At 33.8% G+C, this 72,089-nt stretch overlaps 1 protein-coding gene across 1 annotated transcript; it reads right to left on the reverse strand.

Annotated features, from left to right (window-relative positions):
* Positions 1-9,168: 9,168 nt before the first annotated feature.
* Positions 9,169-47,636, reverse strand: LOC139868641 (uncharacterized). The gene is made up of 3 exons (XM_071856973.1): positions 47,574-47,636; positions 43,735-43,928; positions 9,169-11,620 (listed from the first exon to the last, which is right to left on the reverse strand). Exons 1-3 carry the CDS (start codon positions 47,634-47,636, stop codon positions 9,169-9,171), a joined length of 2,709 nt encoding a protein of 902 aa, XP_071713074.1.
* Between the last annotated feature and the right edge of the window lie 24,453 nt (positions 47,637-72,089).

Below are 72,089 nucleotides of genomic sequence, written 5' to 3' on the forward strand. Positions count from 1 at the left end.
TGTTAGGTGACTCACATGGGCTGCTAAGAGCTGATCATTGGAGTGTATATACCAATAGTACATACATCTAAAAGTTGTGTATTGTATGAGTACGAATACGGGTGCATACGAGTAGAATTGTTGATGAAACTGAACGAGGATGTAATTGTAAGCATTTTTGTTAAGTAGAAGTATTTTGATAAGTGTATTGAAGTCTTTCAAAAGTGTATGAATACATATTAAAACACTACATGTATATACATTTTAACTGAGTCGTTAAGTCATCGTTAGTCGTTACATGTAAATGTTGTTTTGAAACCTTTAGGTTAACGATCTTGTTGAATGTTGTTAAACCATTGTTTATTATAACAAATGAGATGTTAAATTGTTATATTATCCTGATATTATGATATATAATATATCTTAGTATGATATATATACAGTTAAATGTCGTTACAACGATAATCGTTACATATATGTCTCGTTTCGAAATCATTAAGTTAGTAGTCTTATTTTTACATATGTATTTCATTGTTAATACACTTAATAATATATTTACTTATCATTTAACATAATTAACCAAGTGTATCAATATCTTAATATGATTCATATGTACCTAGTAAGACGTTGTTATAACGATAATCGTTATATATATCGTTTTCGAGTTTCTTAAATTAATAGTCTCATTTTTATGTATATAACTCATTGTTAAAATACCTAATGAGATACATACTTATAATAAAATCATGTTAACTATATATATAACCATATATATGTCATCGTATAGTTTTTACAAGTTTTAACGTTCGTGAATCACCGGTCAACTTGGGTGGTCAATTGTCTATATGAAACCTATTTCAATTAATCAAGTCTTAACAAGTTTGATTGCTTAACATGTTGGAAACACTTAATCATGTAAATAACAATTTCATTTAATATATATATAAACATAGAAAAGTTCGGGTCACTACAATATGAGGTTTGGAATGTAATGGTTTATCTCTTTATGATTAATGCAACTAGTCAAAGCATCCCCAACTAGATTCAAACAAATCCAATTAACTTGTAACAAGCACTAATGAAGCAATATACTTTCATTAAAGATGAAGACAAGGGTTTAAAGATTTGGGTAATGAAGTTTGCATGCTAGTGGTTTGTCAAGGGACAAAAATCTGCATTTTTCTTTATGGAAAATCAATGACACAAGACAAGGACATGTGACTTTCCTCTTTTACAAGCTCATGTCCACTTCAATGAATGCATTCAAAGTATAAGAAGAAGGTCAAGGAATTCCAGGTGTATTAAGCATCTTTTGAAGGCTTCATATTGGGTAAAGAAGCCAAAAATTCAAAGAAAAATGAGCTTCAACGGATATATTGAAAAGCTGTCCAGCAGGAGCGCGGATGAACCACGGTCGACCGTGGAGTAAGCCGCACAGGTTCTGAAAAGTTTTTCTCTTGCCTATATAAACCAAGCCTTGGAGCAATTGAAGTATACCTCTTTCCAACATTCTTTCAAAGTCATATCAACTGATCTCCCAAGCCTCAAGCACATATCAATGGAGAGATTATAAGAGAGAAATAGACTTACACTAACTAGAATTACATTGTAAACTTCATGCTTATCATTTGTATCTTTAAGATTAATTTGTAAGATACTTCCTTAGGGATTCAAGGAAGTTAAATAGTTCTTGTAATAGGAAGCACTAGGGATGAGCAAAACTCCCGAAATACCGAAACCGAACCGGTACCGTACCGGTACCGAAAATCGGTACCGATAGGGATTCGGTTTCGGTTTCGGTTTCGGTTCTTGATTTTGGATAAATTCGATTTCGGTACAATCGGTATCGGTTCGGTACGGGGAAACCCAAAAAGGAACCGATAGTTGATATATGTAAAGTTTTATAAAAGTTTCATACTGAAACATCTATCCATTATTCCCTATTTCTATCTATTGGTTTTCAAGCCTATAAAAGTTTTATACGGAGTAACATACAAATTGATCAGTGAACGATGCAACTGGAGGAATCGTTAATTCAATAGACAATATGAAAATTTGTGAATGGTCGGCATTACTATTATCGTAATTGTGGTACCGCTTCACATTTTTCAGTAAAGGAACAAGTGTATGTTTATTAAAATATACGTATTAGTACATAGTTACATAATAGTTGGTTAGTTGCTACTTTGTTTCCATCTGAGATACATAAGCTACTGATATTCATTGAAATTTTACTTGGAGCACATACTTGTGTTTCACCACCATTGTTCAATCTTGATTATTGTAACATGTACTGCTAATTAATAGAACTTAGTATTCGTACACGATTGTATAATTTTATGATGTCCCTATGTGAAATTTATAACCTTATTCATATTAATGAAATCTATATAACTTCAAGAATTCGGTACCATTCGGTATTATACCGAAAATACCGGTACCGGTACCGGTACTGAACTGATACCGTATTATTAATTCGGTACGGTATTCGATTCTTGATTTTCGGTACTTTCGGTTTCGGTACGGTACCTGTACCGATCTCATCCCTAGGAAGCACCATCTTACTTAGTAATTCAACTTCCTTAAAGGGATCTAGGAAGTTGATTAATTCCATTGAGAATTAATACTTGTCCAAGGTGAAGACAAGTTTGATCTAAGTAAGGTTGATGTGACCTATTGAAGAACTATGAGATCATTGTGTAAACTTAATTGTAAGTTTACTTGGGTTCTATCTTCTTAAAGGGATCTAGAAAGTAGTTGTTGATCTTGTGGTAAGAACATATGGTGATTGTGAATTCTTCAAAGGGATGTAAGAATTCATAAGTAGCGGCTTGTTGAAGATCAATTGATGTAAATGGATCTCTACCGAGTTTGGAGAAACTTAGTGAAGAAAGCTCTCGATAAGTTGTATCGAGGAGTGGATTAAAGAGGATTAGTTAACATCCTCCCGAACCTCTATATATCTTTGTGTTTGTGCACTCACATACTTGCATTAACAAACACAAATGCTTCCACACAAAAACTTACATTTTGATTGTTAAAGATTTCGAAAAAGTTTTAAGAAAACACTAAGTAACTATTCACCCCTCTCTAGTTACTTACACATATAATACATTTACACTCACCTTAGCGCCTTGATGAATGCAATACCAAATCCGCAATCCTTCAATGGAATGTACCTATTTCATTTATCACATAAACAAACAACACAATTAGGGTGGATTACCACCAACCCGAGTTGACACTTAGTGCAATTATGACCCAATTGCACTTTCAAGTACAAGCTATGACCAAACTAACCAATAATCACTAACATTAGTGAAAATTGTTCTAAAACACCCTTTAGGTCCATTCCAAGTGTCACGTACTTGTCTTCCCCAAATCAAGTCATAAACCCTAATTTCACCCATTTCAAAATTAGGCTTCCAAACGCCCACACATGAGTTTCAACATCAACATAATCACTAATCCTAGGGTCAACAACAAGAGTCAAAACATTTAAACCAAAGCCCACCAACAAGGGTCAAGAACACCAACAATTAGCTTGAATCACCCATTTGTGAGCTAGATGGGTTTTCTCAAGAACATGCAAGCTCAAACCCTAACATCAAATTAAATGAAATTCGAAGTTGGGACTTACCACCACTATTAAAGTGTAGCTAGAAACGAGATGAACAATTTTAATACTTGGACTTTGTTGAGAATCAATCTCCTTCTCCATGATTTCAAGCTCTCTCTCAAGAACCCTCTCCTCTCTCTCTCAAGAACCCTCTCCTCTCTCTCTCTCTAAGTGCAAATGTGTGAAGATGGTGAAAATGAAGATAGGGATAAGGGCTGACCAGTTTTGAGGATTAAAACCTGGCACCAAAGTAAAAAGACCACTTTGCCCTTATTAAGTAAAAAGAAGTACAAAATAGTCCTTCCAGCTACATGTCGCGTCGCGACATCTCCTGGTCGCAGCGCGACCCTACTGTGATTCAGAATTCGGGGTGTTACATTTAGATTTTATTCACGTTTATGGTGATCGGTTCTTCATAAAAATAGGCTTATTTCATATTTTTATATACGTTATCCGGATGGCGTATCATTTACCTCACATGGACGTTTTGGCATTTTACTAGGCTAAAAACGTCTCATATTACTTTTGATTACCTTAATTGTAACAACCCTACCTTTTCCGTTAATTTTTCCGCTAATTCTTTAATGACCGTTAGATGACTTTTATGTTCTACCTTGATGAGATGACGTTGATATATTATTATTTATTAATAAATATTATGTGTAATATTTATTTGATGATTATTATGAAGTTAATAATTCCTATTCTTAAATTTGATAATTATGCTTGACGACCGTTAGTTGATTGTTTGTGTTATACGTTTTGAACAACAAAAGTACCTTCAGCCGTAACCATAGGTAGCGGTAAACAGGATGAATAAATCGCAGACGATACAATATGCATACACATAAGGTACACAAGCACGGTCATAAAGAATAAAAAAAAAAGACAATACGGTACCACGAAAAAAATATGAAATAAGAACAAAAACATACCCACGGCCCACAATATTAGAACGTAATATTTAGTATGCACAACAGTTGAAGCCATTTGTTGTTATGTAAATGTAAAACTTTTGCCTTCAAGAAATTGGTGATGGATGATGAGATCAGTAGTTTGTACGATGAAGGAAGATGATTGGTGTTAATGTAAGGTAAAATGGGTAGCCTACCTCTTTGATTTTACAATGCTCTTCCAAAAACGCACACGAAACCACGACGACATCACTTTGGGAAACCTCTCCTTTTTTATGTTATTAGTAAAAGATATGCTAAGAAGTCCACTTAAAACTAACATGTGCATCAACAAATTATACAACACAATACAATCACTAAATAATAGAGAAAGAAAACACATATATGTTTTCAATACAAAATGCACATATGTTTCCAAGTGGTTAAGGTGTGTGGTGGTGAAGTAAAAGGTCTAGTGTTCAAATGCAGGTCAAGGAAGTCTATTTTGTCCCTTCTCAAGCACTATAGCGGCCTATCTGTCTAAATTTTAAGCCCAATTTGATTAAGCCCATTAATTGTTAAATCCAATAACCCAGACGTTGACCCATTTAAGCTTGACTTGACCCATCTTAATATCCAGACCCAGTACTTGACCCATCTCTTAATTCATCGGACTTGGACAAATCTGAGTTATGTGTACCCAACTTCAATTTTGTATATGTAACTGTTAGGAAACCCGATTAGGTGAGCCCAAACAAGACAAGATAACCCAAGTTATCTAACCCACTTCCAACAAACGAAAAATATAGTGATAATCGTAACACAAGCAAGAATGATAAAAAACACGGGAATTTAACGTGGTTATATGCAATCGTTTGTGATTGCTTTAGTCCACGGTCAACCAAAGAGTGTTCTTATTGATTAAATTTCGCGGTGGTGAGTTTACAATGAGTTATAATCAGAAACATTTATAGGAGAACAAGAATACATAAGCATGCTTCAAGTAATCATCAACTAGCCATCTTGATCCTCTTTACACCCTTGTATTAGCATGATCACAGCTCTAAAACAAGGTGTAAAGTAGCCCACATGCACCTAAAGTGACAACTTGGACAACCAAATACGGATCCCATGTGCAAAAGTTGATCAACATGCTGACAGCTCACTGCCAGACAACGTGCGCGCCGTGCACACTTAAACGTGCGCGCCGTGCACTCTTGATTCTTCGAGCAAACCTTCTGATCAAGTTTCACCTAGTGCGCGCAGGGTGCGCGCCGCGCACCATCACCGCGCACCATCATTTTTCTCTGTTTTTGCACTGTTTTGCTCTGTTTCACTGTTTTTCTCTGTTTTTGCACTGTTTTTCTCTGTGTTTAAACAGTTTTTAGTGACACTTTTTTTCCAGCTTTTGTTTAAATGTCTCCACACCTCAACAAATCTCCCACTTGGAGACTTTTAACAAACTCAATCTTCGTAAACTCGCCTAATCTAACCAAGAACATTAAATACCATTTACACACCGCCAAACGCCATTTAGGTCCTCCAATTACCGTTTAGAACACGCACCTCAACTCACGGATGAGTAGACTTTCGATATAAGGTCTTCAATGCTACTTGTTAGACTTCAAACATTATTATCCCACAATAACAACTTTGACCTACTAATTACACCTCCTTCCGTTGAGCTATACTTTGATCACCATATTACTTGCTTGGGAAAATAAAACACAAACAACAACAACTCTTTGGATTTGACACATATCTCCTTACACTAGGAGATAACGGGTCGTTTGAGTCCGACCCGACTCAATTAACCCCATCGCCCAAGCGATCCATCCGTACACAATAACATCCACCCGATTTATCTTTCCAACATAGAATAAACCACCCGGTAGATCAAACATGTGGACAATGCCATCAAGGCAACCGTGTGAGAATGCATTCACACCCTTGATCTTCCACATAACCGCCTTTGCTTTCACCATTGGAACACCGACTACATACGCGCACACGTCTTTTGATAAACCCGATTTTCCACCACGAGCCAACTCCCACTGTACAGATGTTTCTTTAACAGTGACTCTCATGAAAATCTCTTGTTCATCTTCTTCGGCCGATTGCAACAAAGTTGCCATTGAAGAAGATCTACCTGAAGTAACGAAAGCTCTAGTATAACCAATTCGTCCTGAATCTTCACTAGCTTCGACTTCCCTTGAGCTCCCACTCAAACAAGATCCCTCAACAAACCCGGAAAGCATTAGCATACTAGGAATTTTAACACCATCAAAATCACCTAGCCCTTCTTCAACCATATACTTGGCTCCCCTCTTATACCCGCGAGCAACCACATGACCTCCATTAAACACCTTCCACCTTTGATCTCCAAATAGGACATGACACTTATCATTATCCAACTGCCCAACCGAGATTAACCTACTCTTGAGCTTTGGAATGAACCTCACGTTCTTCAAGATCCAAGTATGTTTAACCATTAGATCACCAATACCCGCAACATCAAGTATACTCCCGTTCGCGACTCGAACCTTACCGGAATACGACTTGAAATTTACCATCTCGTTTATGTATGGGGTAGCATGAAACGAGGCACCCGAATCTAAAACCCAAGATTCGTCAAGAACTTCTTCTTGGCACAACAACGCATCTTCGATCACCGCATTCGTTGAACTCCCACCCGACACTAAACTCGGGCACTTCGACCTATAGTGACCTACTTGTTGACAATTCCAACACACCACACTCTTGCTCCTTGACATACTTCGCGACTTAGCTTTTCCCCGACTAACACTTAGAACCGAACCCGAACTCCTATTCGAATCTTTCCTACGAATACCTTCGCTAAGAATCAAATCACGGATTCCTTCAAAAGTGAGTTTAGTAGTTCCGGATGAACCACTAACCGCCGTCACTAAACTTGACCAACTATCGGGCAATGAAGATAGTAAAAATAGCGCTTGTAGCTCATCATCAAATTTAATATCAACCGATTTTAACCGGGTTAAAATCAAATTAAATTCGTTCACATGATCCGCCACCGAGGATCCCTCCATCATTCTAGTGTTCACCAATTGCCTAACTAGGAAAACCCTGTTCAAAGCGGATGGCTTTTCATACATGTTAGATAAAGCCGTAATCAATCCCTCCGTTGTGGTTTCACCCACAATGTTGTAAGCGACGTTCTTGGCCAGAGAAAGCCGAACAACTCCTAGGGCTCGCCTATCCAACAATTCCCACTCGCCTTGATCCATTCCCTCCGGCTTAACACCCTTCAAGGGTTGGTAAAGCTTCTTTTGATAGAGCATATCTTCCATTTGCATCTTCCAAAAACTAAAGTCGGTTCCATCAAACCGATCGATCTTCACATCAATCTTTTCCGCCATTGTTCCCGAATACTCGTAAACCCGAGAGCTCTGATACCACTTGTTAGGAAACCCGATTAGGTGAGCCCAAACAAGACAAGATAACCCAAGTTATCTAACCCACTTCCAACAAACGAAAAATATAGTGATAATCGTAACACAAGCAAGAATGATAAAAAACACGGGAATTTAACGTGGTTATATGCAATCGTTTGTGATTGCTTTAGTCCACGGTCAACCAAAGAGTGTTCTTATTGATTAAATTTCGTGGTGGTGAGTTTACAATGAGTTATAATCAGGAACATTTATAGGAGAACAAGAATACATAAGCATGCTTCAAGTAATCATCAACTAGCCATCTTGATCCTCTTTACACCCTTGTATTAGCATGATCACAGCTCTAAAACAAGGTGTAAAGTAGCCCACATGCACCTAAAGTGACAACTTGGACAACCAAATACGGATCCCATGTGCAAAAGTTGATCAACATGCTGACAGCTCACTGCCAGACAACGTGCGCGCCGTGCACACTTAAACGTGCGCGCCGTGCACTCTTGATTCCTCGAGCAAACCTTCTGATCAAGTTTCACCTAGTGCGCGCAGGGTGCGCGCCGCGCACCATCACCGCGCACCATCATTTTTCTCTGTTTTTGCACTGTTTTGCTCTGTTTCACGCTTACCGAAATCTGCAAAATCCGTGCAAGTGTTTAAACAGTTTTTAGTGACACTTTTTTTTTTCCAGCTTTTGTTTAAATGTCTCCACACCTCAACAGTAACTTTCAGTTTTAGTCTATTGTGTATATTCAATGACTTGGTAAATCGAAAACTGGTATTTTTAATGATGTGTCTATTGTCTAAAACGCCATATATATCATTCAACACATTATCAAATTTGCGTATACACAACTCATATTGTATTCAAATTAGTTACTTTTCTTGATACTAATATCTTGATACTAATCAGTATATTATGCAGTATAGCTTGGTCTTCATTTCATGACATATAACATCTCTATGTTTTAACCCTCGTCTACCAATTGCAATTCACAATGGAACTCATAACACGTCAAAAATAGGTGTCGAATATCAGAAAAAAGCAAACTACCTGACTATGATTTGAAACTGAAAATCCGACTTTATTAACGAACAACCATGATTTTGAATTGTAGCAAGATTAACATAAGAATTACATTATTTACAAACATGCCATTATTTATTTATGTTTGTAATGACAGTAGAGACTAATATTAGATGAAAAACTGTAACAAAGTGTAGAACATATTGAGTAATAAATTACTAACTAATTGCTTTCTACTGATACCATTTCAGACTCAACAGTTTGATGGAATCTCTTTGACAACATAAATCGACCGCCAAAACGTTGCTGCAAGAAAATAATGACTGCAAAAACGACGCCTGCACATACTATGGCGATATCCCAAGAAGGCGTGTATAAATCTGCTCTAGGATTTGCGTAAATGTATAATCTATCAAACTGATGGCCGATGCTCTTTGGACCCCTAGAAAGATCATACACATGAGGCAGTAACCGAACGAAAGTGGTCCCAATGTAAAACGTATAAGATAAAGCATTTGATTTTGAAATCTGAAATATGTTGAGTACTATTTGTGGGAGTAGAAAACCGTCAAGGATTAATCCAGCAAAAATCCCTAGATGAATGCTGTAGGTACTTTTCTTCCAGTTTACTAGAAATACAATCGATCCAATACTTATATACGTATAAATGATCAGACTCCATATCTCATGAACCCAATGATTATTCTTTTTACTAGTCCATGTCAACTTTAAGACACGCAATTGCAAAACGAAAGCTGCCATTGATATTATTATCCTCACTTGTAGCCATCCTTGATCGTTACAAAACGGCGTGTTTTTGTGATCACGAGTGTTTGAGAACATCATGGCCTCAAAGTTTAGCAATAGAGGAACCAAGTGGCCGAGGGTAAGAATCAACATCATTAAAAATGAAACGAAACTAATGATTTCAGGTGTTTTCTTCTTCAAATGATACAATTGTTGCGCTATGAATATACAAGAAAGTGTATCCGAAACCAACACCAAGATCATCTCTAAATCCATTCTCCATATTGTTTTTCTTGCTTCAGTTTCAGTATAAGTGACGGAAATAGTATCTAGCTTATCGAAGAACAAAACGTCTTGTTTTTCACGTAAGGTCTCAATACTTCCCTTTATAAAACTTTCATTACCTTGAGGTAATTGAAACTTCACCAAAATCTCACAATCAAAAGACGCGTTGTTTTTCGAGTACAATTTTACATTTCTACACCCAACCATACAGATTTGTCCTGTTTCATCATCATAAACTCCTTCTGCAGATATGTCTACCTTACCATCGTTAATAGAAGACGATATCCCACTTATCAAACTTGTATTCAATCTGAAGCTAACTTCGTAGCTTATGTTCACTCGACCTTTGTAGTGTCTGGTTGTATAGTTGTTGTACACATGATCTCCCACAAATATAGGAACTGCATAACCACTTGAAAACATGTTATTGTATTTGACAGACATGTCAAATTTATAATCTCCAGATTGGTACTTGCCATGAACACGAACATGCCTCTTTTTCGGGCAAATTTGTCTTACTTTCTCCATTTGTGTATATTCATACTTTCTACCATAATTTGCCAGGCTATGATCAAAGCTTTGAAACCCGACTGTTACGTTTGTATTCCAAAAAATGTGACCCTCTGTGGTATGAGTTCTGTTAATTGACCGAGTTGCAGGGAACCACAACGTTAACCTGATCGAGCAATCGCCAACACGAGCACTGCCCAAGGGATCGCTCTGATTCAAGATACGACAAGCTGTTATGCACATCTCGTCTTTTGTTCCACTCCAGGTTCCTTCACCGATTAACGATACGTTGGGATCAAAAGACTGGTCATATGGAGTAAACCTTCTGTCATTAAATTCAACTAAAAAACGAGCTTTTTTGCCCTCTCTGGAACACTGAATCGCGTATAATGACATGTAAATAGGCATGTAACCACTAAATAAAGAACAGTTATTGCAATTACTTGGATACTTCAAAATATATGTGGTGAATCTACGTGTGAAAAGTGTGCATATATCTAAAGACTGTATACTAGTCACTGAATCTTGTCGATTTTCAATTTTATTACACGCTAATTCGTTAGAAGTTGTTACCGTATAGTTGTATTTAAAAGGAGCAACACGCGGGAAACCTAACATTGAAATCGGTTGAAAGTAATTTGGATCATCAGGAGAAACTAAACTCTCCAAGATTCCGCTTACTAAACTTGTATTCAAACTTATAAACCGAGCGAATTTAAGCTTCAAAACAGCGTCTAGTCTAATAGACTCGCCTTGTTTCGAAAACCAATTAGCCGATCCAACCATACAAAGCTTGTTTGAAGACACTGACCAGAACCCATCCAAGTCAAACTCCAAATTATGATTGAATCTTCTGCCATTTGTGACGTTGGATATATCGGATAAATAGAATATCAATCGAGCCTGGATTTTGTATGTGTCGTTGATGTTTGTTTCAAATAAGTTTGGTGTGGCTACGAAGTAAATGGACCTTTGTAACGGGGGGTGTTGGTCAAGAATGTTTTGACCACCCGTGTAATGGCTCGTGACTGGCTCGAGAAACGGGTACCTGGTGAAGACTTTATCAGTAGGAATGGCTTCATGAGCAAAATCGTTACAGTGTTGAGAGTAGTATGAGGTGATTATTGTATCACTAGTGAAGGAAGAGATCTTTGTAGTGAAGAGAATGAAAAAAATGAGCAAGAGTGATTGATTCATAACTGAAATGAGATGTAATTTGATAATTGACTTGTTATTGTATCAAATTGTGATGTTATATACGTTATTATTATTATTATATTCGGTGATTACTTGGTCAATATATTGCTAATAATATATAAATGTAGCTTAGCTTGCAAACTTCCAAGAAACTATCAGCTTTGTGAAGAGGTCAATGAAGTGGAAGTTATAATTAAATTAAATTAATATTTATTAATTAATATTAATATAATATACATATCTTTTTAAAGACAAAACTACAATCTACACATGAAACCACGAATATATATATATATATATATATATATATATATATATATATATATATATATATATATATATATATATATATATACTAGTGAAATAACCCGTAGAACTACGAGTTTGTTTAAACGAAACAGTTTAATGTTATGTTTTAGGTATTAAGTGAACGTAAATGCTAAAGTTATTTAGTTTAATGACCCGTGAAACCACATACTCCGACTAAAAAACTCGTCAGCTGAACATTTTATCAAACACGTAAAATGCATATTAAACAATCCACATCCAATCATAAGAGATAATATTGGTTGTCATTTTATTTTAAAAATATAAATTAAAATATAAATGTAGAATTGATTTTCTTCTGCCTAACTTTTATACCTTCTCGTACTCAATTCAAAATAATTAATTAAATAATTTAAATTTTTTTAATTTTAATAATTAAAATAATTATCAATAAGATTTAATAATAATAATCAATTAATAAGATTTAATTTTAATTCAAAATTATTTAGATTAATGACATTACCCATCATGCTTAAATTTTTTTCTTTTTCTTTTTGATTTTTTCTTAACAAATGAATTAGCCTAATAATGACATCATCATTTTAGCAATATAATAGAAACTATAGATATATAGTGAAAAGATCCACAGAGAACTAGAGTATGTAGAGAACCCATAGAACTCATAGATTGAACATCAATCTATGTGGAGATTGAGCTTAAAAAAAAAAACTGAAAAAACAGTCAATCTGCACACTAAAAAAGTCAATCTACAAAAAAAACTGAAAAAAGTCAATCTGCAAAAAAAAAATGCAAAAAAAAGTCAATCTGCACGCAAATTGACTCAATCTGCACGCAAATTGACTCAATCTGCACAAAAAGTCAATCTGCACAGAAAAAAAGTCAATCTGCAAAAAAAAAAAATTACTGCCAAAAAAAGTCAATCTGCACAGAAAAAAAAAGTCAATCTGCAAAAAAAAAAAAGCAAAAAAAGTCAATCTGCTGCACAAAAAAAAGTCAAATTTGCACAGAAAAAAAAAAGTCAATCTGCAAAAAAAAAAAAATTGTCAATCTGCAGGAGATTGACTCAATCTGCACGATTTTCATGGGTTTTCTACTACCTTTGGTTCTCCATGGATCCTCACCCTATATATATATATATATATATATATATATATATATATATATATATATATATATATATATATATATATATATATAGATAGATAGATAGATAGATAGATAGATAGATAGATAGATATAAATTTGATATTTTATACTACATTTTTTTGTATCATTATGAAAAGAATATCATAAAACTGTGTTAGTTGCTGTTCGGGGTTTTTATATTTATAATTAAGGAGTTTTTAACTTATCAAATTGGATTATTTAAACATTAAACTATTATTTGCGTTAAACATTGTAAGACTGTATGTAGCAGTTTTGACTTTTGAATCTCATTATCAATACACGAATCTTTTTCACTTGTGAGTTGTAATAATAGTTTGTTATTTACAAATGGGGACATGTTGAGTTGCACCAAATCGAAATGTGAGTTGTTTGCTCTTGTTGTTGTGACTATAATTAATTGTACTAACTTGAGTATTTTTCCATCCACTTGTTTAGGATAAAAGTTAAATTCCTGAATATGTACGGAGTAATAAATAAATGAAAAGGTCATATATATATATATATATATATATATATATATATATATATATATATATATATATATATATATATATATATATATATATATATATATATATATATATATATATATATATATATATATATATATAAGTAAAGTGTATATGAGACTGTCATACATGTAGTTGGGTGTAGAATCAAAATATGATTGGTTCATATGATTAAATAATTTTAAAAACTTTGAAAAATGTGCACCAAACTTGTTTATTAACCAATGACATATTAGTTCTACACCCAACTTATAGGTATAACAGCCACATATTCTCCAACCTATACATGTAACTATTATTATGTATATGTATATGTATATTTTCTGAGAACCTATTGGAAAGGCCTGTGACCGCGCAAGTCAGTAGCGTATCCTGGAAATTTTTTCGAACGGTGAAAAATGTTAAAAACTTCTCGTCCTACCACTACTATTGGATAGCAACAAAGTACGGAGTAGTAGATACCCAAATTGTTTTCTTTATTAAAATACAGATATGGCAACATTAATGTTGCAACTGGTTGTTATGGTCAGTTGCTTCTTCTTTCTTTTTTTTTTACTTTTTTTTATGACTAAAAAATAAAAGTATGTCACTTGTTTTTTTTTTCCGAAATAAACGAAAACATATATTAAACGAAAGACTTCAACAAAAATTGAAGCTCCGAAAACGTACAATCAAAAAAAAATCGAGCTTAAAACAAGAACTACAAGAAAACAAAGCTCGCACCAAACCTAAACTCTAAACAACAAAAAGAAATTACACTAGCTACACCTCCCAACAAAGAAGGAAAAAGAGGGCGACCAATCAAACGAAGGACGAGCGATTAGCAACCATCTTTCTCTGGACCTCACTAAGCGTCCTTGATGAATACTCCAAATTTCTCCATCTCGGCTCCTTGAATACAACGTCTTCTTCTCAAGTTCCTCCTTTTATACGTTTTTGAATTAACCACGTTAGTAAAGGAAGGAATGGTCTCGCCATTATCGGACTCGGCCACCATGTCACTTGCTATTCTCCACGCTTTTTAAGTCATTACTTTCCCCCACACGGAAAATATAAGACTTAAAAATCATAAAAATTCCACAAGAAAGTTGCTATCTTCCAATCTTTTTTATGTCATTAACCTTATACAAGTGGGAGGTTATCCGTGCTTCGCAGCGGACATGTTAATTTTCATTAAACATAACTACATGTTTTTAATTTACATAACTTTGATATATTGACGAGGATTAAAGTTGGAGACACGTTTAAAACAAAAGGGTCGGATCGGGGAAAAAAGAGTGGTCTATCGGCTAAAAAGGAAGGGAGAAAAAGGGTTGTCCATGTATGATAAAATCCTGACCAACATGGCATAGAGTACTATCGCTAAAAGTGACTCAGTTCCATATAAAATTACTAAGAATAACACACACGATAAAATAACTCTTACTAATTTTATCCAATAGCAGTGTGGTTCCAAGTGATCCTAGATTCGAAATCCAGCTATTCCAGTCTATCACTAACGTGTATACTACCTGTTTGAATCGAATCAGACTAAGAGGCATATGCAGTGGTTCCAAATACAATAGTCGGGCGATATAGAGAAACATATAACGTTAAAGGTCGATAATAATAAAAAAAAATGCTAGAAACTCATAGTGAGAATGTTGATACATGTAGTCCCTAGTCATCTATACTTGATATGTTATTTAGAAGTGTTCAATGTTATTCAGATACAAACATAAGTAGAAGAAAACAAAACATGAGAGTTGTATGTATGATAAAGTAGAAAACCATTCTCACACAACTACATCTGGATTAAAATTAATTATATTTGTATATCGTATCAACTCCATATCAATGTATTTCCGAACCACAAAACAACAATCCGAGTTGAACATCCGTAACCATTAAACAGTAAACAAAACAATGGCAATTAATTGACATGCTCATTACTTCAATCAATAAAATGTGAAATGTGGAGAAAGAAATAACTAAAATGGCGAACTTACCAACGGTAAAATAAGAGTGAGAATTTACAATCTAGAACTTATTTTAATCATGTGACTGAATATGACCAGTGTCTGAAAGAAACATCAAACGAACGAAGAATGTGACTGCTAAAATAACAGTGCACTTCAATTTACTTGAAATTTTTTTACATTTCTCCCGTTTTACTGTGGATATTTAACTTATATAAAGATGAAAAGTGAAAGGTAAAGCCTTTATCTTAGGTTGGCTGCCTAATGTTACCGTAATAAAATGTTGGTCGAATGTTGAAGCTAAGTGTACCGTAAGAACACTTCATCCACATCTATAACTAACCTGTCTTATAATTTTTTTTTTTTTTTTGGAAAGACATAAAATTTTATTAAACACGTCTAAGTAGCTCCACACATCAAGACTACGGATGATAATAGATCGCATCTGAATTGAGTGATGTCATATACATCCATATTACTTTAATTTTTTCAATCCATATCCATTAATTTCAATTTACCTATCTATATCTATATCCATATCAATGTCGGTGAAAAATAATACTCTATATTTAGTACCAACAATCAAAACATCCCATCCCTAGTGACTAAATAGAAGAAACTAGTGAAATAATTCGTAAAATTACGAGTTTGTTTAAACGAAATAGTTTAATTATATGTTTTAGGTATTAGGTAAATGTAAATACTAAAGTCATTTAATTTAATGACCCGTCGAACCACGGATTCCGACTAATAAATCTATATAGGAAAAACATATAATTAAACTCACAAATTTACAATTAGTCGCGATCTGAGAAGAAAAAACTCACAAAATTCACAAAATTAGTATACAAATTTACGTGTGTTTATTAGAGTTAATGTTTCATGTATATATTTATATTTATATTTAGCTTTTATTTAGGAGATATTGGTATTTTCTTTTATAAAAGATTTCATATTATTTTTTTAATTAAATTATACTATATACTAAATATGGACAACACCCTCCAACCACAACCCGCCACATACCCCAAAAACACTGTAACTACTGTAGCGCACTGTAGCTACAGTAGTTTTTTTTTTTTTCTTTTTTTTTGGAAATAATTTACTTAATCTTCTGATTTTATTCTGAATTCTGATTTTAAGTTTAACTAAATAATTAACATCTACTTTAATCGATTCTAAACAATCTAATAAATAAATAAATTGGAGTAGATCTTAAAACAAAAATCATATACTAAAATTAATACAGTAACTAACAAAGACTAATAAAGAATTTTTTATCACCAAAAACAACTATAAAAACCCTCCATAAAACACCACCGCCACCAACCATTTTTGAAACAAACCACCGTCAACAGCTACTTGCCACTTCCGGCAACAATTTGCCACTAACACAAACTTCTAGCAAAAACGATGTCGGCAACAATCAATACCATTATACATTATACATTATACTAAATATGGACAACGTCAACCAATTAAGAAATCGCTACAGTATTACAGTAACCACCAGGGGTACTTTTGTCTTTTCACACCCAAGGTTGCAAAAAAAAAAAAAAATTTCACAGTTTACAATATTCTTTCACATCTTTAGATCTTCAACACCACCAATTTTTTTTTTTACCTCTTACCCAACCACCACCCCTCCATCAGCACCGCCGCCAAGCAAGATCACAGTTTACAATATTCTTTCACATCTTTAGATCTTCAACACCACCATTTTTTTTTACCTCTTACCCAACCACCACCCCTCCACCAGCACCGCCGCCACCGTCACCATACCGCTGCTACGAGCACATCGCCACTAACACCAGCCAATATGGATCTAGAACTAAACAGATCTGAGGAGAATTTTTTTTTTATTTTTAGTTAAGCAAAGTCTGAAAATATAACAAACACAAAAAATAACTGAAAAATAAAAACATATATCGCTATAATATACGAACTTACAAGATCATGAACTTGAAAATTTTTAATCTTAAACTGAAAAAATAAAAAATTCTAACCCAAAACAACTTTTCTGACCTATGCGGTTTCCGGTCTTGATTTAACATAACTTTCGGTTCTAATTGTTACGATGAGAGATCTACAACTAATATCGACCTCCACCACCACCATCGTGAAATTCCGTTCACCGCCATCATCGCCCTACCACGAACTCCGTCCATCACCACCATCAACCTACTACAAATACCACTTTGAAAAGAAAAATATGAGTTTCTTAATAACGACGTTTATTTTTTCTAGATTTGTTGAACGAGAATGTTAGAGAAAGCATACATATAAAAAATCGTTTATATAAAACTCGATTTGATATTATTTATGCTAAAAATATACTAACAAAACAAGTTAGAAACTATTAAAAAAAATTTGATGAAAACGCGTTGAAGATGAAAATTCAAGAAGATAAACTCAGATACAGTTTAGTAGAGGATAAAGCAAATGGGAAAGTGTGTGGTGTTTGAATAATGATAAAGAAAATTAACTTATACCAAAACCATATCATAAATGAGCAGATTTCAAGCCTTTTCTGGTGGGCTTAAGCCCAAACATTAAACGAGATAAAAAAAAAGCCCACACATTTCTTATTATCTTAATTTTAATTTTTGATTTTAACTTATTTGAAATTAAATTAAAAGTTAAGTTCATTGAAAAAATATGCGTAGTATTTATACTCCTATTTCTTAACAATGACTTTTTTCTTTTTGTCTTTAAAATATTTTTTTGTACAACTTTAATTATTTATTTTTATTTTTGTCGTTGGTAAAAGTTATAAATATGAATTATGAAAGTTTACACTAACATAGTTGTAGTTTTTGTTCTTTTATTATCACCAAATTCAAACATTTATTTGTTCTTTTTATTTCAATAATTTAGAGTGTAAAAATGAACAAAGGATACCTCAAACCATAACAGTTGCTGGGCATTGCGTAAATGGTCTGGAAAGAGTGGACAACATTTTGATGACTTTCAGCCCAAAAACTGTCTAACGATGTAGTAGCGTTAAAATGACATTAATCCGCCGCGAAGCGCGGACCACAAATCTAGTTAATATAAAATAATGACATCATCAAAGATGTTTTAAAATTTTCCCTTTTTATTTTGAATTATTTTTATACTTAGATGTTTATTTATGACATCATCAGGTTTAGAGATTTAATAGAACTTATGGATGGATGTATATATATTTATATAAAATCAGAATTAAGTTGGTAGAAAGATATGTTAAAAAGTATTTATAAATTTACTTATTTAGCCTTATGATCGTATTTATAAATTTTTTTATGCAATTAGGATTAAGTTGGTATAAATTTACATTTGATTTGGTTAGAGATTAGGTGTCAAATTTACTTAGTCATACTTATGCACGTATTTATAAAATTTATTATGAAATTATGAAATTAGGATAATGTCAAATATCATGGCAACAATTTTACTAAACGTGATCTTTTCAAGAGAGATTTGATTTCGAATTTTAATATAATTTAATTTATTAATCAACAATATTCTATTAAGTTTCTTTTTTGTTGTTGTTGTTGTTGTTGTTGTTGTTGTTGATGTTGAAAAGCAACCATTTATTTAAAACTCAAAACATACACATCATTCCATATGAGTTACAGATCGCGCAGTCCAGAATTCATGTACACAACAAAAGGAAAACATAAAAAGTAAAACTGGACACCGAAACTGGATGCTAAGGGAGCAACCAATAAATGCTCAAAATGCAGTGAACAATGAGACTGGACTAAAACTATTGCTCGACGAGTAGACTGTTACACGATGGGATAGTATTATTATATTATTGTACATACCTGTTGCTTGAAGATAAATATTTTCCTGAGATGAAAACATTGGGAACAAATTGTGAAAAAAATGTTGTGATTTTAGAACAATATGTGCCTCCTATTAATTTGAGAAGTTATTTATAATTTAGTTTAATTTTTTATTATTTAATAGTCATATTTACATGTTACCATTGTGCTGCGATTTTTTTTAAAAAATAGTAAATTTGATTACATAAGTTGCAAAAATAGAAAAAGTATTTTTTTTTCCTTACAAAAATGGTAAAACCGAAGTTTGAAACTTCGGTTTTGCCAAATCCGAAGTTTCAAACTTCGAATTTGGTTTTTTTTTTTTTTTTTACCCCTATGCCTATATAATTAATGGGTGATGATATTTCCACTTTTATTTTTCACTACAAACTTATTATTATATTAATGTATTATTATTATTAAAATTTAGATATCTTACATATACATCTTCCATTGTCAAATCTGAACATCAAAACTTAAAATAGAACCTCAAATCTTAAAATATACAGAGTAAATAAAATAAATAAATAAATAGACAACATCTTCACCAATTTCTCATTCTCAAATATGCTATATCCATGAAACTCACCACGAACAACAATTGGCTAAAGATTTACATGGTGGAAGAGAAAGATAGTGGTTCCATAACAACGAAATAAATAATATACTCCATTTATAGTGAATTTATAAAAAATAAAAGTGAAAATATCATCGCCCATTAATTATATAGGCATAGGGTAAAAAAAATAAATTCGTAGTTTGAAACTTCAGATTTGGCAAAACCGAAGTTTCAAACTTCGGTTTTACCATTTTTCTAAAAAAATATTTACTTTTTCTATTTTTGAAATCATCATAACAAAAATTACTATTTAAAAAAAAATCATTTTCCTGCTTTTATTTTAATTAGTTCAAAAATTAATTACATAGAGGAGGACATCATTGACCCTTGATTTAGTGATGCACGTATTATGCTGAAGGCTTAATGATGGGCAAATTAGCCTAATTGCTTACATCATCATTTTAGCAGTATAATAGCGCCAAATGAAGAAATTGAGCGCTAAATGTGATCCGTAACCGAATTCGAGAAACAAAGAATACGATTTTGATTCAAATATTGAGTACTCGTTGGAGTTGAATATAAATTAGTATATTTAATTCTTAAAAGAATCATAATTTATTAGGAGTCCTAGTTATATAAGGATTAAGAATAGGTAGGTTCTTTTGTTTCTATAAATAGGGATGTAACTCAATGAATCAGGGGAGGCCTCTGCTTTTACGTTAAGTGTAATTGTAGAGAGAAAATAAACAAAGTTTTCACATATTAATTGTTCTGTGTATTCCACTTACGCATCCCTTATTTCATCTATTGTTTCATTATTAATGTGATGCCCGGTACAAAACCATCGTGTACGAATCATCAACAACAGGATCATTACAAGGTTAAGTACTATATGCTGTAATAAAAGAAGTTGCATTCACGATAAAAAGATGACGTCATAATCGACGTCAATTGTTTTACACCAACAGCATGCTTCTACGAATAGCAAGCATGAATAAATGTATGTGACCCTTAGGTCGTTACAAAACATAGTTTCAAATGTATTAAAATTTGAATGCAAGATAAACAGTTCATGCGGTGATAACACTAGAGCAGCGGGTGTCTACGGCAAGACTAGCACGACAGCGGAAGCAACTAACCTTAAGCACCTGAGAAAAACATGCTTAAAAATGTCAACACAAAGGTTGGTGAGCTATAGTTTAAGTATAACAGTATGTAAGATAGGCCACGAGATTTCAGTGCTACAAAGAGCGTTTCAAAATAGTATGATAAAGTATATGTTAACCGTGGGTACTTGGTAACTAACTTAACGTTTATACCCCTGAAAGTACACTTGGCAAGTGCGTATGTTTACGAAGTATTAAACACTCGTTAAATGCTAGCGCTACTAGCCCGAGTGGGAATGTCAAACCCTATGGATCCATATCTAAGATTCGCGTTCACCGGTTCAAAAACCAATGACTAAACGTTACCGAGCTAAAGGGAATGTTTCTGCCGTTATATAACCCACACATATATAAGTTTAAGTACTCGTGCCTAGTATGTAAAACGTAAAATGCGCATGTATTCTCAGTTCCCAAATAGTTAAAGTAAAAAGGGAATGCTATAACTCACAATGATAAAGTAGCGGTAAAGTATGACTCGGAAAGTAAGCAAGTAATGAAGGTTGTCCAAACGGGTCCTCAACCTAAGTCAAATAGTACTAAGTCAGTAAATCGTCCGAAAATGTTTAAAAGTATGTAAATAAGGTCTTAAAGGTCATCATCATTCATCATTTAACAAAAGGTGTAAAGTAAGTTTCGTTCGTGAAAAGAGTTTAAAACAAAAGCTGAACTCGATCAGTCACCACGGCCTCTACCCTTACTGACATAAGGTGAGACCAGTGGCCATGGCTCCGTATATGAGTCCTTTAATTGTGGTAAAATTTACAGAAGCAAACTCGTCTTCGTTTGACCGTGGCGACGGTCTAAGTGCGAGTAGGTCAGAAATTTCTGCACAACGTTAAAAGGATATAGTGACGGTCGGAGGGCCATAAATCCTAAACCGTAACTCGGATTAAGATGAGTCCTATATGAAAAATTATCTAATTGAAAATTTCTATCTGAAAATAAAGGTTACAGTAGCCAAGGTGTATTGTACTGTTACAGAACCCAGAAAACAGTAGGCAGAAGACAGAAAAATAGTGGGTTCCGGTGGTCTTGGTGCTCGATGCTTATCACAGTTCTCATCCTTGATGCATATAGCTTCAAGTGAACAACTCTTAATGTGTTTGCATCATCTTAACCAAGGTTTCACCATCATAACACTTGTGCAAGTCCAAGACATGTAGCACAACTCACTTAAGAGTTGTATGAAGTTTGATGAACCAAAGTTACATCAAGGTCTTAGATCTAACACTTACATGAACTTTAAAACTAATAATAAGTTACAAACTTGGAAGTGAACTTATGAAATCAAGATCTTAAGATGTAGAACATAGTTCTTAGTTTGATCTTGAAGATCCAAGACTCAAAAGTCTAGATCTAACATAAGTGTACAAAGTTATAATTAAAGAAAGCTTACTTACATGTTCTTGAACTTTTAAAGTTAATTTTTGTTCAAGAAAGTATGAGATCAAGACTAACTTGTAATACTTGACCATTTAAACTAACAAACATGAAATTAAAGTGCAAGTAAATGAAATAAATAAGCTAAGTAAACAAGTAAATGAGTTCATGGGTTGCATACTTTAAAGATTCAAACCAAAGTTTGATCTTTAAGAAAGTAAACTTTAAAGTTTACTAACATGAATTACAAGTATGATTTATAACACATGAACCTTAAATCTTTTGAAACAATATATGTAGAACATAAACTAGTAAGTTTAGTTCTTGTGTGTTCTTGAAATTATAAGATAAAAGAAGAATGAAACTAGTAAGTTTGATTCTTGAAACTAGTAAGTAAATAATAAATAACAACAACAAGTAAGTAACAATAAACAAGAACAAGTAACTAATCACTACAAGAGCAAGTATCAAACAACAAATGATGATGATCTTGGTAGCTTAGGCTACAGTTTTTAAGACAAAGAAAAGGAAGAAGAGTTGTTCATAATACTTACAAGAAAGAAAGAAAAATGAGAGAAAAGATGAAGCAAGTATGTGTGTGTTTTTGGAAATGAGAGAATATGAGTAAGTAATTAATGAAAAATTGAAACCAAAACCCCATCTAAAGGCCTAAAGGCCGACGGCTTTTGGCTCCAAGGGGGGAGGGATTAGTTCATTGGTTCCTTGTATGTTAAAGCTTAAAAGGTTGGATAATGAGGATGCATGCATGGGGATTATGTGGTAACTAGATTCCAAATGAACAAAACTAGCTAGTTACACTTACAAGTAATACTTACATGTTTAGATGGGCTAATTAAGTCCATATAAGAAGTAGGGTGGGTTAATCAAGTCCATTAAAGTGAGCCCAAGTCCAATTTAGTGATAATTCAAGTAAAAGTCCACTAACACTAGTAAAGGCCCAAGTAATCAACTAATAACCTTAGTTAATTAAAATGATTAATAAAACTTAATCATGAATGCAAATAATATCTAAAAATATTATTCGTGCAAGTTTCGTGTGTCGCAAAGACGTTTCGGGCAATTAAAATCAAGTACGAGCAATCATGGCAACATGTAAATGTAATAACATACATTTGTTTAATCACAAGTATTAATAATAATTATTAATAATTAACGTTGGAAAATCCAGGGTCGTTACATTACCCACCTGTTAAAGAAAATTTCGTCCCGAAATTTTAAGCTGAGGTAGATGGAGGAGTCGGGAAAAGGTGAGGATACTTCCGCATCATTTGATCCTCTTGCTCCCAAGTAAACTCAGGTCCTCGTTTGGCATTCCATCGTACTCGGACGATCGGATCTTGTTGCGTTTCAAAGTTTTGATCTCACGATCCATAATCTCAACAGGCTCTTCCACGAAGTGGAGTTTGTCGTCAATTGTAAGTTCCTCAAGTGGTATGATAAGTTCAGGTGCAGCAAGACACTTCTTCAAGTTTGACACGTGGAAGGTAGGATGAACTGAGCTCAATTGTGCTGGTAGATCCAAACGGTAAGCAACGGGTCCAACACGTTCCAAGAATTCAAAAGGACCAATGTATCGTGGGTTTAACTTTCCACGTTTTCCAAAATAGATCACACCTTTCCAAGGTGCAACCTTCAACATTACACGATCACCAACATTGAATTCAAAGTCTTTACATTTAAGATCAGCATAACTCTTTTGGCGATCACGGGCAGTCTTAAGTCTAGCTTGAATCTGAGCAATCTTCTTCGTCGTTTCGTGGACTACTTCGGGTCCGGTGATTTTCTTTTCGCCTACTTCGGCCCAACAAATAGGAGATCGGAACTTGCGGCCATACAACGCTTCAAAAGGTGCAGCATTAATGCTCTAGTGATAACTTTTGTTGTACGAGAATTCGGCGAGTGGCAAATGCCTTTCCCAGGCCTTTCCAAAATCAATGACACATGCTCGAAACATGTCCTCCAAGGTCTGAATTGTTCGTTCACTTTGCCCGTCAGTCTGAGGGTGATAAGGAGTACTCATGTCAAGACGAGTTCCCATGGCTTCTTGCAAAGAACGCCAGAATCTAAAAGCAAAACGGGGATCGCGATCTGAGATGATCGATAACGGTACACCATGACGAGATACAACCTCTTTGATGTATAATTGAGCAAGTCTCTCCATTGTATCCGTTTCCTTCATCGCTAGAAAGTGTGCAGATTTGGTAAGACGGTCAACAATAACCCAAATAGTATTGTATCCGCCCACCGTCTTCGGCAGCCTAGTAACGAAATCCATTGTGATCCTTTCCCACTTCCATTGTGGGATTTTCGGTTTTTGCAGTAAGCCAGAAGGTCTCTGATGCTCGGCTTTAACCTTCGAGCAAGTCAAACACTTACCAACATAAGTCGCAATGTCCTTCTTAAGATTCGGCCACCAATACTGTTCTTTAAGGTCGTGGTACATTTTGCCCGCACCGGGGTGAATCGAATATCTCGATTTGTGTGCTTCGTCAAGTATAAGGTTCCGTAGATCTCCATAACAAGGTACCCAAATTCTTCCGGCATAACATCGGAGTCCAGACTCCCTAACCTCGAATCGAGAGACAAGTATGTTCAAATGTTCGTGAGATATGTTCTCCTCTTTGAGAGCCTCATCTTGGGCTACTCTGATCTGGCTGTTGAGGTTCGAATGGATGGTGATGTTCAGAGCCCTAACACGAAGAGGTGCCATCCTCTCCTTTCGGCTCAAAGCGTCAGCTACAACATTGGCCTTGCCAGGATGATAACGGAGTTCACAATCGTAGTCATTCAGCGTCTCGATCCATCGACGCTATCTCATATTCAGTTGCTTCTGATCGAAGATGTGCTGGAGACTCTTGTGATCGGTGAAAATAGTGCTCTTAGTTCCATACAAATAATGTCTCCACAATTTGAGTGCAAAGACAACGGCTCCAAGTTCAAAATCATGTGTAGTGTAGTTCCACTCATGAATCTTCAGTTGACGGGAGGCATAGGCAATAACTTTTGATCGTTGCATCAGTACACAACCAAAACCACTTTTTGATGCATCACAATAAACAACAAAGTTGTCACTGCCCTCAGGAAGTGATAGGATAGGTGCGGTGGTTAACTTCTTCTTCAAAGTTTGAAATGCTGATTCGTGTGCGGGTTCCCAAATGAACTTCTTGCCCTTGTGAGTCAGCGCGGTCAAAGGACGCGCAATCAGAGAAAATCCTTCAATGAACCTTCGGTAGTAACCGGCGAGACCTAGGAATTGGCGAATGTGGGTCAGAGTAGTGGGAGTCTCCCACTTGCTGATAGCTTCAATCTTGGTGGGATCAACTTTGATACCCTGGTCACTCACAACATGACCCAGAAACTGGACTTCCTTCAACCAAAATTCATACTTGGAGAATTTGGCGTAAAGTTGCTCTTGCCTCAAGAGTTCAAATACTAGTCGGAGATGTTGCTCATGCTCTTCTTCACTCTTAGAGTAGATGAGGATATCATCTATGAAGACGATAACAAACTTATCTAAGTACGGATTGCAGACACGATTCATGAGATCCATGAACACGGCAGGTGCATTGGTTAATCCGAATGGCATCACGAGAAACTCATAATGACCATAACGAGTTCTAAATGCATTTTTCATCACTTCACTTTCCTTCACCCTCAACTGGTGATAATCGGATCGCAAATCGATCTTTGAGTAGACACTCAATCCTTGTAGTTGATCAAAAAGATCATCAATTCAAGGAAGAGGATACCGATTCTTGATAGTCAATTTGTTGAGTTCACGGTAGTCGATACACATATAGAAGGATGCATCCTTCTTCTTCATAAACAGCACGGGTGCGCCCCAAGGTGAGAAACTTGGTTGGATAAATCCACGGTCAAGTAGTTCTTGTAGTTGGCTTTGTAATTCTTGCATCTCGGAAGGTGCGAGTCTATAAGGTGCGCGAGCTACAGGTGCAGCTCCTGGCACTAAGTCGATCTGAAACTCTACTGCTCTCTGCGGCGAGAATCCAGGTAATTCCTCTGGGAAGACATCGGAAAATTCGTTTACAATTTTAACGTCGTTCACGCTCTTTACCTCAGTTTCTACCGCTTTCACATGTGCTAGAACAGCAAAACGTCCCTTCTTCATAATCTTTTGCGCTTTCACGCAACTAATGAGGTTCAACTTCGAGGTATATCTCTCTCCATAGATAACCAGTGGCTCACCGTCTCCTTGTGGTATACGAAGAGCTTTATCTCCACAGATAATATCGGCCCTTATCTTACTCAACCAATCCATACCGACGATCACGTCAAAACTTCCCAGTTTGATATGTATCAAATCAATTTCGAAATCTGCATCAGCTATGTTGATAATAGCTCCTCGACTGATAGGGTCAACTTTCTCAAGTTTTCCGTTGGCGACCTCGACAAGCATACTTTCTTTTAACGGGACTAATGACCAATTAATCTTATCGCAAAAATGTCTACATACATAACTTCTATCCGCACCAGTATCAAACAAGACAGAAGCTAAAAGATGGTTGATTTTGAATATACCTGTCACCAAGTTGGGGTTTTCGCGTGCGTCCCTTGCATTAACATTGAAAGCTCTAGCGCGCGGTGGTCTGCCGTCTTTTCGCTTATTTGGACACGCATTTCTGAAATGGCCTGTCTGTCCACATTCGTAACACTTCCTTGGCCCTGTGGGGTTCGGCTTCCCATTCAAAGTGGTGACCCTGCAGTCTTTTTCAACATGCCCAGACCGTTGGCACTTCTCGCAGATAACATTGCAATACCCAGTATGGTGTTTGTAACACCTCTTGTATTGAGGTAGGGTTCCCTTGTAGTTCGGGTTGGAGTTGGTGTTGTTGTTGGGTTGGGGTTTCAACCGTTGTTGTTTCCTCTGAAACCCTCATGTCGTTTCGCCGGGTTCTGTTCATAGTTCCTTCCCCTGTTGTTGTTGTTGTTGTTGTGGTTATCCCATTTATGCTTCTCACTAGTACCTACTTCAGACTTAGTTTTCTACGGTTCATCGATGGTTATTTCATTCATTAAAGTATGCACCATGCGCATTGCTTCAGGAACATTTGGTGGTTTGGATGAGGTGACGTTTCCCTTAATGCTCTTAGGGAATCCCCAGAAGTATCTCTCCATTCGCTTGAATTCTGAGGTGACCATTGTCGAACACATCAGGGCTAGTTCCAAAAATCTCCTGTTGTAACCATCAAGGTCGTTCCCAACGGCCTTTAACTGCATGAATTCCATTTCCATATTTTGGATTTCGGTTCTCGGACAATACTCCTCAATCATGGCACATTTAAATTCTTCCCATGGCGTAGAATACGCCTCATCAATGCCTTGTGCCTATGCCATTGTGTTCCACCACGTGAGTTCGCCGTCAGATAGCGTGCAAGAAGCAAAGTTGATTTTGTTGTCCTCCGAATAGTTGCTAACTCGGAATACTGATTCAAGTTTCTCGAACCATCTGGTGAGACCAACCGGTCCCTCGGTTCCACTGAAGTTGTGTGGTTTATAGCTCTGAAATTCCTTGTAAGTACACCCATTTCGAACGGGTTGAATAACCGGTGGTGGTGGCAGTGGCGGTGGAGCTTGGGGTTGCATTTCCGTAATGGCTGCGGCTACACGTTCTTGGATCATCTCTTCAATTTGAGCAGCAGTAGGTGTGGATCGACCGTTAGCCATGGTGTTCTATACAAACATTTTGACTCAAGTCAAAATCCAGCATTCAATATATAATAATATAGTATATAACAACAAACATGTAAACAGCACAACACATGTTAATTAAGTAACGCAAGTTGATACAAGTACCGCAAAACACCATACAGTAACGTAAATAGAACACTTGTGCAAAAAGTAACATCACAAAGTTTCCATTCATTAATAATAAGTTTCATACATCATGATAGATTCGTACAATACATAAGTGAAATATGAAACTACAACTAGATTACATCATGAAATCTAATACAAAAGGTCCTACGGTGAAGGTGGGTGTAGGATGTCTAAAACCTGAGCCAACTGCTCCTCGAGCTCAGTAACCCGAGCTCGGAAGATTCCCACCTCCCTCCTCAGTTCCTCGTTAGAGGGAGATGGTGGGGCAGGTGGTGCGGGTGGTGTCAGTGGTGCGGGTGGTGCAGGCAGCACGAAACGGGGTGCAGACGTTCCGGCTCCAGAAATAGTCAGTACGTAACGGGGTGTCTTACGCACTTGTTGTAGTGACCCGAACTTTTCCATGTTTATATATATTAATTGAGATTGATATTTACATGATTAAATGTTTCCAACATGTTAAGCAATCAAACTTGTTAAGACTTGATTAATTGAAATATGTTTCATATAGACAATTGACCACCCAAGTTGACCGGCGATTCACGAACGTTAAAACTTGTAAAAACGACATGACGATATATATATGGATATACATATGGTTAACATGAGATTATGATAAGTAAGTATCTCCATAAGTATATTAACAATGAGTTATATACATATAAACAAGACTACTAACTTAAGGATTTCGAAACGAGACATATATGTAACGATTATCGTTGTAACTACATTTAAATGTATATATATCATATTAAGATATATTAATATATCATAATATCATGATAATATAATAATTTAACATCTCATTAGATATAATAAACAATGGGTTAACAACATTAATTGAGATCGTTAACTTAAAGGTTTCAAAACAACACTTACATGTAACGACTAACGATGACTTAACGACTCAGTTAAAATGTATATACATGTAGTGTATTTAGATGTATTAAAATACTTTTGGAAGACTTCAAGACATATATCAAAACACTCATACTTAACGAAAATGGTTACAGTTACTTTCCCATTCTTTTCTTTCATCAAGAATTCTAGTCGTATTCTTACCCGTATTATACACAGCTTCAAAATGTACTTACTATGGGTATATACCAATAGGAACTAGCATGGGATTCTACTCTTGATTATGTCATGTATGAATAATCAATTTTAACTTCTACCATGAGCTAGTCAACTAACTAGAACTCCTTTTAACCCCACTCACCACTCACCAATTACCACTCATCATTCACTCCATTTCACTTCCAATTCTCTTTCTAATTCTCTCTCAACACACACACACACACACACACACTATTATGAACGTATTTTTCCAGTAGTTAATCATCATCTTCATCAAAAATCACTTCAAGAATCAAGCTATAATCATCATAGGAAGAACACTTCAAGAACACTTCAAAAATCCCTTCAAGTTTACTAATTTACTTCCAAGCTTTCTAATCCATTCCAAGTAATCATCTAAGATCAAGAAACCTTTGTTATATACAGTAGGTTATCTTTCTTATTCAAGGTAATATTCATATTCAAACTTTGATTCAATTTCTATAACTATAAACTATCTTAATTCGAGTAAAAATCTTACTTGAACTTGTTTTTGTGTCATGATCCTATTTCAAGAACTTTCAAGCCATCCAAGATCCTTTGAAGATAGATCATTTCTTGTCACTTCCAGTAGGTTTACCTACTAAACTTGAGGTAGTAATGATGTTCATAACATAATTCGATTCATATATATAAAACTATCTTATTTGAAGGTTTAAACTCGTAATCACTAGAACATAGTTTAGTTAATTCTAAACTTTTCGCAAATAAAAGTTAATCTTTCTAACTTGACTTTTAAAATTAACTAAACACATGTTCTATATCTATATGATATGCTAACTTAATGATTTAAAACCTGGAAACACGAAAAACACCGTAAAACCGGATTTACGCCGTCGTAGTAACACCGCGGACTGTTTTGGGTTAGTTAATTAAAAACTATGATAAACTTTGATTTAAAAGTTGTTATTCTGAGAAAATGATTTTTATTATGAACATGAAACTATATCAAAAAATTATGGTTAAACTCAAAGTGAAAGTATGTTTTCTAAAATGGTCATCTAGACGTCGTTCCTTCGACTAAAATGACTACCTTTGCAAAAACGACTTGTAACTTATTTTTCCGACTATAAACCTATACTTTTTCTGTTTAGATTCATAAAATAGAGTTCAATATGAAACCATAGCAATTTAATTCACTCAAAACGGATTTAAAATGAAGAAGTTATGGGTAAAACAAGATTGGATAATTTTTCTCATTTTAGCTACGTGAAAATTGGTAACAAATCTATTCCAACCATAACTTAATCAACTTGTATTGTATATTATGTAATCTTGAGATACCATAGACACGTATACAATGTTTCGACCTATCATGTCGACACATCTATATATATTTCGGAACAACCATAGACACTCTATATGTGAATGTTGGAGTTAGCTATACAGGGTTGAGGTTGATTCCAAAATATATATAGTTTGAGTTGTGATCAATACTGAGATACGTATACACTGAGTCGTGGATTGATTCAAGATAATATTTATCGATTTATTTCTGTACATCTAACTGTGGACAACTAGTTGTAGGTTACTAACGAGGACAGCTGACTTAATAAACTTAAAACATCAAAATATATTAAAAGTGTTGTAAATATATTTTGAACATACTTTGATATATATGTATATATAGTTATAGTTTCGTGAATCAACCAGTGGCCAAGTCTTACTTCCCGACGAAGTAAAAATCTGTGAAAGTGAGTTATAGTCCCACTTTTAAAATCTAATATTTTTGGGATGAGAATACATGCAGGTTTTATAAATGATTTACAAAATAGACACAAGTACGTGAAACTACATTCTATGGTTGAATTATCGAAATCGAATATGCCCCTTTTTATTAAGTCTGGTAATCTAAGAATTAGGGAACAGACACCCTAATTGACTCGAATCCTAAAGATAGATCTATTGGGCCTAACAAACCCCATCCAAAGTACCGGATGCTTTAGTACTTCGAAATTTATATCATATCCGAAGGGTGTCCCGGAATGATGGGGATATTCTTATATATGCATCTTGTTAATGTCGGTTACCAGGTGTTCACCATATGAATGATTTTTATCTCTATGTATGGGATGTGTATTGAAATATGAAATCTTGTGGTCTATTGTTACGATTTGATATATATAGGTTAAACCTATAACTCACCAACATTTTTGTTGACGTTTTAAGCATGTTTATTCTCAGGTGATTATTAAGAGCTTCCGCTGTCGCATACTTAAATAAGGACGAGATTTTGAGTCCATGCTTGTATGATATTGTGTAAAAACTGCATTCAAGAAACTTATTTTGTTGTAACATATTTGTATTGTAAACCATTATGTAATGGTCGTGTGTAAACAGGATATTTTAGATTATCATTATTTGATAATCTACGTAAAGCTTTTTAAACCTTTATTGATGAAATAAAGGTTATGGTTTGTTTTAAAATGAATGCAGTCTTTGAAAAACGTCTCATATAGAGGTCAAAACCTCGCAACGAAATCAATTAATATGGAACGTTTTTAATCAATAAGAACGGAACATTTCAGTTGGTATCCGAGCGTTGGTCTTAGAGGACCAGAATTTTGCATTAGTGTGTCTTATCTAGTTTGTTAGGATGCATTAGTGAGTCTGGACTTCGACCGTGTTTACTTGAAAAATGATTGCTTAACAAATTTTGTTGGAAACTATATATTTTTAACATGTGAATATTATGTGATATATTAATCTCTTAATGCGTTTGATATTATGTGATAGATGTCTACCTCTAGAACAAGTCCCATTGACTCACCTAATAATAATGAAGAGTCAAATGTAAATTGGAATGATTCGTGGACTGATTCACAAGTTCCCGAAGAGGAACCGGAAGAAGAGTCGGAACCGGAAGAAGAATCGGAACCGGAAGAAGAATCGGAACCGGATGAAGAAATAGAACCGGTGGGGGAAATAATAAAACGGTTAAGTAAAAGAAAATCCTCAACCAACCGACCAAGGTTAATTATGGTCAATGGTGTTTCCGCCAAGGAAGCAAAATATTGGGAGGATTACCAATTCTCCGATGAATCGGATTCCGACGAGAATTCCGATGATGTTATAGAAATTACCCCAACTGAATTTAAAAAGGCAAAAGAAAATAATAAGGGAAAGGGCATAAAAATAGAGAAATCTAATTCCAACCCCGATGAACTTTATATGTATCGTCAACCCCCGAAGTCCTTAAGTTGTAACAATGACCCGGGAACCTCTAAACCACCAGGTTTTTCTAAACCAATGTGGATAACGACGGCTCGTATTAGGGGAACATCATATATCCCTAGAAACTTGGCAAAACGAACCAAAACCGAAGAAGAAGAAACAAGCGAGTCGGAATAAGATAGTGTGGTGTAATATAAGTAATATAGTGTGCTTATGCTTTATGATATATGTAAAAATTGCTTGTATTAATAAGTATTTTTTTTATGAATCTAACTCTTGTCTATTTTACAGTATAAAAACACAAAATGGATAGACAACCCAATATTTTAAGAGACCTACCCGGAGACATGATTGATGAAATCTTGTCTAGAGTCGGTCAGAATTCTTCGGCACAACTATTTAAGGCGAGATCAGTTTGTAAGACATTCGAAGAACGTTCCAAGAATGCCTTGGTTTATAAAAGGCTTTCATTCGAAAGATGGGGGATATCACATTGGGAAATCCATAAGTTACGATGTGTTTACTTTGACGCATATATTGCGGAGAACCCAAATGCTATTTTACGCAATGGGTTAAGAAATTATTTTGACTCAATATATCCGAATATTGGACTTCGTGATTTAGAAAAAGTGGCTAACATGCAACATAAAGAAGCATGTTATGCTTACGGATTAGTAATGTTCGCTTCTCACCAAAGTGAGAACAAGAACATCGGCCTACAACTATTAAACAAAACGTTCCCACAAGTGACGGAGTCGGTAATTGGGGTAAGAAATGAGGTTTTTAGATTGTTACGGGACTGTTGGACATTACGTAACCCTCGTCCCTTTGACGACGTTACAACACGCTGTCTTATCAACGGCCATAACGGTTATGTTCCACAAGACCAAGGATGGGAAGTAATCCTAGTAAAACCAGAATGCATGACTTGTTTCTGGACGTATGAATTACGTGTCTTTATTGCCTTTGCTGAACGACTTGTGTACTAGCTAGAATTATCTTCACAACCATCTTGTATCAAATTTATTGTGTGCTATATTTCATGCTATATGTAAAATAAGCGGTATTGTAAGTTTGTAAAATATTGTGTAAAAGTTTGAACGCGAAATATTATTATAATCAGTTTTTCATATAGAATTGTAGTAGTTGAATTGTATATTAGCTACTAAGTATGAACTTAACGGGTAGGTACTACCCGAATTTAAACTTATAAAACGCTAATATGAAGAAAAAACTTTTATAAATGAGTTCATATTATGCTACGAAATACTATTAACTACTCTTAATATTCTGTATGATTAACTTGTTCCATTTGACTATTTTGAAGGAAATGGCACCGACTACTCGACACACCATGAATATGAATGAAGAGGAATTCCGTACTTTTCTAGCTTCAAACATAGCCGCAGTATAGGCTGCGCTACATACCAACAATAACCTTGGATCTAGCAGTACAGGAAATCGTGTAGGATGCACCTACAAAGAATTCACTGCCTGCAAACCTTTGGAATTTGATGGAACCGAAGGACCGATCGGATTGAAACGGTGGACCGAGAAGGTCGAATCGGTGTTTGCCATAAGTAAGTGTACTGAAGAGGACAAAGTGAAGTACTCTACGCATACCTTCACAGGTTCTGCGTTAACATGGTGGAATACCTATCTAGAGCAAGTGGGACAAGACGATGCGTACGCACTACCGTGGTCAGCATTCAAGCACTTGATGAATGAGAAGTACCGTCCTAGAACCGAGGTCAATAAGCTCAAGACAGAACTTAGAGGGTTACGAACCCAAAAATTTGATATTACCACGTACGAAAGATGATTCACAGAATTGTGCCTATTGTGTCCGGGAGCATTCGAAGATGAGGAAGAGAAGATCGATGCGTTTGTGAAAGGATTACCGGAAAGAATCCAAGAAGATATAAGTTCACACGAGCCCGCCTCCATACAACAGGCATGTAGAATGGCTCACAAACTAGTGAACCAGATTGAAGAAAGAATTAAAGAACAGACTGCTGAAGAGGCCAATGGGAAGCAAGTCGAAAGAAAGTGGGAGGAAAACGGTGATAAGAATCACCAATACAACAACAACAGCAATTACAACAATAATCGCAATAATTATCCCAACAATCGCAACATCAATCGCAACTACAACAAACGGCCCAACAACAACAACAACAACAACAATAACAACAACAACAGCAACTACAACAATCATCCCAACAACAATAATAGCCGCAACAACAACAACAATCAGAAGCAGCTATGCCAAAGGTGTGAAAAGTATCACTCGGGGTTCTGCACCAAATTTTGCAACAAGTGTAAAAGAAATGGTCATAGCGCGACGAAGTGTGAGGTCTACGGACCAGGGGCTAATAGAACGAAAGGAACAAATGGTGTCGGAACGAGTAATGGCGGAGCAAGTAGTGTCGGAGCAAGTTATGCCAATGTAGTTTGTTATAAATGTGGAAAACCGGGCCACATTATTAGAAATTGCCCGAACCAGGAGAACACGAATGGACAAGGCCGCGGAAGAGTTTTCAATATTAATGCGACAGAGGCACAGGAAGACCCGGAGCTTGTTACGGGTACGTTTCTTATTGACAATAAATCTGCTTACATTTTATTTGATTCGGGTGCGGATAGAAGCTATATGAGTAGAGATTTTTGTGCTAAATTAAGTTGTCCATTGACGCCTTTGGATAGTAAATTTTTACTCGAATTAGCAAATGGTAAATTAATTTCAGCAGATAATATATGTCGGAATTGAGAAATTAAACTGGTTAGTGAAACATTTAAGATTGATTTGATACCAGTAGAGTTAGGGAGTTTTGATGTGATAATTGGTATGGACTGGTTGAAAGAAGTGAAAGCAGAGATCGTTTGTTACAAAAATGCAATTCGCATTATACGAGAAAAAGGAAAACCCTTAATGGTGTACGGAGAAAAGGGCAACACGAAGCTACATCTTATTAGTAATTTGAAGGCACAAAAACTAATAAGAAAAGGTTGCTATGCTGTTCTAGCACACGTCGAGAAAGTACAAACTAAAGAAAAGAGCATCAATGATGTTCCCGTCGCAAAAGAGTTTCCCGATGTATTTCAGAAAGAATTACCGGGATTACCCCCACATCGATCCGTTGAATTTCAAATAGATCTTGTACCAGGAGCTGCACCAATAGCTCGTGCTCCTTACAGACTCGCACCCAGCGAGATGAAAGAACTGCAAAGCCAATCACAAGAACTTTTAGAGCGTGGTTTCATTCGACCAAGCACATCACCGTGAGGAGCTCCTGTTTTGTTTATCAAGAAGAAAGATGGTACATTCAGGTTGTGTATCGACTACCGAGAGTTGAACAAACTTACCATCAAGAACCGCTACCCACTACCGAGAATCGACGACTTATTTGATCAACTACAAGGCTCGTCTGTTTATTCAAAGATTGACTTACGTTCCGGGTATCATCAAATGCGGGTGAAAGAAGATGATATTCCAAAGACTTCTTTCAGAACACGTTACGGTCATTACGAGTTTATGGTCATGCCGTTTGGTTTAACTAATGCACCAGCTGTGTTCATGGACCTTATGAACCGAGTTTGTGGACCATACCTTGACAAGTTTGTCATTGTTTTCATTGATGACATACTTATTTACTCAAAGAATGACCAAGAACACGGTGAACATTTGAGAAAGGTGTTAGAAGTATTGAGGAAGGAAGAATTGTACGCGAAGTTTTCAAAGTGTGCATTTTGGTTGGAAGAAGTTCAATTCCTCGGTCACATAGTGAACAAAGAAGGTATTAAGGTGGATCCGGCAAAGATAGAAACTGTTGAAAAGTGGGAAACCCCGAAAACTCTGAAACACATACGCTAGTTTTTAGGACTAGCTGGTTACTACAGAAGGTTCATCCAAGACTTTTCCAGAATAGCAAAACCCTTGACTGCATTAACGCATAAAGGGAAGAAATTTGAATGGAAGGATGAACAAGAGAAAGCGTTTCAGTTATTGAAGAAAAAGCTAACTACGGCACCTATATTGTCATTGCCTGAAGGGAATGATGATTTTGTGATTTATTGTGACACATCAAAGCATGGTCTCGGTTGTGTATTAATGCAACGAATGAAGGTGATTGCTTATGCGTCTAGACAATTGAAGATTCACGAGCAAAATTATACGACGCACGATTTGGAATTAGGCGCGGTTGTTTTTGCATTAAAGACTTGGAGGCACTACTTATATGGGGTCAAAAGTATTATATATACCGACCACAAAAGTCTTCAACACATATTTAATCAGAAACAACTGAATATGAGGCAGCGTAGGTGGATTGAATTGTTGAATGATTACGACTTTGAGATTCGTTACCACCCGGGGAAGGCAAATGTGGTAGCCGATGCCTTGAGCAGGAAGGATAGAGAACCCATTCGAGTAAAATCTATGAATATAATGATTCATAATAACATTACTACTCAAATAAAGGAGGCACAACAAGGAGTTTTAAAAGAGGGAAATTTAAAGGATGAAATACCCAAAGGATCGGAGAAGCATCTTAATATTCGGGAAGACGGAACCCGGTATAGGGCTGAAAGGATTTGGGTACCAAAATTTGGAGATATGAGAGAAATGGTACTTAGAGAAGCTCATAAAACCAGATACTCAATACATCCTGGAACGGGGAAGATGTACAAGGATCTCAAGAAACATTTTTGGTGGCCGGGTATGAAAGCCGATGTTGCTAAATACGTAGGAGAATGTTTGACGTGTTCTAAGGTCAAAGCTGAGCATCAGAAACCATCAGGTCTACTTCAACAACCCGAAATCCCGGAATGGAAATGGGAAAACATTACCATGGATTTCATCACTAAATTGCCAAGGACTGCAAGTGGTTTTGATACTATTTGGGTAATAGTTGATCGTTTCACCAAATCAGCATACTTCCTACCAATAAGAGAAGATGACAAGATGGAGAAGTTAGCACGACTGTATTTGAAGGAAGTCATCTCCAGACATGGAATACCAATCTCTATTATCTCTGATAGGGATGGCAGATTTATTTCAAGATTCTGGCAGACATTACACCAAGCATTAGGAGCTCGTCTAGACATGAGTACTGCCTATCATCCACAAACTGATGGGCAGAGCGAAAGGACGATACAAACGCTTGAAGACATGCTACGAGCATGTGTTATTGATTTCGGAAACAGTAGGGATCGACATCTACCGTTAGCAGAATTTTCCTACAACAACAGCTACCATTCAAGCATTGAGATGGCACCGTTTGAAGCACTTTATGGTAGAAAGTGCAGGTCTCCGATTTGTTGGAGTGAAGTGGGGGATAGACAGATTACGGGTCCGGAGATTATACAAGAAACTACCGAGAAGATCATCCAAATTCAACAACGGTTGAAAACCGCCCAAAGTCGACAAAAGAGCTACGCTGACATTAAAAAAAAAGATATAGAATTTGAAATTGGAGAGATGGTCATGCTTAAAGTTGCACCTTGGAAAGGCGTTGTTCGATTTGGTAAATGAGGGAAATTAAATCCAAGGTATATTGGACCATTCAAGATTATTGATCGTGTCGGACCAGTAGCTTACCGACTTAAGTTACCTCAACAACTCGCAGCTGTACATAACACTTTCCACGTCTCGAATTTGAAGAAATGTTTTGCTAAAGAAGATCTCACTATTCCGTTAGATGAAATCCAAATCAACGAAAAACTTCAATTCATCGAAGAACCCGTCGAAATAATGGATCGTGAGGTTAAAAGACTTAAGCAAAACAAGATACCAATTGTTAAGGTTCGATGGAATGCTCGTAGAGGACCCGAGTTCACCTGGGAGTGTGAAGATCAGATGAAGAAGAAATACCCGCATCTATTTCCAGAAGATTCGTCAACACCTTCAACAGCTTAAAATTTCGGGTTGGCACTTCTCGCAGATAACATTGCAATACCCAGTATAGTGTTTGTAACACCTCTTGTATTAAGGTAGGGTTCCCTTGTAGTTCGGGTTGGAGTTGGTGTTGTTGTTGGGTTGGGGTTTCCACCGTTGTTGTTTCCTCTGAAACCCTCATGTCGTTTCGCCGGGTTCTGTTCATAGTTCATTCCCCTGTTGTTGTTGTTGTTGTGGTTATCCCATTTACGCTTCTCACTAGTACCCGCTTCAGACTTAATTTTCTCCGGTTCATCGATGGTTATTTGATTCATTAAAGTATGCGCCATGCGCATTGCTTCAGGAACATTTGGTGGTTTGGATGAGGTGACGTTTCCCTTAATGCTCTTAGGGAGTCCCCAGAAGTATCTCTCCATTCGCTTGAATTCTGAGGTGACCATTGTCGGACACATCAGGGCTAGTTCCAAAAATCTCCTGTTGTAACCATCAAGGTCGTTCCCAACGGCCTTTAACTGCATGAATTCCATTTCCATCTTTTGGATTTCGGTTCTCGGACAATACTCCTCAATCATGGCACATTTAAATTCTTCCCATGGCGTAGCATACGCCTCATCAATGCCTTGTGCCTGTGACATTGTGTTCCACCACGTGAGCGCACCGTCAGATAGCGTGCAAGAAGCAAATTTGATTTTGTTGTCCTCCGAATAGTTGCTAACTCGGAATACTGATTCAAGTTTCTCGAACCATCTGGTGAGACCAACCGGTCCCTCGGTTCCACTGAAGTTGTGTGGTTTACAGCTCTGGAATTCCTTGTAAGTACACCCATTTCTAACGGGTTGAATAACCGGTGGTGGTGGCAGTGGCGGTGGAGCTTGGGGTTGCATTTCCGTAATGGCTGCGGCTACACGTTCTTAGATCATCTCTTCAATTTGAGCAGCAGTAGGTGTGGATCGACCGTTAGCCATGGTGTTCTATACAAACATTTTGACTCAAGTCAAAATCCAGCATTCAATATATAATAATATAGTATATAACAACCAACATGTAAACAGCACAACACATGTTAATTAAGTAACGCAAGTTGATACAAGTACCGCAAAACACCATACAGTAACGTAAATAGAACACTTGTGCAAAAAGTAACATCACAAAGTTTCCATTCATTAATAATAAGTTTCATACATCATGATAGATTCGTACAATACATAAGTGAAATATGAAACTACAACTAGATTACATCATGAAATCTAATACAAAAGGTCCTACGGTGAAGGTGGGTGTAGGATGTCTAAAACCTGAGCCAACTGCTCCTCGAGCTCAGTAACCCGAGCTCGGAGGATTTCCACCTCCCTCCTCAGTTCCTCATTAGAGGGAGATGGTGGGGCAGGTGGTGCGGGTGGTGTCAGTGGTGCGGGTGGTGCAGGCAGCACGAAATGGGGTGCAGACGTTCCGGCTCCAGAAATAGTCAGTACGTAACGGGGTGTCTTACGCACTTGTTGTAGTGACCCGAACTTTTCCATGTTTATATATATTAATTGAGATTGATATTTACATGATTAAATGTTTCCAACATGTTAAGCAATCAAACTTGTTAAGACTTGATTAATTGAAATATGTTTCATATAGACAATTGACCACCCAAGTTGACCGGCGATTCACGAACGTTAAAACTTGTAAAAACGACATGACGATATATATATGGATATACATATGGTTAACATGAGATTATGATAAGTAAGTATCTCCATAAGTATATTAACAATGAGTTATATACATATAAACAAGACTACTAACTTAAGGATTTCGAAACGAGACATATATGTAACGATTATCGTTGTAACGACATTTAAATGTATATATATATATATCATATTAAGATATATTAATATATCATAATATCATGATAATATAATAATTTAACATCTCATTAGATATAATAAACAATGGGTTAACAACATTAATTGAGATCGTTAACTTAAAGGTTTCAAAACAACACTTACATGTAACGACTAACGCTGACTTAACGACTCAGTTAAAATGTATATACATGTAGTGTATTTAGATGTATTAAAATACTTTTGGAAGACTTCAAGACATATATCAAAACACTCATACTTAACGAAAATGGTTACAGTTACTTTCCCATTCTTTTCTTTCATCAAGAATTCTAGTCGTATTCTTACCCGTATTATACACAGCTTCAAAACGTACTTACTATGGGTATATACCAATAGGAAATAGCATGGGATTCCACTCTTGATTATGTCATGTATGACTAATCAATTTTAACTTCTACCATGAGCTAGTCAACTAACTAGAACTCCTTTTAACCCCACTCACCACTAACCAATTACCACTCATCATTCACTCCATTTCACTTCCAATTCTCTTTCTAATTCTCTCTCAACACACACACACTATTATGAACGTATTTTTCCAGTAGTTAATCATCATCTTCATCAAAAATCACTTCAAGAATCAAGCTATAATCATCATAGGAAGAACACTTCAAGAACACTTCAAAAATCCCTTCAAGTTTACTAATTTACTTCCAAGCTTTCTAATCCATTCCAAGTAATCATCTAAGATCAAGAAACCTTTGTTATATACAGTAGGTTATCTTTCTTATTCAAGGTAATATTCATATTCAAACTTTGATTCAATTTCTATAACTATAAACTATCTTAATTCGAGTAAAAATCTTACTTGAACTTGTTTTTGTGTCATGATCCTACTTCAAGAACTTTCAAGCCATCCAAGATCCTTTGAAGCTAGATCATTTCTTGTCACTTCCAGTAGGTTTACCTACTAAACTTGAGGTAGTAATGATGTTCATAACATCATTCGATTCATATATATAAAACTATCTTATTCGAAGGTTTAAACTCGTAATCACTAGAACATAGTTTAGTTAATTCTAAACTTGTTCGCAAACAAAAGTTAATCCTTCTAACTTGACTTTTAAAATTAACTAAACACATGTTCTATATCTATATGATATGCTAACTTAATGATTTAAAACCTGGAAACACGAAAAACACCGTAAAACCGGATTTACGCCGTCGTAGTAACACCGCGGACTGTTTTGGGTTAGTTAATTAAAAACTATGATAAACTTTGATTTAAAAGTTGTTATTCTGAGAAAATGATTTTTATTATGAACATGAAACTATATCAAAAAATTATGGTTAAACTCAAAGTGAAAGTATATTTTCTAAAATGGTCATCTAGACGTCGTTCTTTCGACTGAAATGACTACCTTTACAAAAACGACTTGTAACTTATTTTTCCGACTATAAACCTATACTTTTTCTATTTAGATTCATAAAATAGAGTTCAATATGAAACTATAGCAATTTGATTCACTCAAAACGGATTTAAAATGAAGAAGTTATGGGTAAAACAAGATTGGATAATTTTTCTCATTTTAGCTACGTGAAAATTGGTAACAAATCTATTCCAACCATAACTTAATCAACTTGTATTGTATATTATGTAATCTTGAGATACCATAGACACGTATACAATGTTTCGACCTATCATGTCGACACATCTATATATATTTCGGAACAACCATAGACACTCTATATGTGAATGTTGGAGTTAGCTATACAGGGTTGAGGTTGATTCCAAAATATATATAGTTTGAGTTGTGATCAATACTGAGATACGTATACACTGGGTCGTGGATTGATTCAAGATAATATTTATCGATTTATTTCTGTACATCTAACTGTAGACAACTAGTTGTAGGTTACTAACGAGGACAGCTGACTTAATAAACTTAAAACATCAAAATATATTAAAAGTGTTGTAAATATATTTTGAACATACTTTGATATATATGTATATATTGTTATAGGTTCGTGAATCAACCAGTGGCCAAGTCTTACTTCCCGACGAAGTAAAAATCTGTGAAAGTGAGTTATAGTCCCACTTTTAAAATCTAATATTTTTGGGATGAGAATACATGCAGGTTTTATAAATGATTTACAAAATAGACACAAGTACGTGAAACTACACTCTATGGTTAAATTATCGAAATCGAATATGCCCCTTTTTATTAAGTCTGGTAATCTAAGAATTAGGGAACAGACACCCTAATTGACGCGAATCCTAAAGATAGATCTATTGGGCCTAACAAACCCCATCCAAAGTACCGGATGCTTTAGTACTTCGAAATTTATATCATATCCGAAGGGTGTCCCGGAATGATGGGGATATTCTTATATATGCATCTTGTTAATGTCGGTTACCAGGTGTTCACCATATGAATGATTTTTATCTCTATGTATGGGATGTGTATTGAAATATGAAATCTTGTGGTCTATTGTTACGATTTGATATATATAGGTTAAACCTATAACTCACCAACATTTTTGTTGACGTTTTAAGCATGTTTATTCTCAGGTGATTATTAAGAGCTTCCGCTATCGTATACTTAAATAAGGACGAGATTTGGAGTCCATGCTTGTATGATATTGTGTAAAAACTGCATTCAAGAAACTTATTTTGTTGTAACATATTTGTATTGTAAACCATTATGTAATGGTCGTGTGTAAACAGGATATTTTAGATTATCATTATTTGATAATCTACGTAAAGCTTTTTAAACCTTTATTGATGAAATAAAGGTTATGGTTTGTTTTAAAATGAATGCAGTCTTTGAAAAACGTCTCATATAGAGGTCAAAACCTCGCAACAAAATCAATTAATATGGAACGTTTTTAATCAATAAGAACGGGACATTTCACTTGTGGGTCGGCAGGGTACGGCACAAGCCACTTACGAGAAGTAACCCTACGACGTCGACCAAACGCGTCAGTGAAGGCTCGTCCTCCGTTGATCCCCGGAATGATGGTACCGTCGAAGCGATACCGCTTCTTCGGCGGGGTGGAGGGTGGCTGAATAGGTATATCAGCAGGGTCCTCATCATCACTGGAGTCGTCTGAGGAAGAGTCATCTGATGAAGAATCGGCGGATGAACTGGCAGTCCGTGGGCGGCCATCATCTGTCTGTATCTGCCTGGCGGAATCGGCACTAAACGTCCATTAGGAGCGCGTCGGCACGGCATGCGCATATGATTACGGAATGGCCCTTCCCCGAACTCCGCGGGAATCACAACACCACCGATGCGGGGCTGTGGCTCCGAGGGTCCGGGAGCAGACAGAGCTGGAATCTCTGTAAGGTCCACGTGTCCGTCAATAGTAGCCAATGGTGCCGACGCACTACTACTAGCTTCGGAAGACGAAGCGCCGGGGTCACTGGTGCGTATCGGGATCGGTGTGCCGGCAACAGCAGCAGGTGGGGCGACTGACGAGTCTGGACTGCCCAAAACAATAGCAGGTGGAGTATCCGACATCTGAACAAGGAAAAATAAATTTTTCCATGTCAGTAAGTCGTAAAGCAAGCACGTATTAGGCCAACAGTTTAAATCATGTATAACAATAAGTAGCATGGCCATAATAACGAATCGTACAGAAGTAGCATGCAAACGAAAGCAAGTAATATCATGCAGTAGTGAAATCATGTAATAGCATACGGCATATAGCAGTAAAAGTAAGCAGCAGCATGCAGTAAGTTCAGCGAAAACAGGTAAACTAGCAAGTTGTAGATTAGTCCTATTAGTGAATCCTACTCGGGTCGGTCTTAGACTCACTAATGCAACCTAATTCCCTACAACCAAAGCTCTGATACCAAATGTGATGCCTCGTACAAAACCATCGTGTACGAATCATCAACAACAGGATCATTACAAGGTTAAGTACTATATGCTGTAATAAAAGAAGTTGCATTCACGATAAAAAGATGACGTCATAACCGACGTCAATTGTTTTACACCAACAGTATGCTTCTATGAATAGCAAGCATGAATAAATGTATGTGACCCTTAGGTCGTTACAAAACATAGTTTTCTAATGTATTAAAGTTTGAATGCAAGATAAACAGTTCATGCGGTGATAACACTAGAGCAGCGGGTGTCTACGGCAAGACTAGCACGACAGCGGAAGCAAATAACCTTAAGTACCTGAGAAAAACATGCTTAAAGACATCAACACAAAGGTTGGTGAGCTATAGTTTAAGTATAACAGTATGTAAGGTAGGCCATGAGATTTCAGTGCTACAAAGAGCGTTTCAAAATAGTATGATAAAGTATATGTTAACCGTGGGCACTTGGTAACTAACTTAACGTTTATACCCCCTGAAAGTACACTTGGAAAGTGCGTATGTTTATGAAGTATTAAACACTCATTAAATGCTAGCGCTACTAGCCCGAGTGGGGATGTCAAACCCTATGGATCCATATCTAAGATTCGCGTTCACCGGTTCAAAAACCAATGACTAAACGTTACCGAGCTAAAGGGAATGTTTCTGCCGTTATATAACCCACACATATATAAGTTTAAGTACTCGTGCCTAGTATGTAAAACGTAAAATGCGCATGTATTCTCAGTTCCCAAATAGTTAAAGTAAAAAGGGAATGCTATAACTCACAATGATAAAGTAGCGGTAAAGTATGACTCGGAAAGTAAGCAAGTAATGAAGGTTGTCCAAACGGGTCCTCAACCTAAGTCAAATAGTACTAAGTCAGTAAATTGTCCGAAAAGGTTTAAAAGTATGTAAATAAGGTCTTAAAGGTCATCATCATTCATCATTTAACAAAAGGTGTAAAGTAAGTTTCGTTCGTGAAAAGAGTTTAAAACAAAAGCTGAACTCGATCAGTCACCACGGCCTCTACCCTTACTGACATAAGGTGAGACCAGTGGCCATGGCTCCGTATATGAGTCCTTTAAGTGTGGTAAAATTTATAGAAGCAAACTCGTCTTCGTTTGACCGTGGCGACAGTCTAAGTGCGAGTAGGTCAGAAATTTCTGCACAACGTTAAAAGGACATAGTGACGATCGGAGGGCCATAAATCCTAAACCGTAACTCGGATTAAGACGAGTCCTATATGAAAAATTATCTACTCAAAAAGATCTATCTCATAATCAAGGTTACAGTAGCCCACGTGTACTGGCCTGTTACAGAACCCAGAAAACAGTAGGCAGAAGACAGAAAACAGAAAAATAGTGGGTTCCGGTGGTCTTGGTGCTCGATGCTTATCACGGTTCTCATCCTTGATGCATATAGCTTCAAGTGTACAACTCTTGATGTGTTTGAATCATCTTAACCAAGGTTTCACCATCATAACACTTGTGCAAGTCCAAGACATGTAGCACAACTCACTTAAGAGTTGTATGAAGTTTGATGAACCAAAGTTACATCAAGGTCTTAGATCTAACACTTACATGGACTTTAAAACTAATAATAAGTTACAAACTTGGAAGTGAACTTATGAAATCAAGATCTTAAGATGTAGAACACAGTTCTTAGTTTGATCTTGAAGATCTAAGACTCAAAAGTGTAGATCTAACATAAGTGTACAAAGTTATAATTAAAGAAAGCTTACTTACATGTTCTTGAACTTTTAAAGTTAATTTTAGTTCAAGAAAGTATGAGATCAAGACTAACTTGTAATACTTGACCATTTAAACTAACAAACATGAAATTAAAGTGCAAGTAAATGAAATAAATAAGCTAAGTAAACAAGTAAATGAGTTCATGGGTTGCATACTTTAAAGATTCAAACCAAAGTTTGATCTTTAAGAAAGTAAACTTTAAAGTTTACTAACATGAATTACAAGTATGATTTACAACACATGAACCTTAAATCTTTTGAAACAATATATGTAGAACATAAACTAGTAAGTTTAGTTCTTGTGTGTTCTTGAAATTACAAGATAAAAGAAGAATGAAACTAGTAAGTTTGATTCTTGAAACTAGTAAGTAAATAATAAATAACAACAACAAGTAAGTAACAATAAACAAGAACAAGTAACTAATCACTACAAGAGCAAGTATCAAACAACAAATGATGATGATGATCTTGGTAGCTTAGGCTACAGTTTTTAAGACAAAGAAAAGGAAGAAGAGTTGTTCATAATACTTACAAGAAAGAAAGAAAAATGAGAGAAAAGATGAAGCAAGTATGTGTGTGTTTTTGGAAATGAGAGAATATGAGTAAGTAAGTAATGAAAAATTGAAACCAAAACCCCATCTAAAGGCCTAAAGGCCGACGGATTTTGGCTCCAAGGGGGGGGGATTAGTTCATTGGTTCCTTGTATGTTAAAGCTTAAAAGGTTGGATAATGAGGATGCATGCATAGAGATTATGTGATAACTAGATTCCAAATGAACAAAACTAGCTAGTTACACTTACAAGTAATACTTACATGTTTAGATGGGCTAATTAAGTAAATATAAGAAGTAGGGTGGGTTAATCAAGTCCATTAAAGTAAGCCCAAGTCCAATTTAGTGATAATTCAAGTAAAAGTCCACTAACACTAGTAAAGGCCCAAGTAATCAACTAATAACCTTAGTTAATTAAAATGATTAATAAAACTTAATCATGAATGCAAATAATATCTAAAAATATTATTCGTGCAAGTTTCTTGTGTCGCAAAGACGTTTCGGGCAATTAAAATCAAGTACGGGCAATCATGGCAACATGTAAATGTAATAACATACATTTGTTTAATCACAAGTATTAATAATAATAATTATTAATAATTAACGTTGGAAAATCCAGGGTTGTTACAATTAACCGTAAGGATTTTAACATCCTTACGGTTATTGTCAACTTCCTATAATCGTAACGGATCAAGTGGTATCAAGAGAAATTAATATGTAAACTTTGTTTATTTTCTCTCTACAATTACACTTATCGTAAAAGAAGAGGCCTCCCCTGATTCATTGAGTTACATCCCTATATATAGGAACAAAAGAACTTACCTATTCCTAATCCTTATATAACTAGGACTCGTAATAAATTAGGATTCTTTTAAGAGTTAAATATACTAATTTATATTCAACTCCAACGAGTACTCAATATTTGAATCAAACTCATATTCTTTGTTTCTTGGATTCAGTTACGGATCAAAATGTAATATTTCTTCAATCTCTAAGACCAATTTCAATGGCAACCCATAGGAACCGTCATCAAACATGTCATCTGAGGGCTCCATTGACATTGTCAAGCCCTCACAAGCCCTCAAACCGCCCTCACCTTCTCGTTCTACACCATGTCATCCCCAAGCATAATTCATGACATTCTCTCTCATATTTCTTTGCAATATTTATTTGTATCATAGCATAAATAACTTGTACTTTAACTTATTTAATTAATTTTGTGGAGTACCCTCACATGCGAAGACTTTCACGGTTAAACCTAAATTTTGTATTACTTACGTGTTTGGTACCCCTGACTGCATGTGAGGGTATATTTGTTCGGTTAAAATTATAAAAAAAAATTAATTAAAAATAAATAATGTAGCTAATTAAAGAAACCATCACAGCTTCAATCTCATTCAACCAAAAATAGTTCTTGATCATATACATAGCATTGTATATGTATATTTTATTTGCTAAAGGCTAATAATAGAAGTTGCGCGAAGTATATTCAAGAGACTGGACATATCCGCTAAAAGTTAATGTAACGACCCAACTTTTTCTACTTATATTTGTGCTTTATATTTTCACAAAACTGCGTATTTGTGCGTACGGTGTTAGATTATATTCTGGGATCATATTTCATGTTGATTACTTTCGTTTATATTTTAGAACGTGTTATTAAGTACGTAGTTACTTAACTTGATCCTCGAATGCTTTTATGACCGTTAGTATCACTTGACGTTTAGAACGAGCTATGTATTTTGGTACACGTTTAACTTTTGTCATAATTGGGATATTATGACTACGTAATACTAATTATTATTTTCTAATGACAATTACTTGGCTTATTGATTGCTTAATTATGCTTAGTAACTTACTAATGCACACTAGTTAGTCTTAGTAGACTTTCTACCTTATTGGACTTAAGCCCACCCTACACTAGCTAATGGACTCTTAAGTTAGCCCAAATTAAATGGATTAATGACCCATTAAGATGTAGGACAAAAACCCATTAAGATGAGCCAACATACTAGCATTTTTGTTAACCATTACTACAAATGTTGCATGGGATCCCAACAATAAGCACCAACTATAGACCACCACTAAGCAAAAAGCAAAAAGCTGTCCCCTTGACCCCCCCCCCCCCCCAAAACCCACGGCCTACACCACCCACCACCGTTATAAATATCAAGCCTCATTCACCCATCTCATGTGATGACCCATCCTAATCCATCCGGACGAAGTCCATATCGATTATAAACGATTCACAATAGTTGATTACATCGCGAGGTACTTGACCTCTATATGATACATTTTACAAACATTGCATTTGTTTTTGAAAAGACAATCTTTCATTACATTGAAAGTTGACAAGCATGCATACCATTTCATAATATTTCCAACTATAATTGACTTAATAATAATCTTGATGAACTCGACGATTCGAATGCAACGTCTTTTGAAATATGCCATGAATGACTCCAAGTAATATCTATAAAATGAGCAAATGCACAGCGGAAGATTTCTTTCATACCTGAGAATAAACATGTTTCAACTGTCAACCAAAAGGTTGGTGAGTTCATTAGTTTATCATAAATAATTATTTCATAATTTTAATAGACCACAAGATTTCATATTTCCATTTCTCATAAACATACGTCCCATGCATAGAGACAAAAATATCATTCATATGGATTGAACACCTGGTAACCGACATTCACAATATACATATAAGAATATCCCCATCATTCCAGGATCCTCCTTCGGACATGATATAAATTTCGAAGTACTAAAGCATCCGGTACTTTGGATGGGGCTTGTTGGGCCCGATAGATCTATCTTTAGAGTTCGCGTCAATTAGGGTGTCTGTTCCCTAATTCTTAGATTACCAGACTTAATAAAAAGGGGCATATTCGATTTCGATCATTCAACCATATAATGTAGTTTCGATTACTTGTGTCTATTTCGTAAAAAATTTATAAAAGCGCATGCATTCTCAGTCCCAAAAATATATATTGCAAAAGCGTTTAAAAGGGGAGTAATGAAAACTCACCTAATGTATTTTGTAGTAAAAATACATATGACAACATTAGATAAACTGAACAAAGCAGGGTTGGCCTCGAATTCACGAACCTATTGTCATTACATATAAATTAATATGTATAATCGTAACCGAACAAGTTTATATATTATATCTTAATTTATATATTATACTTATTTAGTTTGTTTATATATTGAAAATATTTAATATCTATATTTTTAGTTATTTTATTTTATGATATTCTTATATAATTCTAACCATATATATATATATATATATATATATATATATATATATATATATATATATATATATATATATATATATATATATATATATATATATATATATATATATATATGTATGGTTAGAATTATATAAGAATATCATTAGTTTGTTATATAAGAGTATTTATATAAATAATGTTATTATGTTTGATATGTAGGTATATAAACTATTAATATAATTACAATATATGTATTAAGTATATTTTAGGTACAAAATATTTATCTGTAATAAAAATGATAGTTTTGACAATAATGATTTACTAATAATAATAACTTTCTTAATATCGATAATACTAATACTAGTAACGATACTGTTAAAATGGATACTTAGTTAATAAAATAATAATAATGAAACTAATAATTACAAAAATGATATTAATACTAATATTAATGAAAATAATAATAACTTGTATTACTTTCATAATAGTCATAAAAACTATATTGATAATGATAATCATTTTAATCATAAAAATTGTGATGCTAATACTAATACTTATGATAATGTTAATACTCTTAAGTTAATTAATGATAGTGATACTTCTAAGTATTTAGTAATAACAATAAGTTTCATATTTGTATTTATAATCAATATATATATATAACTTTAATCCTTACATTCATTTTTATCATATATATTAGTAATACTTAGTAATGATAATAATCTAACTTATAATGATAATTAAGATATTACTAACAATAAATAACATAATGATAACAATAATTGATAACAATAATTAATAATAATAATAATAATAATAATAATAATAATAATAATAATAATAATAATAATAATAATAATAATAAAAATAAAAATAATAACAAAAATTTAGAGGAACTACCTTCAAGGGCTCAAAAACATAATTAAACTGTCCAAGCCGGGATTCGAACCCACAACCACTCGCTAACCGAAAACATTCCCTAACCATCCAACCGTGTCTGTTTTTATATTTTAAGCCCGTTCAATATTTATTTTACCTGATTCTTTTCTGTAAAAAAAAAACTTCCTTCTGCTTCAGCTAACAACGAACGGGAATAACAGAAATCAAAACCAGAGAAATTAGTGGTTCTACTTCAGACTGCAATTGGATTATATTCGACCTGATTGTGGGGTTTAATTATCAGCCAAACAAAATAAGAAAAAAAAATTTGAAAACAGATGGGATGAACATAAAGAACACTCATACATTGATTTTGAATTTTAGCTCGTTTCAGATTATGTTTCCAACATGAAAAAGATTCTAAATTGTCATTGAAAACTTTCTGAATACTCAATTTGACCAGAATCATCAATATGACTTCAAATTTTCGGATGAACAAGTAGTTTGACTTTTTAATCTTAAACTTTGACTCGAAAATTTGTAATGAATATGAGGAATTGAAATCTTAAACTTTCCAGAAAGATTATTTAGAGGATTTATAACAACATTACATTTATACATTTTGAAATTTGTTACGAAATTGAGGTTTTGAAAAAATGAAAAGCAAGAACAGGGTAACAGACGGTTCCTTTTAATCTCTTGATTTAATTTTGACAATTTGAAGTCTATGAATGATAATTGAAATTGTGGATTGATGTATGAGGTTAACTGGTATCGTTTTCACTGAATTTTATTGTCTTTTAGCCTTTAAAGTCGACAAGCTATATTCTGTTAGTACAGAAATATTAAAAAAAAATAAAAAGGGGATTTTGATAGATATCTGATTTTGGAAATCTCTGTATGAATTGCTTCTGAGTCGTACGAATTGATGTAATGTATAACAAACTTGGACAAAAACAAAACTCCTTTTACAGTAGGTAAGGTACGTAAATCCCACTCAAATGAATTAATTAATAAAAAATAATTTAAAAGGTGAAATAAATAGATAACAGATTTTTTGAATTAAAACAGTGGAATGTAGTCGACATCTACCCTAAATTGTTGGACAAAAATTAACAGTTAGATAAGGATGTAAACAACATTTGATTTCCATTCAGATTCTATATATATTTATTAAATAAATATAAATGTATTAATAATAATATTTTTATCAATAATCCAAAAAAATAGTATTAATAATATCAATATCAAGATAATACTGATTATAATAAAAGTAATAATAATATTACAAATATTAATATTAATATTATTATTTATTTTACTCATATAACAACTATATTATATCTTGTAAGTAAATTTAAGATTTTGATACTACATTATATTAATTATGTAATATTTAATAGTTATCTATCATACTTTGGAATATTTAATTTATATGCATTTTAATATATGTATATATATTATAATATAATATATGTTTGCATATGTAACTTTGAAAACATTACTAATGTTATATATTTACTAAAGATATTATGTTAGGAATAGATATTATAATTTAAACACATATTATTTATACTTTTAGAATATGTATATAATAATATGTATACATAGAAATCATGTATATATAGATATAGTTTTATTATAGCATAAACATTCTGTATTTTATTTACATATTTGATTCTAAGTTTCAATTATACTTTTAATATTTCTAATTATTACACATACTTTCATATCTGTATACATATATATACATATTTGTTTACAATCGTTTGTGAATCGTTGGAAACAGTCAAAGGTATTTAATTTCATAAATACAGTTCAAAATCTTTGAGACTTCACATTACAGACTTTGCTTATCGTGTCGAAATCAATAAAGATTAAGTTTAAAATTTGTTCGGAAATTCCCGGGTCATCACACTACCTACCCGTTAAAGAAATTTCGTCCCGAAATTTGAGTGAAGAGGTCATGGCTAACAATAAAAATGTTTTCATGACGAATATGAGTTGATAACTTAAGTTTTATCATCATTGAGTAATATGGATAATAATAATTCGATTATTCGAAGAGTACGGATGAAACTATCATGAGAGAGGTCCCAACGGGCATCGTCCACCTTCGCCCAAAAACTTGCCCAAATTTTTAGCCGTTAGTAAAATAAAAAGAATTTCAATGGCTATCCCAACGGTCACTTTTACACTATAAAAACACCAACCATATACTTCATTTAATACACTCAAACATATATTTCTTTTATATTTCCATCTTTCTCCAGATCAAAATCAAACACTCCCAAACTGCAAAATGTTAACACTTCCCCCAATGATTGTTTCATTCGATGTTCATTACAGAGGTGATTTCCGTAATCAAATGAAGGAATATGAGTGGGGCGACAGTATTTCATTTGAAGATATCGACATTCGTGATGTTGGTTTACAAGATTTGCTATCCTTTCTGAAGGAAAAAGTTCCATGTGAATTCACGTCTGTGTTCTTTTATAAAGACGATTATGATGCGGATTGTAGGGCAAGTTCTCTGTGTACCGATGATCAATGGTACTTTATAAAAGATACCATTGAAGATCGCGGTAAACGCATTTCTTTGTATGCGGTTCTTGAAGATGAAGAGACGTTGGGTTATCGTTACCTCGATGAATCAGCTGAAGCAGCAGTTGAGGCATCAAGAGAAATACCGATGTCTCCAGAGTACCTCACGGATGATGAAATGACTGGTGAACACTACTTTGCAGATGACAATTGACGACGACGAGTAGTTTGATTGTAATCTTTTAAATTTTAATTGTCGTGATGTTTTAATTTTTAATTATTATAATTTCAGTGTTGTTGTCGAGTTTTATATCTTCCTTTATGTTTCAGAGCTCTTCGTCTTTTTAATCTCCTCTCGATCTCTAGTAAAACGAGTAATGGTCTAGAATTTATAAGTATGGAGTTTCGAATGAATTTAAGGTTATAATCAAGAAAGAACGTAATAACACGATTTGTTTCGTCAAATTACCAGAATCGTTGAGAATAGAGCTATTAAGAATATACTTTCTTGATATGTTCAGAAGTTAATTAGAATGAAAGAGTTATGTAACATGACACATGATGGTGGTTTGATCTACTGTGAACCATCATGTCCCATTAGAACTCAGCATGACTTACTGTAATATAATCACGTTGATCAAGTGTCATTATATTATACTAACTCATGCATCAGTTCCCAACATTACTTCAATAACATTCATATTTTAAGCTCGAAAGTTTACAGAATATATAAACTAACAGTTTCTATATGATGTACTACTGATAGCACGAAGAGATTAATGATTTCAGATAAGAATTGTTATAAAAATATCTTCAGAAATATGGAGGATATTTATAATGAAAGATATGATAATATCTCAGAATATCTAAGATCAGAGGATGATAGAAACTATTGTCTACAAGGGTTAGTGTAACGAGCAAGATATTCGCGAAAGACTTCAGTAGACATTGAATCATTTAGATTCTTTGAAGTCAAACTTATTCTTTGTGATTTGTCCACGGCTTTCTTCATAGTTTCGTATAACCTGCTTTTCGGTACTAAATTTTCTATTGAATGTTTCCAATATAATGATACACAGGAAGCACGAAGGGGTATATAATTTCGGACGAGAATATTTATGAAAATATCCTCAGAAATATCGAAGATATTGATGATGATATTTTGGAATTTTTCAGTTCGATGGTTAATGGAGAAAGATTTTCCGCAAGATTTTAACATGACTTCGGAGCAAGATAATCTCTAAAGATTTCATCGGATTCAGAACTACCTGGATTCTTTGAATATAAGGTTTGGTCCTTGTATTTGTCCTTGGTCCCCTTCGTGGTTAGCTCAATGCATTTTCCAGTTCCAACTTTTCCGAGCTTTTCCAACATACTATTCTTTATCATCAAACTTCCGATGATTAAGGTCGTTTACGGTTGTCTATGGTTTCTGCTGCTTCATTCAACTTTTTCAACATTTATAGTATTGATTTGTGATTGAGTGCTTTTCAGAATTTCAGAATGAGAGATCATAATTCTAAGAGATAAATGTCATACATATAACTGTTGATGTAGATATGCTGTGAGTTTTCAAAGTACTGATTGCTGATTCCCGGTAATTGGTATGGTAGTTCTCGTTACAAGATGCGGATGATTATATGATAGGGTTTCAATGAATAAATATAATGATTTGTCAGAGAGATTCAAGTCAAGAAGCAACGAGGTTGCTGGTACGTCTGCTGGTAGTATGGTGGAATATAAAAGAATTCTCCGGTATCAAAAGGGTAATTGTATATATCTGGATTATAGTAAAGCTACTTCGAATGAAAGGTCGAAGCTGACTTGCTGGAGCTGTGACAAAATTGGCTACTTTGAAAAGGGATCGCAAAGTTATTTTTTTTTGCTAATAAATGCCAAAGGATCTGATGCGGCTACGTGTTAAACTTTTACTCAATTTTCGAGAGTTTCTCAGGTGCATAACTGTATGCATAAATCTTTCCTTACGTAGATGAAGTGCAGTTGGTTCATCCTATCGATTGAGGTGTTTTCAAGAATCATGAAAGGTTTGAATGCAGATTGTAATTGTCGAGATACAATGAGGTTTAAGATGAAATCAAGTGGCAAACTTGAAGAATTGTTTAGTTTCATATGTTATAATCAATATTTTAATTCATTTTAATTGTCCAAGTTGATAGTCCACAGTTAGCAATTTAATAATTCATATATAGTTTAATATATAATATTCGAATTAATTAATACGTATCGTGACCCGATATTTAAAGTGCGTAAAATAAATATAGAAATTAAATGACGGTAAATAAAATTGTGAGAATGTAAATTGCGATAATTAAATTGCGATAAATAAAGTGTAATTAGTTAGCTGGGAACAATTAGCTCAGAACAGTTAGCGTGGATTCTTAACAAAAATTCTCATAGTTAATTTGTTTGTTTCTAACAAATTTTATTTTGTCAAATGTTTCCTTCATTATGCCACTTGATTTTTGATAAATCAAAATCCAAATATGAAATTGGATGGATATAGTTATTCTGTGGTGAATCAGATTTGTATATCGGTGGATGTAAGTAGGATAATAAATGACCATTGAATTAGCTTCAAAGAATGTACAGTGTAACCTATCAATGTGAGATCTAAATATTCCTCGGGTATTACCTACTCGTTAAAATATTTTCACCATTAACAGTTTGTACGCAAGAATTTTTAATTACAATCTTTATGAAAATATATATACATATTTATTTTCTTCAGATGTAATCATGGATTTAATGAGTCAATATGTTATTAAATTCATTTGATTTACCGTTTGAACAAGAATATATAATCTCTAAAACATTAGAGTTTACATAATCATCATGTCGAACGAAGATAAATGATGTTGAACATCATATAGAATGACGATTATACTCGAGGTACAGAATGAGATGTAGAAGCTGGTGATGCGGATGTTGTTGTTGGTGGTACTAATGCTGTTGGTGCTAAGGTTGGTGATGTGACTGGTGTTGGTGATACTGCTGGTGCTTGCAAACTGTGTACCGTGCTCTCTAAAGTTAACACTCGAGCTCGGAGTTCTTTAACTTCTTCTACTAACCCTGGTTGGTTATCAGTGTGAGGTAGTGATTGGATATCTTCTCTAGTTCCTTTGATGGTAGTCTCAAGACGAAAAATTCTGGCAAAAAGGGTATAAACGGTGTTGCGAACAGGTTCGCCGGTGAGCGGGTCGAGTACTCCAAGGTTAGGTGGTAGATTCGATACATGATATGGAGTACCTTCTTCCCTTCTCCATAGGGTGAGTATGTCGCGAACCCACCCCCATTTTCTTCAGTAATCACGGTAGTTGATTGGTTGGTGTGCTCCTGTCACGCTGCCTTCGGAGTCAGAGGAACTTGGTCGATTCGTAGAGGCCATCTTACGCGATCTCAGGAAAGGTTTTTGGTACAAAGAATTTAGTGACAGCAATTGATGGTTGGATGGTATTCTCAATGCATAAATTACATAGATATATATAGTACCAGGATCCCTTAAATTAAGGAGAAATTTACGAGAGATATCAGGCAAGGTCTACAGTAACAGATACGCTAAGATATGAATTGTCAGATACGCTAAGATATGAATTTATCTATACACTATTCATGCAATCAATGTAGTAATATGTGTCTAGACTATGAATGATAAGCAGGTAATTTTCTAAGGATGATAATTAGATGATTTTTCGACAAAAATGATAAGCAAAACTTTAGATATACAGACACGGTCGAAGTCCAGACTCACTAATGCCTCCTAACGACTTATCAGTTAGACACACTAATGCAGACCTGGTTCGCTAAGACCTCTGCTCTGATACCAACTGTGATGACCCGTCCTATTCCATCCGGACGAAGTCCATATCGATTATAAACAATTCACAACAGTTGATTACATCGCGAGGTACTTGACCTCTATATGATACATTTTACAAACATTGCATTCATTTTTGAAAAGACAATCTTTCATTACATTGAAAGTTGACAAGCATGCATACCATTTCATAATATTTCCAACTATAATTGACTTAATAATAATCTTGATGAACTCGACGATTCGAATGCAACGTCTTTTGAAATATGCCATGAATGACTCCAAGTAATATCTATAAAATGAGCAAATGCACAGCGGAAGATTTCTTTCGTAGCTGAGAATAAACATGCTTTCAAGTGTCAACCAAAAGGTTGGTGAGTTCATTAGTTTATCATAAATAATTATTTCATAATTTTAATAGACCACAAGATTTCATATTTCCATTTCTCATAAACATACGTCCCATGCATAGAGACAAAAATATCATTCATATGGATTGAACACCTGGTAACCGACATTCACAATATACATATAAGAATATCCCCATCATTCCGGGATCCTCCTTCGGACATGATATAAATTTCGAAGTACTAAAGCATCCGGTACTTTGGATGGGGCTTGTTGGGCCCGATAGATCTATCTTTAGAGTTCGCGTCAATTAGGGTGTCTGTTCCCTAATTCTTAGATTACCAGACTTAATAAAAAGGGGCATATTCGATTTCGATCATTCAACCATATAATGTAGTTTCGATTACTTGTGTCTATTTCGTAGAACATTTATAAAAGCGCATGCATTCTCAGTCCCAAAAATATATATTGCAAAAGCGTTTAAAAGGGGAGTAATGAAAACTCACCTAATGTATTTTGTAGTAAAAATACATATGACAACATTAGACATACTGAACAATGCAGGGTTGGCCTCGGATTCACGAACCTATTGTCATTACATATAAATTAATATGTATAATCGTAACCGAACAAGTTTATATATTATATCATAATTTATATATTATACTTATTTAGTTTGTGTATATATTGAAAATATTTAATATCTATATTTTTAGTTATTTTATTATATATATATATATATATATATATATATATATATATATATATATATATATATATATATATATATATATATATATATATAAAAGAGTATTTATATAAATAATGTTATTATGTTTGATATGTAGGTATATAAACTATTAATATAATTACAATATATGTATTAAGTATATTTTAGGTACATAATATTTATCTGTAATAAAAATGATAGTTTTGACAATAATGATTTACTAATAATAATAACTTTCTTAATATCGATAATACTAATACTAGTAACGATACTGTTAAAATGGATACTTATGTTAATAAAATAATAATAATGAAACTAATAATTACAAAAATGATATTAATACTAATATTAATGAAAATAATAATAACTTGTATTACTTTCATAATAGTAATAAAAACTATATTGATAATGATAATCATTTTAGTCATAAAAATTGTGATGCTAATACTAATACTTATGATGATGTTAATACTCTTAAGTTAATTAATGATAGTGATACTTCTAAGTATTTAGTAATAACAATAAGTTTCATATTTGTATTTATAATCAATATATATATAACTTTAATCCTTACATTCATTTTTATCATAAATATTAGTAATACTTAGTAATGATAATAATCTAACTTATAATGATAATTAAGATATTACTAACAATAAATAACATAATGATAACAATAATTGATAACAATAATTAATAATAATAATAATAATAATAATAATAATAATAATAATAATAATAATAATAATAATAATAATAATAATAATAATAATAATAATAATAATAGTAATAATAATAATAATAATAATAAAAATAAAAATAATAACAAAAATTTAGAGGAACTACCTTCAAGGGCTCAAAAACATAATTAAACTGTCCAAGCCGGGATTCGAACCCACAACCACTCGCTAACCGAAAACATTCCCTAACCATCCAACCGTGTCTGTTTTTATGTTTTAAGCCTGTTCAATATTTATTTAACCTGATTCTTTTCTGTAAAAAAAAAAAAAAAAAAAAAAAACTTCCTTCTGCTTCAGCTAACAACGAACGGGAATAACAGAAATCAAAACCAGAGAAATTAGTGGTTCTACTTCAGACTGCAATTGGATTATATTCGACCTGATTGTGGGGTTTAATTATCAGCCAAACAAAATAAGAAAAAAAATTTGAAAACAGATGGGATGAACATAAAGAACACTCATACATTGATTTTGAATTTTAGCTCGTTTCAGATTATGTTTTCAACATGAAAAACATTCTAAATTGTCATTGAAAACTTTCTGAATACTCAATTTGACCAAAATCATCAATATGACTTCAAATTTTCGGATGAACAAATAGTTTGACTTTTTAATCTTAAACTTTGACCCGAAAATTTGTAATGAATATGAGGAATTGAAATCTTAAACTTTCCAGAAAGATTATTTAGAGGATTTATAACAACATTACATTTATACATTTTGAAATTTGTTATGAAATTGAGGTTTTGAAAAAATGAAAAGCAAAAACAGGGTAACAGACGGTTCCTTTTAATCTCTTGCTTTAATTTTGACAATTTGAAGTCTATGAATGATAATTGAAATTGTGGATTGATGTATGAGGTTAACTGGTATCGTTTTCACCGAATTTTATTGTCTTTTAGCTTTTAAAGTCGACAAGCTATATTCTGTTAGTACAGAAATATTTAAAAAAAATAAAAAGGGGATTTTGATAGATATCTAATTTTGGAAATCTCTGTATGAATTGCTTCTGAGTCGTACGAATTGATGTAATGTATAACAAACTTGGACAAAAACAAAACTCCTTTTACAGTAGGTAAGGTACGTAAATCCCACTCAAATGAATTAATTAATAAAAAAAATAATTTAAAAGGTGAAATAAATAGATAACAGATTTTTTGAATTAAAATAGTGGAATGTAGTCGACATCTACCCTAAATTGTTGGACAAAAATTAACAGTTAGATAAGGATGTAAACAACATTTGATTTCCATTCAGATTCTATATATATTTATTAAATAAATATAAATGTATTAATAATAATAATATTTACATATTTGATTCTAAGTTTCAATTATACTTTTAATATTTCTAATTATTATACATACTTTCATATCTGTATACATATATATACATATTTGTTTACAATCGTTCGTGAATCGTTAGAAACAGTCAAAGGTATTTAATTTCATAAATACAGTTCAAAATCTTTGAGACTTCACATTACAGACTTTGCTTATCGTGTCGAAATCAATAAAGATTAAGTTTAAAATTTGTTCGGAAATTCCCGGGTCATCACATCTCACACTTGATTTCATTCTCATTTTACACACACTTACTCTCTAATTTTTTCTCTAGTCTTTCTCACACTAAAAATTGTAAGTTTTAAATTTTATTCTTCTTCTTTTTCTTGCCATAATCACGACATCATCATCATGTTTAGATCAAGCTTTCTAGCTTTTTGATCTTGTTATATCTTGTAGATTCAAACTTTGATTTGAATCCTTCAAGAACATGAAAGATTCAAGCTTTCTAGCTTTGAATCTTCATTACTTTTGTTGGATCTAAGTTTTCTAGCTTATGATCTCTTTATTTTGTTTAAAAGATCAAAATTTGTGTTTATGATCTTCATGAAACTTGAAGATCTAGCCTTTTGCTTTAAGGATCTTCAAGAACATAAAAGATTCAAACTTTCTAGCTTTGAATCTTCATTACATTGATGGATCTAAGCTTTATAGCTTAAGATCACTTTTTTTTTGCTAAAAGATCAAAACTTGTGTTTATGATCTTCATGAAACTTGAAGATCTAGCTTCTTGCTTTAAAGATCTTCAAGAACATAAAAGATTCAAGCTTTCTAGCTTTGAAATCTCATAATTATTTGTTAACGGATCCAAGCTCTCTAGCTTAGAGTTCTATTACTTTGATTGATCAAATTTATGTCTTGCTTGTTTGATTGAATCAAAGTTTATAGCTTTAATCTTGAATAGAACTTGTATTTGTGTTAAGACTAAGAACATGATGTAACCTTAGTTCATCATCCATCTAAAACTCTTAAGTGAGTTGTATTACTTCTTAGTCTTGACATTGTGTGTTGATGGTTGAAACTTGGTCAAAGTGATGTTAAAACATCAAAGAGTTGTACACTTGAAGCTTATACGCATCAAGGATGAGAACCGTGATGAGCATCAAGCACCAAGAAACCCACCGGAGCACTTGTTTACTGTTTTTCGGGGTCTGATCACACACCTGGGACTTCTGAAAGTTCATTTTCAGATAGTTCAGTTCGAGTAGATGACCTTTCATTTAAGACTCGCCTAAATCCGATATACGGTTTAGGATTTATAGCCTTCCAAAAATCACTACGCCCTTGTAACGACGTGCTGAAAATTCTGACCTACTCGCGCTTGAACCGTCGCCACGGTCAAAAGACATCGAGTTAGGATCTGAAAATTGGACAGCGGTACAAGGACTCACAGACGGAGCCTTGGCCACTGACCACGTGTCTTTTCAGTTTGTATAGAGGTCGTAACAGCTGTACGAATTCAGCCTTTTGTTTCGATATCTATTCTTGTTGAAAATTTGCTTTATCTTTTACGAATGATGATGATACTTGATGATGCAGCGGAGGTGTACGAAATATACTATATTTTTAATACGAAATACGATACGATTTACACAAGTTATTATTATATTTATTTGCTGATAGAATATACCTAAACCTTGCTACAACAATATAGGCAGTGTACATAATCGTAGAGTAGTGTAGTTTTTAGTAAGTCCGGTTCGTTCTACAGGGAGCTAGTGATTACGTACTATATTTTTATAAACTATATATATATATATATATATATATATATATATATATATATATATATATATATATATATATATATATATATATATATATATATATATATATATAAGTAGTAATATTATAAAAGGGGGATTTTACCGTTTAATGACCGGTTTGTCGATTTTATATAAAGCGTAAAGATAAATGACGATAATTAAAATGCGTAAAATAAATAACAATATTTAAATGATGATATATAAAATTGCGATAAGAAATGAAATAAAACAATTATGCTTATTTAAACTTCCGTAACCATGATGTTTAACGTTTTAATTTTATTTTATTACTCTGAGTTAATTGTCCTTTATCCTGGTTTATTTAATACCTATCTGGGTTTTGCCCATAATAGTCCATCGGTCATAATTATAAAATGCTCGTCAAATTAACCTTATTCCCGAAATCAAATATTCCAACTAATTAGGGATTCGAACTGTAACAAGGTTTTAATACTTTGTTAATAATTATACCAGGTTATCGACTGCGTGTAATCTAAGGTTTTAATACTTTGTTAACAATTACACCAATTACCCTTGTATGTAATCCACCCCTGTTATAATTAGTCCATGATACATTAATTTATTCACCTGGCCATAATGAATAATAAATTACCCAATCCAATTGATTAAATTAAATGATTTGTAAAAGATGTCGTATAAACGTCACTAAATAGGACATGCATAATCATTTAATAATTATTAGATTAACTAATTTGAAGATAGGTTCGACAGATTCCAATGAGTTGTCATTCAATTAGACAATACCCCCCATCTATTAATAGTTCATAGTCTAATGTTCACAAGTGTCGGTCTTTTGTCCAAACCTAAATTATGGTACAAAATCCAATAACCCCATCTTAAATATTTAATCCAACATCACGATTACTTCGGCTCAAATAAGTATAATAATAACTTAGTTACGAGACATTAATTGAAAAAGAAAGAACATAGCTTACAGTGGTTATTAATGGCGTAGCGTCGCACGGACAGAATTTTGACTTACAAAAACTTAAAACATTTCTTACATTAACCTAATTATTATTAAACTTAATTTAACTTAATATTATAAATATAAATATATATTACATTGATCAGAAGAAGGAAAAGAAAAAGATGTGTCTATCATTCGCAGAAAACGTTGCCTTTTATAGCACTTGGCCAGGATTTAGGGGCCATGCGATCGCATGGCTGTGATGGCCAATTTCCATGTGATTGCATGGAGGGCTGCTCCAGCTCACACTTCTTTTTACACTAGCTTGCCGACACTTTTAAATATATATATAATATATATAATTTTTTATATAATTATATATATTATATTATATTCATGTGCATAGTTGTCTTGTAATTTTAGGTCCGTTGAGTCGTACGTTTCTTCTCGATTTATGTCCCGGTTCAGAATTTTCGAACGTCCTTTCGTACATTTAGATATCTTGTACTTTGCGTTCCGTGGCTTGTACTCTTGCACAAAAAATAATTTTCATTAACTCCTAAAATCCGCGCAAGTCTTTTAACTCACTTTTTAGGACGCTTTTGAGTGCACTATGGCTTTAAGGATCCTTTTCTAGTTTTAGTGGCACTTTTTCTTCAATTCTTTAATCTTCGTGCTTCGTCTTCACATTTATTTATTTAAACGGTTACAACTTAAAAATAGAACATTTACAAATAAAAATATTACATATTGGAACGATATTGTGCCTAAATATATGTTCATTTAGAGCACTATCAAATATCCCCACACTTGAGCATTGCTTGTCCTCAAGCAATACAAAACTTGAAATTAAATCATACTTCACTAGAATTATTTTTTTTATTGTCACACTTTATACATCAGTGATTTTGATACAGCGGTATAAACAATGATAGTAACGATGTGGTTTACAGTCCCACATGACTATGAAAATTTAGATCCTTAAGGAAATTGGATCTTTATGAAAATATTTGATCTTTTGAAAATTCATTCTAGCTTTTACCCTAGATAAGTTTTCCGGAATAACCATTCACCGGTGTTTGCAAAATATTTTTGTGGGTTGTGTGGGTTTCATATTTTAAAATTTTAGCTCAAAACTTGTGGTTTTGTGTCACCCACTTGCTAACCTTGTATTAGGAAAGCACACGTCCAGTTTTACTTGCTCTATATATTACCTTTCGGTAAACTACCGTCCGGTTGTAAAGGAAAGCATTGAACAAGTAACTGTTAAGGCAATGTCTAATGACATGCAGATGTTCATGGTCCACAATGTGTCGGATGCAATTACTATCCTTTGTAGGAGAAATAGTAAAGATCACCCTATAATTTTTCGGTCTGGCACAAGGTCCTGTCATCGACCATGCTATGCAACCACCGTTCTTACGGTTAACACCCGATTTGGTTCAGGTGACCTAATGAATTTCGATGAATTCTTAGGATTTTACATTCAATGGTAATGAACGCATTGAAAATGGGTTTTCGAAAAACAAATCGGTTTTATTTTGATCAAAATATTTTCTCGTTCAAGCTCGAGTTTAGATATCATCGAATTCCATGAGTTTGTAAATCTCAATCTTTAAAGTCAATCTCAAGGATTGAGTAATATCAGGCTTAAAAGCTGATTTTTAATCTTTAAGGAGATTATCCTTTCGGGAGGTCTGATTCATTAGTCTTATCAAGCTAATTTGCACGGCGCCCTCCTCATTTTACGAGACAGATCCTTTCATGGTTAGGATAAGTCTGACCACTTGGCGACCCTGTTTGATGCCGAGGTCCGTGGATTTCCTGCTGATTTTAGAGATGACTTTTCTAGATTTTTCGTCAACCTACAGCTGGTCTGGACGACAACTTCCTGACCTAAATCAAGAAGCGCGTGTCTTTTTCGGAAGACTTTACTTCCTTTTAATGATGGAATTGATTCATCGTGTAGATCCATATTTCTTTCAAATATATTACAGTAAATCTGGTAAAACTGATTAGTTTAATCCAAAGCAAAAGTATCTGCAATAATCTTGTACAAAAATATGTGATATATGATTTAAAGAACTTCGTGAATTCTTCCCACACTTGACTTTTATTTATTTTTTTCTTTGCCTTTTTATTCTCTTTTATTCCATTTTAAATGAATTCAAGCGTTTTAGGTTGTTTCTCAATTTATGTTCTCTATGAGGAAACAATAATTTCGGTATTATCACCTAGTTTTATCGTTCATAAATATGTATAAACATGATTTTGAGTTCATTTAGTTGAAAATTTTTCAAATTTTCAAAAAATTTGGCAATTAAACTAAGTGTAAACCACGAGAGAATTTATATCCCCACACTTGAGATCTTGCAATGTCCTCATTTGCAAGAAATTAGTAAAAATTTAAATTCATGAGGGTGATTAGTGAAGAAAAGTGATTAAAAATACCCAGTTTGTAATTACTAAGCTCGTCGAATGATAGATGGGGCGCATCATCGTTCATTCCTTTTGTTGTAATTTCACATATGTTTTGCGTCTTATCGTCAAAATTAGTAGCTTTTGCTGAACTTAATGCCAGTCTTTGAAAGTGCGCTGTTTTACCCTGTTTTGTATATAACATAAAATAAAAACATATATACATACATATTTTTGAAGTTTGGTATATAACCCCACGTTCATATAATTTTTTTGGCATACTTTAGATCAATAATATTAAAATAATGATAACAAAATTTTTTGCCCCGTTCTTGGGTAAAACAATTTCGGTTCCATGATCTAGTCTTTAACTTACAACGAATTTTAAAAATCATTTTTTTTAACTTAATGAAATAAAGTAAATTTTGTTTTTAGATTCACACAAAACTTAAATTTAAAAAGCGTATCAATTTCATATAAAAGCTACAAAAAAAAAAAAAATCAGAATGGGGGGAGAAAACTAGTTCTTTAGTGTCTACTAGCGGAAAAGGCCAATCGAATTTCATTCTCGGAACTACACAAGAACTAAACAACTAACTCTAGTCAGCATTTTCTTTTTAGAAAATTTGAATCTCCCCACACTTAGGTAGCTATGGTGTCGAAATTGTGATTAGCTTCATCGTCAATTTCTCTTGGACCATAATCAACTTGCATATATGTGACTTTTGCTTTAAGCCATTGGTCGGATTCTTGTGTAATATCCACAAATTCAACTAGTTTCACCTTTTCTTTAGGCGATAGATTGGATACTAACCGGTTACATAACTTAGAGTTCCCCTTGGTTCTAGCATCTCGAATCTGTTTAATAAGTTTCTTCATTGAACTGTTAATAACGGGGTCATTTAATTTCGCATTAACAACGGGATTCTTTGTTATCAGGTCATCATTAGGTGTTACTTCATTTTCTCCACATTTAGGCGTTTTATTATTGTTAAGCACTACCGTTGGAGTTGGTAAAACAACATGGTTCTTACCAATCATTTTTGTTGGTTCAACGGTTTTAGTTGGTGGAGATTTAGCCTTTCGACTCACAAAGGTGACCGATTTGTCACCATACTAAGTGTCATTCTACCCTCACTTACATCAAATAACGCCCGGTGGACGCTAAGAATGGTCGACCTAAAATTAGAGGAATGTTTGAGTCCTCTTCTATGTCAATGACAATAAATTCGACTAGAAAGGTTAAATTACCTACTTGAACGGGTAGGTTGTCAGCAATTCCAACTAGGTGCCTAATGGTTTAATCAAAGAGTTGAACACTGATTTCGGTTGGACTTAACTCACCTACTCCTAATCTCTTATATAATGAAAGAGACATAACACTCACACGTGCACCTAAATCTGCTAGTGCATCATACATGACACAATCACTAAGTAGACAAGAAACAATAAATTCACCTGGATCACCCAACCTGGGTGGAAGTTTCGGTGGAACTGTCTTCACCGGGTTTATTTTTACGGTTTTTGTTTCTTGCACTTTCTTATTCTTCTTCTTTTTTCCAAAGGTATCACAAACTTTATTACCTATCACTTGCTCATACTCAACTCCTTTTCTTGGAAACGGGATGGGTGGTCTGTATGGTGCCACCACTGGCTTTACATACTCGGGTGGTGGTGGTGTTGTAACTTCTTCATTGTTACTCACATCTAAAACCTTCCCATCTTCTGGAGCTGGTTTTTCAGAATTTGTTGACACCATATTAACATTCTCATTCCGAGGATTTACTTCAGTATTTTTCGGTAGCTTTCCTTATTCGCTCTCACTCATCATGCTAGCAAGAGTACCTACGTGTTTTTCTAGATTCAAAATGGAAGCTTGGTGAGTTCTTAATGACTGATCAAACCTCTCATTCATTTGGGTTTGAGATGTAATAAATTGTGTTTGAGATTCCATTAGCTTTGCCTTCATTTCTTCCAGATTTGGCTTTTTCTCTTCGGTTTGTTGTGGTGGTTTATACAAGCTAGGTTTTTGTTGATTGAAAGTGTTGTTTTGAGTTGGTTGGTTATTCGGACATTGTTGGTTATACGAGTTATTGTTAGGCCCATTTGGATTATAAAGAATGTTTTGATTTCGATTGAAGTTTGGCCTTGGCGGTTGATAATTATTTTGATAATTATTTCCTGGCCTTTGGTTCATATAGGAAACATTCTCACGTTGTTCCATCGTTTACTCAATGTGACAATCTTTCGTTAAGTGTGGTCCACCGCATTGCTCACAACTGATTCGTATTGCTTGAATATTTTTAGTCATCTTTTCCATTCTTCTTTCAAAAGCATCTATTTTTGCAGAAACGGAATCAATGTCATGGCTAGAATTGGCTCTAGCCACTTTAGATGAACGAAAGATATCTTTTTCTCGATGCCACTCATGCGAGTGGGATGCTGTGTTATCAATGATTTTGTGAGCTTCGGTTGTGGTTTTCTTCATAATGGAACCACTAGCTGCTGTGTCGATGTATTTTCGTGTGGTGACGTCGACGTCTTGGTAGAATATTTGTACTATTTGATAAGTGTCTAAACCGTGCTGAGGACATCCTCTCAACAACTTTCCGAATCTTGTCCACGCCTCATATAATGCTTCATTTGGCTTTTGTGCGAATGTAACAATCTCTCCTTGAAGTCTCACGGCTCTAGATGCCGGAAAGAATCTTTTAAGAAATTTCTCAACTAAAACATCCCATGTGTCAATCGCTCCTTCAAGTAACGATTCTAACCAATCTTTGGCTTCTCCCTTTAAAGTCCAGGGAAACAACATGAGATAGATCTGTTCATCCTCAACTTCTCTGATTTTGAATAGAGTACAGATCCTATTAAAGGTTCGAAGATGTTCGTTTGGATCTTCTTTTGGCGTACCACTATATTGGCATTGATTAGTTACCATGTGTAGGATTTGTCCTTTGATTTCATAATCTGGCGCATTAACATCTGGCTTAATAATGGCGTGACCTTGGCCCTTGCGTGTGACTCTCATTCGGTCTTCCATACCTTTAGGTTCCGTTACTTTCATAATTGAATTTGTTGAATACAAATCACTAGAAGATTCTAATTTAACGGTTTGTGGTTCAGGAGGAATGATTATTGGTTCAGGATCTTGGAATTGTCCTTGAATATCCTCCGGGTTCTCAATTGTGAAGTCGGGTTCAAAAAATGAATTATCAGAAATTTGAGTTGGAGAACTTGTTCGACTAGATGATGATTCTAAAGAAAAATTAACGGCGACAATATTGGCTAGATGTCTTGATCTGGTTACAGGTGGTGAACGTATGAAAGGTGGTGAACGTTTTGCTCGGTGCATTCACAGAGTATCCTATTAGTTATAAAGATAAAAATTATATAAGTTATCAAATTAATAGACTTTTTTGATTTTGCCCACGTTTCGAATAGCCAATAGATGCAGCAGGTAGCCAGGACCCTTTAAATCGGAAGCCCACAACTCGCCACTAACAAATCCAACTATTACTACGAACCAGAAAATTTGGATGTCTATCAATTTAACCGCTTAAAATAATTTTTCGTCGAAATTTTGAAAATAAAGAAAAATCTATGTCCTAAAAACTAGAGCGTAGAAATGAGAAAGAAAAAGAACGCCGAAAAACGTAGCAAAATAAAAATAAGAAAGGAAAACGTCGAAACTTAAAAGTCTAAAAACTAAATCTAAAAAGTTGCGCCTAAAGGTATTAAAGCTTAAAAGGAATTCTATATCCAAAACGACAATAACTTAATTAGGCACTAAAATCTAAAAACTGCGTCGCAAAATTCTAAAGCGCCTAAATCAATCTAAAGAAAAAGCTCTTAAGGGATTTTACGGCAAAGCCTAAAAATCTAGGAATATAAAATAACTACGGCAAAAACTAAGTTTAAAACTAATTACGAACGATAAATATACAAATTACGAAATAAAAAAATAAAAAGATACAATTAATAAAAAGATATAAAAGAAAAATGATAAAAAAAATTTTATATATAAAAATATTATTTTTATATTATTATTAACTAATACAAATTTAATTAAAACTTAAAAACTAATTAAAATAACTAAACTAATTAAAACTAATTAATAATAATAATATATAAACCTAACCCTAATTAGATTAAATTATAATAATAAAAATTAAACCCTAATTCAGCATTAAATACGTACTAGGTTTCCTGTCAGACACTACCATGCGATCGCATGGAAATAAATCATACAGCTCATGCGATCGTATGGGCCTGGATTCCAGAAATGGTTTTGGGCTTCGACGGGTTCGGCCCAATTTTTAAACTTAATTATTATATTTTTTTCTGATTTTAAATTACAAAATATTTATAGAATATTTATATAAAATATAATAAAATTATATTTTAAAATCTTAAAAATAAAAGTACTTTTTTAATTTTATAAATAAAGTTCTTAAAACTATATATATAAATATATATTTTTTTATTTTTTAATTATTTTTTAACACTTATTGTAAATACAAAATATTTTACGAAATAAGAAATAATATATTTTTACAAAAATATAGTTTTTAAAATATAGCGTTTCGCCGGGTCCCCACCAACGGCGCCAAAAACTTGATGATGCAGCGGAGGTGTACGAAATATACTATATTTTTAATACGAAATACGATACGATTTACACAAGTTATTATTATATTTATTTACGGATGGAATATACCTAAACATTGCTACAACAATATAGGCAGTGTACCTAATCGTAGAGTAGCGTAGTTTTTAGTAAGTCTGGTTCGTTCCACAGGGAGCTAGTGATTACATACTATATTTTTATAAACTATATATATATATATATATATATATATATATATATATATATATATATATATATATATATATATATATATATATATATATATATATATATATATATATATATATATATATATATATATATATATAAGTAGTAATATTATAAAAAGGGGGATTTTACCGTTTAATGACCGGTTTGTCAATTTTATATAAAGTGTAAAGATAAATGACGATAATTAAAATGCGTAAAATAATAACAATATTTAAATGACGATATATAAAATTGCGATAAGAAATGAAATAAAAAAATTATGCTTATTTAAACTTCCGTAACCATGATGTTTGACGTTTTGATTTTAATTTATTACTCTGAGTTAATTGTCCTTTGTCCTGGTTTATTTGATACCTATCTGGGTTTTGCCCATAATAGTCCATCGGTGATAATTATAAAATGCTCGTCAAATTAACCTTATTCTCGAAGTTAAATATTCCAACTAATTACGGATTCGAACTGTAACAAGGTTTTAATACTTTGTTAATAATTACATCAGGTTATCGACTGCGTGTAATCCAAGATTTTAATACTATGTTAACAATTACACCAATTACCCTTGTATGTAATACACCCCTGTTATAATTAGTCCATGATACATTAATTTATTCACCTAGCCATAATGAATAATAAATTATCCAATCCAATTGATTAAATTAAATGATTTGTAAAAGATGTCGTATAAACGTCACTAAATAGGACATGCATAATCATTTAATAATTATTAGATTAACTAATTTGAAGATAGGTTCGACAGATTCCAATGAGTTGTCATTCAATCAGACAATACCCCCCATCTATTAATAGTCCATAGTCTAATGTTCACAAGTGTCGGTCTTTTGTCCAAACCCAAATTATGGTACAAAATCCAATAACCCCATCTTAAATATTTAGTCCAACAACATGATTACTTCGGTTCAAATAAGCATAATAATAACTTAGTTACGAGACATTAATTGAAAAAGGAAGAACATAGCTTACAGTGGTTATTAATCGCGTAGCGTCGCACTGATAGAATTTCGACTTACAAAACCTTAAAACATTTCTTACATTAACCCAATTATTTTTAAACTTAATTTAAACTTAATATTAAAAATATAAATATATATTAGATTGATCAGAGGAAGGAAAAGAAAAAGACGTGTGTATCATTCGCAGAAAACGTTGCCTTTTATAGCACTCGGCCAGGATTTAGGGGCCATGCGATCGCATGTCTGTGATGCCTAATTTCCATGCGATCGCATGGAGGGCTGCTCCAGCTCACACTTCTTTGTACACTAGCTTGCCGACACTTTTAAATATATATATAATATATATAATTTTTTATATAATTATATATATATATATATATATATATATATATATATATATATATATATATATATATATATATATATATATATATATATATATATATATATATATATATATATATATATTATATTCATGTGCATAGTTGTCTTGTAATTTTAGGTCCGTTGAGTCGTACGTTTCTTCTCGGTTTATGTCCCGGTTCCGAATTTTCGAACGTCCTTTCGTACATTTAGATATCTTGTACTTTGCGTTCCGCGGCTTGTACTCTTGCACAAAAAATAATTTTCCTTAACTCCCAAAATCCGCGCAAGTCTTTTAACTCACTTTTTAGGACGCTTTTAAGTGCACTATGGCTTTAAGGACCCTTTTCTAGTTTTAGTGGCACTTTTTCTTCAATTCTTCAATCTTCGTGCTTCATCTTCGCATTTATTTATTTAAACGATTACAACTTAGAAATAGAACATTTACAACTAAAAATATTACATATTGGAACGATATTGCGCCTAAATATATGTTCATTTAGAGCACTATCAATACTTAAGACTTAATTTATTTAC

Source organism: Rutidosis leptorrhynchoides, chromosome 9 (genome assembly GCF_046630445.1).
Source record: "Rutidosis leptorrhynchoides isolate AG116_Rl617_1_P2 chromosome 9, CSIRO_AGI_Rlap_v1, whole genome shotgun sequence".
NCBI lineage: Eukaryota > Viridiplantae > Streptophyta > Magnoliopsida > Asterales > Asteraceae > Rutidosis > Rutidosis leptorrhynchoides.

Bases quoted from the DNA above. Each gene is read 5' to 3' on its own strand.
- LOC139868641 (XM_071856973.1), bottom strand. From the start codon at position 47,636: ATGTCAATGGAGCCCTCAGATGACATGTTTGATGACGGTTCCTATGGG. The intron at 43,929-47,573 runs GTCTTAGAGATT...TTCCTTGTTCAG, and splicing joins ATGGGTTGCCATTGAAATTG to ATGTCGGATACTCCACCTGC. The intron at 11,621-43,734 runs GTCTGCTCCCGG...TTCCTTCACTAG, and splicing joins CTTACAGAGATTCCAGCTCT to TGATACAATAATCACCTCAT.